Source organism: Arachis ipaensis, chromosome B5 (assembly GCF_059453495.1).
Source record: "Arachis ipaensis isolate K30076 ecotype BB chromosome B5, ASM5945349v1, whole genome shotgun sequence".
Lineage (NCBI taxonomy): Eukaryota > Viridiplantae > Streptophyta > Magnoliopsida > Fabales > Fabaceae > Arachis > Arachis ipaensis.
The window spans coordinates 32,169,241-32,241,329 of NC_142440.1; the positions used below are offsets into that span (position 1 = coordinate 32,169,241).

At 39.3% G+C, this 72,089-nt stretch overlaps 2 protein-coding genes across 2 annotated transcripts in view; one reads left to right on the forward strand and one right to left on the reverse strand.

Annotated features, from left to right (window-relative positions):
- Positions 1–9,234, forward strand: part of LOC107643447 (TMV resistance protein N-like) — an 18,965-nt gene extending 9,731 nt beyond the window's left edge. The window contains exons 2-6 of the mRNA XM_016347098.3: positions 4,667–5,783; positions 6,017–6,292; positions 6,751–7,650; positions 8,056–8,895; positions 9,013–9,234. Of these exons, the coding sequence (XP_016202584.1) occupies positions 4,667–5,783; positions 6,017–6,292; positions 6,751–7,650; positions 8,056–8,883 (3,121 nt within the window). The 3' untranslated portion in view covers positions 8,884–8,895; positions 9,013–9,234. The remainder of the gene's footprint in view (positions 1–4,666; positions 5,784–6,016; positions 6,293–6,750; positions 7,651–8,055; positions 8,896–9,012) is intronic.
- Positions 9,235–41,428: 32,194 nt separating this feature from the next.
- LOC107640460 (disease resistance protein Roq1) lies at positions 41,429–50,559 on the reverse strand. The gene is made up of 5 exons (XM_088488242.1): positions 49,907–50,559; positions 46,673–47,765; positions 45,670–45,957; positions 44,633–45,577; positions 41,429–42,324 (listed from the first exon to the last, which is right to left on the reverse strand). Exons 1-5 carry the CDS (start codon positions 50,386–50,388, stop codon positions 41,686–41,688), a joined length of 3,447 nt encoding a protein of 1,148 aa, XP_088344368.1. The 5' UTR covers positions 50,389–50,559; the 3' UTR covers positions 41,429–41,685.
- Positions 50,560–72,089: the final 21,530 nt, after the last annotated feature.

Genomic DNA, 72,089 nt, shown 5'->3' on the forward strand with positions numbered 1-72,089 from the left:
CACTACAAGAAAGTTGCTAGATACAGGCGGAATAAATCCGATGGTATAAATCTCGCCAGTAATTATTTACTGACGGATTTTTTTGTCTGCTGCTAATTACTAACAGATTTAGCAGCGGATATAAACTTTTATTTGGCATAATTTTTAGAGATTGTTATTGTCAAATTTTTTTCTCGATAAATCTGACGATAATATATTATTTATTAATAATTAAAATAATAGTTACTGACTGATTTAACTGACAATAAACTAAAAGTTTAATTTAAAAAATTTGTTTTAAAATTCAATATATAATTTTAAATATTTATATTAAACCACCGCTTCCACCTTTTACCTGATTTTCGGGATGAGAAACATCTACTGTTAGATGAGGTACTAGTTAATGTGTTTGTTGAGGTATTATAAACACTTGCAAAAGATTTAACAGAAGAGCATAATTCAGCTCAATATGCAGGAATAATTTAAACATTAAACCAGAATGGAAGAGCATGTACAAATTAAGAAAAAATCAAAATAGGAAAAAATGCAGGCCTCACCACTAGAACTTATTCGATTATTTTTCTGTAGACTGCTTTCATAGACACCTATTTCAACAAAAGAACTGCTACAATCATCATTACGTCCACCTCCATCATTTCCTTCCAGTTTATAGCATATCCATGAAGGAATGTGAAAAATGATGAACAGCTTGTTGTACTTAAAATATTAAAAATAAAAATAAATTTGTTCAATTTATATAATTAACAAAAGGCATAGGAAATAAAATTTTTAAAACACAAATAACTAAGTTTACAGTTACAACCTTTTAAATCAATACTTTGGATGCACAAAGGCACCTTCATGTGATGTTCCTCCATGTTAAACACTATCAAATTCCATCAAATTAAATGCATATTAACACAAATTCAAACATTGAAAAAAATGTTGCATATCATACAATTAGAAAAACAATCAGCGAAATACGAGATCTACTATTGACAGATTACTTTGGATAAACCACAAAGCTGATATAACAAATTTAAACAAGGTCAAATATATGGACCTTAATATAAAACTAAAAACAGCTATTATAAATACAAAAAATTTTCAGGTCCACATAGAATTCTATTATATGAAAAGAAACAATTAACAACATACACATATAAAAATAGATTCAACATATCAAATAACTTACCAAATAAAAAACAGCAAAAGTACTATTTGATCTTCAATTTCTTCAATTTATTGAATGAAAGGTCAATATACTCCAAATTCTGTCATTATCCACTTTCCGGAGGCCAGGTAGATATCTAGTTTGTTTTTTAAAAAAATAAGAAAACGGCAAATCAAAACAGAAAAGGAGCTATTAACAAAAGAAAATTATTTACACCAAACTTAACACTTAGAAACAATGAACTTTGACACTATCATTACCCAAAATTAACTACCACTCCAATCTAAAACCATGACCAAGTAAAAGAAAGTAAAGTATTCATTGATTCACTTTATTAAAGTATCCTGCCTCAAGCTGAATCGACCCACCACAATAGTAAAATTCCTTGATGAGCTGGTTTTCTATTCAAACTTAGAATTTGCATAACTAAAGTGGCTTAAAGTAAGTACATTTTTTCATCAGCAGAAAAATAAAAAAACTAACCTGATAGAGAAGTGACAAATAGAAAGCATAGTCAGTTGCTTAAGGGCAGCAATCTCGGCCAACAATGGAAAACACATAATCTGTGACTAAAATGGCGCGTATCATTTAATTATTTTACCGTCAGACTTTTTTGTCCCTAAATTCGGCGATAATGTTCGCGCCAACTTTTTTCTCTCCAATTATTACTGATGAATTTACCGTCGGAAAATTGAATTCGACGATAACTTTTTTACTCGATAAATTTATTGTCAAATCCACCGGTAAATCCATCAGTAAACCCGCTGCTAACTTCCAATGATAAATCCAACGGTATTCAACATTTTTTTTTGTAGTGTAGTATTTAGCAAGCTAATGATACTTAAGATTTTTTATTTTCTATGAATTTGTTATGTCATTACTAAATTTACTTTGTGGCAACACGAGTTAATTTTTAATTTGGTCTCTGAACTTATATATGAACCTTATTTAGTTCTTAAAATTTCAATTATCTCTATTTAGTCCCCAAATTTTACAAACATGACTCACATTAGTTCCTGAGATAATTTTCAATACACAGACATTAATGGAACATTGATATAAATAGTCAAATGCCATGTTGGAACATGTAAAACGATGCGGTTTTGATTTTAGTGTTCAAATAATTCAAAAATGATGATGTGTCACTTGCTTTGGGAGGAAAAGTTTAGATAAGTACCACTTGATGTGTTTTATGGTTATTTGAGTACTAAAACCAAAATGATGTCATTTTACAAAGTCCAATATGGCATTTGGTTGCTTACATCGATATTTCATTGATGTCTGTGCATTGAAAATTTTTCAAAGACTAATATAAATCATATTCGCAAAAGTTTGGGGATTAAATAAAAATAATTAAACTTCAACGACTAAATTGATGAGACGCGCGTACAAAGTAAAATAAAAATCACATTTAGTATATCATAGTAAATACATATGTATGTGTAACTAACTACCATCATTTTTATAATTTATTGTATTAAATTCTTCAATTATATAAAAGAAAATGATATAAATAACGAATGATTACAAGAAGATAAAAGAATGAAATTGAATAAAAAATAAATTGAAATTAGAAAAAGACAAATTAAAATTGAATATAATAGAATTTACTTTATTTTTTATTTAAATTTTTTAATGCAACAAGAAAATGACTCGTTTAACTTAATTTATATACACCATAATTTAAGATAAATAGTAATTAAATGAAATTAAGGACTTATTTATCTTCACTTGTCTACATTATATATAATTTTATACAAAATCAAAAAGTGGTTATATTAATCCTAAATCCTCTAATATTTTAATCTGCTAGTTAAATAAATAAAATCAAAATACATCAACTTAAGTTGAACATTCTAATACTTAAAAATATAAAATAATAATTATTAAAATAATATTTAAACTCTTCATACCACGAATATTTGAAGTACGTATAAAAAATTATATTATAAAAGATGTCAATTCATATCAAAGATCTAAATTCTAAATATTTCATGTCATATTTGTTGAGTTAATTAACTTTATTTTTTAAAATTATAAAAATTATATAAAAAAGAGATCAAAGTAGTACTAAAGTAAGTTATAACACTTAAATTTTTTAAGTTCTATATAAACTTATCATGTTAAGAATAACTTTTAACAACAGAAAAAATCATATTCATTTAGAAACTTTTAATAATGATAATAAAATTTGAAACCAATAATGTTCATAAGTGTGAAGACGAAGAACACTATGTAAGAGGTGAAAAATTTTGTGTATATTCATTTATTTTTTATTTGTCATCATTTGAGTGTTATATATAATTTTTTTTCTATACTAAAAATATCATAGTGAAAAAAGGTAAATACATGTATTTGTGAATCTTTTCTAAGTTAACGTTAGAAAGAAAATAAATATATCAAACACGTTATATGGTATAAAATATATAAGAATATTTGTATATAATAATATAATATTTAATTATTATATATTTTAAAATAGACTAAATAATTCTATCAAAAAATATTTTATTACATATTAAATTATTTTATTTTTTAACCCCAAAAAATATCTTTATTTATATTCTTGTATCTTTTAGTGCAGATTTAAATCTAGTAGATATTTTTGCTATACCATTACAAGTGTTTTCCACAAATAGAAAAAAGACAGTAACTTTTTAATTGAGTAATATTACATTAACAAAAATATTTTTATACTAAATTTTAAATTTAAATTCTACTTGTATAAAAATAAAATATTAGTTTAAAGTATTTAGCTAATATTTATAAAAAGTGTTAGTGCCTGACTTTTTTTTTTTCGTTGTAATTAACTATGGAACCACTCAGATAAAGATGTCTAGAACGTCTTTTTTTTAAAGATATTTTTTAATAATTAAAATTTAACACATATAATTAATTAAATTGTTATTTTTATCAAAATTAGGTCAGACAAATTAATTTGACCGAAAAACTAGTGAATCAAATCTTGAACTGATCTAAATTAATATTATTTTTTTTTATAAAAAATGACTATAATATCCTTATTATAGAAAATAATTAAAATACTCCTATTATATATATTAATTTTGAACATCTTAAATTCTAGTCATTTACTTCTTGCCATCATAGAGTTAACATTTAGAGTTTTCAAAAAAAAAAAAAAATATATATATATATATATATATATATATATATATATATATATATATAATAGGAGTATTTTAATTATTTTCTATAATAAGGATATTATAGTTATTTTTTATAAAAAAATAAATTTAGATCGGTTCAAAATTTGATTCACCATCTTTTCGATCAAATTAATTTGTCTGGCCTAATTTTGACAAAAATAATACGATTTAATCGATTATATATACTAAATTAATTATTAGAAAACATCTTAAAAAAAAGCGTTTTAAACGTCTTTATCTGAGTCACTCCCATTAGCTATAGTGCAAAATTATTTATATTAATATGAAAATATAAAGGAATGTTGAATCATGATAACATAATTATTTTTAATGTTTTGTTAATTAGATATGAAGCACAGCTCATCGATGAAATTGTTGAAGAAGCATGGACAAAAATAGAATCTAGATTGCCAACACAAGATGATAATAATGATGACGATGATGATGATCTAATTGCGATTAATGCAAAAGTAAATGAAGTATGTTCATGTTTAAGCCCAGAGTCAACAGATGTGCTCTTCATTGGAATATGGGGTATGGGTGGGTCAGGAAAAACTACTCTTACCTCTACTGTTTGCAAGAAAATCCGAAGCCAATTTGAAGAACACTGCATTCTTCGCGTTGGAGAGGTTTCGAGAGAAGGAGATCAAGATCTAGTTAACCTGCAAAATCAACTTCTTTCACATTTGAAACCAAAGTGCATGGTAATTAAAACTTTGAACCAAGGAAAGGATGCCATCAAAAACCTTTTGTACAAAAAGAAAGTTCTCATTGTCCTTGATGATGTGAGAACTACAAGACAGCTAGAGAATTTGGCAGGAAGCCGCGTTTGGTTTGGTCCGGGGAGTAGAATAATAGTTACTACTAGGGACCAACACTTGCTTAGTTCACATGGAGTAACACTGTTTAAATTGTATGAGATGAAAGCCTTGGATACTAATGAATCCCTTCAGCTATTCCATAAAGAAGCATTTAAAGGAGAGAAAAAACAAGAAGAGTATTTGGATTTGTCTAGAAAGTTCGTAGAATATGCTGGAGGCCTTCCTTTGGCACTTAAAGTGCTAGGTTCCAATCTTTGTACAAGAAACATTGATGAATGGGATGAGGCTTTCGATAAGATGAGAAAAGATCAAGATGGTGGTATTATGAACATACTTAGGATATGCTATGATATGTTGGAAGAAGGTCACAAGACTATATTTCTTGACATTGCATGTTTCTTTAAAGGGTGGTACAAAGATAAAGTGATAAGAATATTGAAAAATTGTGGCCTTCATCCGGCAATAGGAATAAGTGTACTTGTTGAGAAGTCATTGATAACTTGCAAAAAAGGAGTTTTAGGGATGCATGATTTACTTGAGGAAATGGGTAGAATGATGGACATGCAAGACTCTAAACAACATCTTGGACGCAGTAGGTTGTCCTCTCTAGATGACATTAATCAAGTATTGAAGGAAAATACGGTACGTATTTTACCCTTTTCCTTCTTCATACATTACTTTCTGTAAAATCCTTGTGTCTCTATTATTTGACCATTATTAATTTTATATGAATAATGATGCTTTAACTTAATTTTTTGGTGTTATATATAGACATCAACATTTCAACATTGATTTTGTATTTTGTAGTTTGCAACCTATCAATTTTAACATTAAAAAATGAGCTTATGTATCGTACGTTGGTCATTTTATATTAGGGAATTGAGAAGATTGAAGGTGTGGTTTTGAAGCAACATAATAAAGATATTTTGAAAGATCATGGAGCATTCTCCAAGATGTGCAACCTAAGACTTCTCATCATATTATGTGAATTGCACCTGTCTCGTGGTTTCAAATGTCTTCCTAGCTCATTGAAAGTTCTTATTTGGGTGGAATGTCCTTTGAAGACTCTACCACTTGGTTTGCAACTACGTGAACTTGTTCACTTGCAAATGAATAATAGCAGAGTAGAACAACTTTGGAATGGAAGTCAGGTAAGACCATATAACTTAAAGGCTGCATGCGCTTGAATAAAGAAATACAAAAAAACGAAGAAGTAATAAATGGATATAAAAATCATCTAGTTATATAGATAAAAACAAAAATACTAAATTTTTTACTTAAATTCTTATATTTAGTCTGTCATTTTATCACATTCGTAAAATTTATAATTATGTATTAGTATAAGGAAAATACTAATGCGCATGATAGAAATTAAGAAATTTAACTCTCTTTAAAAATTAATTTACTATTAAAAGTAAAATAAGAATGCTAAACAAAACATAAAATACCTTAAATTTTAATTCTAAATATTAAAATTTGAAATTTAGATTCTAATTATTGATATAAAATATATAAATAAAAAATTAAAATTTATTCAGTTAAAAAAAATGCAGAGTACAGGTCTAAAAAAGATATAATGGGGTTTAATTTATAATTAATTTTTCCACAGGTTTTTGAAAAACTAAGAGTTGTTGATTTGAGTTATTCCAGCAATCTGATTCGAATTCCAAATATTTCTAATGTTCCATTGCTTGAAGAGCTGATCCTTGATGGTTGTATATCGCTTGTTGAGGTTGACCAATCTGTTGGGCAGCACAAGAAGCTAGAAGTGTTAAGCCTTACAGGATGCATAAAGCTCGAAACCTTGCCCCGGAAATTCGAAATGAGTTCACTGAAGAGGCTCATTCTCTGTGGCTGCTCAAACGTGAAATCACTTCCTGAATTTGGGGAGAGTATGGAGTATTTGTCAGTGTTGAATTTAATGAAATGCTCAAGTCTTCTTTCCATTCCAGAAACTGTTACCAATTTGAAGTCACTGAAAATTCTCAATTTGTCCGGTTGCTCAAAAATCTGTAGACTGCCAGATAATATAAAGGAAAACTGGGCTTTGGAAGATCTTGATCTTAGTGAAACCTCTATAAGAGTGGTGGATTCATCTTTGTTTCAATTGGAAAATCTCGAAAAGCTTTCTTTTCGTGGTTGCAGTGGACCAGTATCCAACACCACCACCTCTGATTCGAGTGTTTCACGCTTAACATTGCCTCCTCATATCCCAGGACTTCCCTTGTTAACCATATTTGATCTAAGCTATTGCAATCTCCATCATGAATTGATTCCTGATCTGCGCCACTTATCATCATTGGAGACTTTGATTTTAAGTGGGAATACAGAGCTTATCTTAACTCACAGCGTTGCTAAACCTCCTATGCTGCATTTTCTTGAAGCAGAAGGTTGCCGACAATCGTTTGATCCATGTGTGTTAAATTTTCATGGGGAAGCTGGACTACTGTTAGATTTATGCAAGTTATGGAAGCTGTTCAAGACGGATTATAACAAGCTCTTATGTCAGGTTTGTTGGTTCTTTTAGACTTTTAGTTAGATAGGTACTTAGTTCTAAGCTATTTTTCTCTTCTCAATATAATACAAGTAAATCACTAATATTTAGTTGCGTTTATTATTCTAGTTCCTCACTGAACATCTATTATTTTTTATTTTGCTGATGTGTTATATTACGTGACATTTTAATATGGTTTCTTAATTTGTCAATAGTATGTCATGGCATATCAGAGAATATCACATAACATGTCTTTTCTTTTGACATAACATAGAAATCAATAAAACTTCAGAAGAGTTGGAAGAGTAATAATTAAGAGAGAACATGGAACAAAAAAAAAGACACTAAAGGTAAACAATTAATGTTTAGTCATGAAATTACCATACTTATTTAAAAAGAATTTATATGTGGTTGTTACAGGTTGTAGATCATAGTTATCCTATCACGTACCAGGAAATTCCTCCAAATTTTGGCAAGGAGATATTCTTTCCCATTGGTACACGTTTATCAGAGCTTGAATCAAGCGCATCAATCACAGTGGACATACCTAATGAATGTTGTGAGGGTAAGTGGTGGGGAATTGCTGTATTCCTTGCCTTCAAACCTCTAGAATCTTCAACTAATTTTCCGAGTCTAAAATTTGGTTGGAGCTTTGGAGCTTCAAATACTGATCCTGAAGTTGGCTCTTCTTTCTTATATCTCTCCTCCAATGCTGTAAAGGCGCATTATGATTGTTGTCTTGTAACGATGATAGTGAGTGAAAATTACATATACATTCAGCTACACCACAGAAGCTATGACAATGTAAGTGAATCAAAGCCTTTTAGCAAGCATCGAAAGCCTAATTTTAGTGAAAATAGTAGGCTGCGTTTTAGTGTGCAAGGAGAAGAGATAAATATGAAAGAATGTGGGTATCATGTCTTTGGTAATGAAGATTTTAGAAATAAATTCTCATTTAAATTGAACAAAGAGAGTACTGTCACACCAAATTCCAGGGATTCCAATAGTACAGAAGAAATGGACATCATATTAGAAGATGAAACGGAAACAACCAGCTTGGGTGATGATCGCATCGATGAAGAATCCAAGTTAGTTAGTGTTAATTCTGATCATATGGAGGCTGATATAAGAATAAAGGATTCGACCAGAGGTAGATGGAAAAAGGTAAGTAGCTTCATGACGAAGAAATGCATCTTTGGACTAAAGGGGTGTAAACCAAAGAAACGGTCCCACAAAGACAATGTATGAATCATGACTAAAGTAAGAAATCGATTCTCCTCCCTGGCTATCTCCCCTTGAACCCTTCTCGTATCCCCTTCTCACTCTTCTTAGCTTGGTTCTTCTCTCATATTAATTCTGTATATGCATTTTTTGCAGGAAAGGATACTGTCATCTTCTCAATGGAACAAGCAAACAGTACCTGGCTTCAACACATACATTCTTAGATGGAAACTCACATTTTAATAATTGTTATCACATATTTCATGTTATTGTTGCTTTAGTAAGATTATGTTAATAAGGATTGGATCAGAAGCTTATAGCAAGTGCACATCTGTTATATTCAATTTTTATGTGCTCAATTAGAACTTGTTGGGAAAACTCGAAGTCCAAGACAAAAAACAGTCGAAGCACTGAAAATAATTTTTTTTATAATTTATGCAATTAAATAAATAATACTAAAGATGCTTTTTTTTTTTTTTTTGTGACTGATACTAAAGATGCTTTAAACAATTAATATAATGACAGAAATTAAAATACTAAAAACTAAAAATTAATATAATGATAGAAATTAAAATATCAGACACCCAAATTTTTATTGTGAAATTTTTTTTTACAAGTCAAGACAATAACATTGTTATATTAATTAGAGTTTTAATTTGCCAAGACAAATCTTGTTTATTACATGCACAATATACTATCTGTTATGTTATGTGGGTAATCTGAAATAGTTGAGTTGGGTTTGGAAGAAAGGCCCAAGCGTCAATGGAATGGGATCTCTGACTTGGTGTGCGCCTGGGCGCCTCCGTCCGAGTTGTGTATGTGAAAGAATGGAGGGTGGTACCTGCAAAGACACTCCGATGCCTAAGTTAGCAAGGGAGTAAGTAGGTTTAAGGGTATTGGAATTTAGTGTTACTTGAGCATGTCAGTGTATTTATAGTGGTGATCCAATAACCACTATTGGAGTAGTTCCACTTCTGAAGGTGGATAACCATCCCTTTATCTTAGGTTGTTGGGATATTGCTTCTGGAAGTGGGTTGAGAGATTTTAGGGGCAGTTACTTATTTGAATAAGTGTTATCTGCCAGCTCATGTCGAGCCCGACCCCTTTGGAGAGGAGCCTATGTCTAGCCCGACCTCTTAAGATGAGGTCGGGTGGGTGGTGAAAGTCAATCTTTGGATTGGGCCTTTTTGGCTTATTTGGACTTGGACCATAGTGTTGGGCTAGAGTATGAATAGTGCCCCTACTCGAGTCCGATCTCTTTGCTTATGAGTTGGATTCGAGTATTTGATTTAACTCGGGTCTGTACAAGTCGGGAACAGACGTGATTTTTAGTTTAAAACCGACGTGATTCTAGATTTCTCAGCCGTCGTGTCTAATCAAGCGTTGTGTCCGTTTGGGATTTCGTATTTACACGTGGGGGCAGTTACATTGGTAACGTCGCGTTTCTTTAATGATCGCTTCATGATGAGCGGATAATTTATACGCTTTTCGGCATTGTTTTTAGTATGTTTTTAGTATATTTTAATTAGTTTTTAAATAAAAATTACTCTTCTGGACTTTACAATGAGTTTGTGTGTTTTTCTGTGATTTCAGGTATTTTCTGGCTGAAATTGAGGGACCTGAGCAAAAATCTGATTCAGAGGCTGAAAAAGGACTGCAGATGCTATTAGATTCTGACCTCCCTACACTCAAAGTAGATTTTCTGGAGCTACAAAAGCCCAATTGGTGGGCTCTCAATTGCGTTGGAAAATAGACATCCTGGGCTTTCCAGCAATATATAATAGTTCATACTTTGCCCGAGATTTGATGGCCCAAACAGGCGTTCTAAGTCAGCTCAAGAATTCTGGCGTTTAACTCCAAAACTGGCACAAAAGTTGGAGTTAAACGCCCAAACTGGCACAAAAGCCGGCGTTTAACTCCAAGAAAAGTCTCTACATGGAAATGCTTCAATGCTCAGCCCAAGCACACACCAAGTTGGTCCGGAAGAAGATTTCTGCATTAATTACCTATTTCTGTAAACCCTAGGCTACCAGTTTTTCTATAAATATGAGCTTTTGCTATTGTATTTTCATACAATCGATCTTTACTCATACTTTCATAGACCTTTTCACATTTGGGGGCTGGCCTCACGGCCATGCCTAGATCTTTTGTTCTTATGTATTTTCAACGGTGGAGTTTCTACACACCATAGATCAAGGTGTGGAGCTCTGCTGTTCTTCATGAATTAATGCAATTACTACTGTTTTTCTATTCAACTCAAGTCTATTTCTTCTCCAAGATATTCGTTCGCACCCAAGAACATGATGAATGTGATGATTATGTGACGTTCATCACCATTCTCACTTATGAACGCGTGATTGACAACCACTTTCGTTCTACATGAACAAGCTTGAATGCATATCTCTTGGGTTTCTAATCTAAGATTGGAACCTTCGTGGTATAGGCTAGAATTATTGGCGGCCATTCCTGAGATCCAGAAAGTCTAAACCTTGTCTGTGGTATTCCGAGTAGGATCTAGGAAGGGATGACTGTGACGAGCTTCAAACTCGTGATTGTGGGGCGTGTGACAGACGCAAAAGGATCAATGGATCCTATTCCGACATGATCGAGAACCGACAACTGATTAGCCGATGTTGTGACAGAGCATCAGGACCATTTTCACTGAGAGGACGGGATGTAGCCATTGACAACGGTGATACCCAACATAAAGCTTGCCATGGAAAGGAGTATGAATGATTGGAAGAAGGCAATAGGAAAGCAGAGGTTCAAGGGGAACAAAGCATCTTCATACGCTTATCTGAAATCCACCAATGAATTACATAAGTATCTCTATCTTTATTTTATGTTTATTTTCATCACCTTAAACTCCATAACCATTTGAATCCGCCTGACTGAGATTTACAAGATGACCATAGCTTGCTTCAAGCTGACAATCTCCGTGGGATCGACCCTTACTCACGTAAGGTTTATTACTTGGACGACCCAGTGCACTTGCTGGTTAGTTGTGTGGAATTGTGATAAAGTGTGATTCATGTTTGAGAGCACCAAGCCATTGGAGCCATTGTTGATGATCACAATTCAAACCACTTTCCCTCCCAAACCCACCCATAATGGCCGAACCATACCTCCCCTCTCACTCCTATATAAACCCATCTTCACTCCTTCATTTTCACACAACCTCAACACCACTTCTTCCCCTTGGCCGAGACACAAAGCCCACTCCATTTCCTCTATTTCTTCTTCTTCTACTCTCTTCTTTCTTCTTTTGCTCGAGGACGAGCAACCTTCTAAGTTTGGTGTGGTAAAAGCTAAAGCTTTTTGTTTTTCCATAACCATTTATGGCAACAAAGGCCGGAGAAACCTCTAGAAAGAGGAAAGGGAAGGCTAAAGCTTCCACCTCCGAGTCATGGGAGATGGAGAGATTCCTCTCAAGGGTGCATCAACACCACTTCTATGAAGTTGTGGCCAAGAAGAAGGTGATCCCCGAGGTCCCTTTTAAGCTCAAAAAGGGCGAATATCCGGAGAACCGACATGAGATCTGAAGAAGAGGTTGGGAAGTTCTCACCAATCCCATTCAACAAGTCGGAATCTTAATGGTTCAAGAGTTCTATACCAATGCATGGATCACCAAGAACCATGATCAAAGTGTGAACCCGGACCCTAAGAATTGGCTTACAATGGTTCGGGGGAATTACTTAGATTTTAGTCCGGAAAATGTAAGGTTGGCATTCAACTTGCCTATGATGCAAGGAGATGCACACCCATACACTAAAAGGGTCAACTTTGATCAAAGGTTGGACCAAGTCCTCATGGACATCTGTGAAGAGGGTGCCCAATGGAAGAAAGATTCAAGAGGGAAGTTAGTTCAACTAAGAAGGCATGACCTCAAGCCCGTGGCTAGGGGATGGTTGGAATTCATCCAACGCTCAATCATTCCCACTAGCAACCGGTCTGAAGCTACTATAGACCGGGCTATCATGATCCATAGCATCATGATTGGAGAGGAAGTGGAAGTTCATGAGGTTATATCCCAAGAACTCTACAAGGTGGCGGACAAGTCCTCTCCTTTGGCAAGGTTAGCCTTCCCTCATCTCATTTGTCACCTTTGCAATTCGGTTGGAATTGACATAGAGGGAGACATCCTCATTGATGAGGACAAGCCCATCACTAAGAAAAGGATGGAGCAAACAAGAGATCCCACTCATGGACAAGAGCATGAGGAAACTCCTCATCATGAAATCCCTGAGATGCCTCAAGGGATACATTTTCCTCCACAAAACTATTGGGAGCAAATCAACACCTCCCTAGGAGAATTAAGTTCCAACATGGAACAACTAAGGGTGGAGCACCAAGAGCATTCCATCCTCCTCCATGAAATTAGAGAAGATCAAAGAACCATGAGAGAGGAGCAACAAAGGCAAGGAAGAGACATTGAGGAGCTCAAGCACTCCATAAGATCTTCAAGAGGAAGAACAAGCCGCCATCACTAAGGTGGACCCGTTCTTTAATTTCCTTGTTCTTTATTTTCTGTTTTTCGAAAATTGTGCTTTATGTTTATCTATGTTTGTGTCTTTATTACATGATCATTAGTGTCTTAGTGTCTATGCCTTAAAGCTATGAAAATGAATCCATCACCTTTCTTAAATGAAAAATATTTTTAATTGAAAAAGAAAAAGAAGTGCATGAATTTCAAATTTTAAAACAGTTTGATTATTTTGATGTGGTGGCAATACTATTGTTTTTCTGAATGAATGCTTGAACAATGCATATTTTTGAATTTGATTGTTTATGAATGTTAAAATTGTTGGCTCTTGAAAGAATGAAAGGAAAAGGAGAAATGTTATTTGATGATATGAAAAATCATAAAATTGATTCTTGAAGCAAGAAAAAGTAGTGAAAAAGCTTGCAGAAAAAAAAGGATATATGCGGAAAAAAAAAGAGGCGAAAAAAAAAAGAAAAAGAAAAGCAGGCAGAAAAAGCCAATACCCCTTTAAACCAAAAGGCAAGAGTGATAAAAAGGATCCAAGGCTTTGAGCATCAGTGGATAGGAGGGCCCACAGGAATAAAATCCTGGCCTAAGCGGCTAAACCAAGCTGTCCCTAACCATGTGCTTGTGGCGTGAAGGCGTCAAGTGAAAACTTGAGACTGAGCGGTTAAAGTCATGGTCCAAAGCAAAATGAGTGTGCTTAAGAGCTCTGGACACCTCTAATTGGGGACTCTAGCAAAGCTGAGTCACAATCTAAAAAGGTTCACCCAGTTATGTGTCTGTGGCATTTATGTATCCGGTGGTAATACTGGAAAACAAAATGTTTAGGGTCACGGCCAAGACTCATAAAAGTAGCTGTATTCAAGAATCAACATACTTAACTAGGAGAATCAATAACACTATCTGGATTCTGAGTTCCTATAGAAGCCAATCATTCTGAACTTCAAAGGATAAAGTGAGATGCCAAAACTGTTCAGAGGCAATAAGCTAAAGGCCCCCGCTCATCTAATTAATACTGATCTTCATAGATGTTTTTGGAATTCATTGTATATTCTCTTCTTTTTATCCTATTTGATTTTCAACTGCTTGGGGACAAGCAATAATTTAAGTTTGGTGTTGTAATGAGCGGATAATTTATACGTTTTTTGGCATTGTTTTTAGTATGTTTTTAGTATATTTTAATTAGTTTTTATTATATTTTTATTAGTTTTTAAATAAAAATCACTCTTCTAGACTTTACTATGAGTTTGTGTGTTTTTCTGTGATTTCAGGTATTTTCTGGCTGAAATTGAGGGACCTGAGCAAAAATCTGATTCAGAGGCTGAAAAAGGACTGCAGATGCTGTTGGATTCTGACCTCCCTGCACTCAAAGTGGATTTTCTGGAGCTACAGAAGCCCAATTGGGGAGCTCTCAATTGCGTTAGAAAATAGACATCCTGGGCTTTTCAGCAATATATAATAGTTCATACTTTGCCCGAGATTTGATGGCCCAAACAGGCGTTCTAAGTCAGCTCAAGAATTCTGGTGTTTAACTCCAAAACTGGCACAAAAGTTGGAGTTAAACGCCCAAACTGGCACAAAAGCCGGCGTTTAACTCCAAGAAAAGTCTCTACACAAAAATGCTTTAATGCTCAGCCCAAGCACACACCAAGTGGGCCCGGAAGAAGATTTCTGCATTAATTACCTATTTCTGTAAACCCTAGGCTACCAGTTTTTCTATAAATAGGACCTTTTGCTATTGTATTTTCATACAATCGATCTTTACTCATACTTTCATAGACCTTTTCACGTTTGGGGGCGGCCTCACGGCCATGCCTAGATCTTTTGTTCTTATGTATTTTCAACGGTGGAGTTTCTACACACCATAGATCAAGGTGTGGAGCTCTGCTGTTCTTCATGAATTAATGCAATTACTACTGTTTTTCTATTCAACTCAAGTCTATTTCTTCTCCAAGATATTCATTCACACCCAAGAACATGATGAATGTGATGATTATGTGACGCTCATCACCATTCTCACTTATGAACGCGTGATTGACAACCACTTCCGTTCTACATGAACAAACTTTAATGCGTATCTCTTGGGTTTCTAATCTAAGATTGGAACCTTCGTGGTATAGGCTAGAATTATTGGCGGCCATTCCTGAGATCCGGAAAGTCTAAACCTTGTCTGTGGTATTCCGAGTAGGATCTGGGAAGGGATGACTGTGACGAGCTTCAAACTTGCGATTGTGGGGCGTGTGACAGACGCAAAAGGATCAATGGATCCTATTCCGACATGATCGAGAACCGACAGCTGATTAGCCGATGTTGTGACAGAGCATCAGGACCATTTTCACTGAGAGGACGGGATGTAGCCATTGAAAACGGTGATACCCAACATAAAGCTTGCCATGGAAAGGAGTATGAATGATTGGAAGAAGGCAATAGGAAAGCAGAGGTTCAAGGGGAACAAAGCATCTTCATACGCTTATCTGAAATCCACCAATGAATTACATAAGTATCTCTATCTTTATTTTATGTTTATTTTCATCACCTTAAACTCCATAACCATTTGAATCCGCCTGACTGAGATTTACAAGATGACCATAGCTTGCTTCCAGCCGACAATCTCCGTGGGATCGACCCTTACTCACGTAAGGTTTATTACTTGGACGACCCAGTGTACTTGATGGTTAGTTGTTTGGAATTATGACAAAGTGTGATTCATGTTTGAGAGCACCAAGCCATTAGAGCCATTGTTGATGATCACAATTTCGCATACCACTTCATTTTACCATTCTGCCCCTGGCATGTTATAAATACTTTTCCCTCTCTTTTCTTTGTTTTCTTTCGTCTTCAAAGTTTCTTGCTTGCACTTCTCACTCATTCAAAAGAAATTCCTTTAGCCTTCCCTCTTGGGGTGCTTTGTTGTTGCTGTGACTACTTCTCCTCAAGTCTACAGAGAAAGGTTAGCCTTTTCTTTATCTTCTTCTATCATTTGTGTAGTGTTTTATCCCTGTTTTTACTGTTCCCTCGTTCGTAATGTGAGGTGTTAGTATCTTCATAAGTTTATTTGTCGGTCTTGGTGATTCTTTTCCTTATTTTGATTTCTGGAGAAAAAACTATCTTGTCTTTGGGATCCCCGTTTTTTATGGTTTTTTATTTTTCTTTGTAGGTCTTATCGCTTTTATACCTACTTCCTACTTGTCAAAAAAATGTCTTCCCATATCCCTGAGTCCCTTTCGAGATGGGTAGATGATTCTGTACTAGATGAAAAGCCTTTAGTAGATACTGATTTTTTTACTGAACTTCGTACTCACCATAGGATCTGTAGTTTGGAGGATGATGAGCCTAAGTATGAGTTGGTAGCCCCGGGTCCTGAAGACCGGGTTTGTTGCGAGAGGGTTACTGACTCTGACCCTCATTTTTTTATGTATTATTGCCTTTTTATCCGCCTGGGGGTTTCCTTCCCGTTCTCTGATTTTAAAATGGAGGTCTTGGGCTACTGCCGAGTTGCTCTTACTCAACTCCACCCCAATTCTTGGGGTTTCATGAAAATCTACCAGTTTGTTAGCCAAGAGTTGAACTTTTCGACTTCTTTAAAGATATTTTTCTATCTCTTCCATCTGACCAAGCCATTTAGCGCTCTAAATAATAAGCAACAGTGGGTATCCTTCCGGGCTATTTAGGGACGGAAGGTTTTTTCAATCTTCGATGAATCCTTCCGTGACTTTAAAATTTTTTTTTCAAAGTCCAAGCTGTAGAGGGCCACCATCCCTTTTTCCTTGATGAGAACGGTTATCCTCGCATTCCTTTGTACTAGTTGGAGGCCTCCCCTGTCGAGAAGTATGGCCTAGAGGATTTGGATGAGGTTGAGGAGGCCATTGTGAGATATTTTCGAGAGGCTTGGGGGGAGGGCTACCAATCTGGATACGAAGAAATTTCTCCTCGGTTCTCCGAGTTTTATTCATTCCGAGCTAGGTAGTTTTGTTTTTCTTTTGTAGTTGTTACTGATAAATTCCAACTTGTGATGTTTTCCGATTTGTTAACTGATTGCTTTTTTTTGTTTTCTCTCTTCAGAAATGGTGAAGAGTGGATACAGTGCTTCCTACCAAAAAGTCCAGGATGCCAATAGAAGGGCTCGTGCTTGAGCTGATGTGGCTAAAGTCGGGGCTGCTGGCGTTCCTCCCCTCCTCCTCCTCATGACTCGGGAACCTCCTCCTCCTTATGACTCGGGAACCCTCTATCGTCCTATTTTGGTAACCTCTGTCTCTGCATCTCCTCTTTCTCCTCCTATCTCCCCAGTCCGACCTCCCTCCGAACCTGAAAAAAAAATGCAAGACCTCAGAGTCTGGCTCTTCTCCTTCTGGAGAGGCCAACTTTAATGGTCCCAAGTTTGTCCGGTAGCACATCTTTTCTCATAGCCAAATTGCTATGGATGATGCTTCCCTTCGAAATCATCTTCAAATTTTGGTTCGGGGGGGGGGGGTGTTTGGACTGCTGGAGTATGCACTGCTCTACTTGATATTTTGGACAAAACTCCTTTGAGTTCTTTGGGGTCTTACCAAAAAACTATGGAAGACCTTCAAGGGAGGATTGTCCTTTATCAAGAAGAGGAGAAGCGGCTTCAGGGGGAGGTTGCCTGGCTGAAGGATGAGCTAGCCCAGCTTTAGGAGAGGGAGAAGAAGCTAATGGGTCAGTGTGCCATGGCGGAGGGTCTGAAGGAGAAGGCGGAGCAAAATTACATCAGGGTCTTTTTCTAAAAATATTGATCTTCAAAGGCAATTAGAGTCTAATCGGCAAGCTTATTAAGAGCTGGAGGACTCGATTGTGGAGAGCTTGGAGGAGGCTTGGAGGGTTTTCAAGGAACAGGTTGGAATTATCACTCCTGACTTGGACCTTTCTCCTCTCCATCCCGACAAGATCGTTGTTGATGGAGCTATTGTCTCCCCTCTTCATCCCGAGATGGACTCTGAGCTGAAGACTCATGGGCAAAGGATTGTTGAGTCTCCTCCTCGTAAGGAGCAGCAGGAGGAATTCCTGCCAAGTTCTTCAGAAGCTCCGACTTCCGCTGCCGAAGAGACCGTTCCGACTCCTCCTGTTGCAGATCTGAGCTCCCTTCCTCTTGGTGATTCCAATCCTTCTTCCAATTGATTTTAGCTACTTGAGGCCCGGCTTGTGGGCCCCTTTGAACAATTTATCTTTTATATGTTTGTTGTGGTGGTCCTTGACTTTCCTGACCTTTTGGCCGTTAACAAAAAATGCTGCTTGTTTGGTTGCCTCCTTTTGAATAAGGGCTTCTTACGAAATATTTTGCTCATGTATGCTTGCATTAATTTTGATGCTTTTTGTGGAAAAACCCTTTGATTTTGTGCAAAAAATCTTTTTGTTAGGTGGGTTATCTTTGTTTGAGCTATTGCAAGAACTTTTTCAAAGACTTGAGACAGCTTCTACCTTTAGGGGTTTTTCTATCTCTTTTATATTCCTTACGCCTTTAATTTTTGCTTATTGAATTGTTTTCGTAACCTAGGTTATTCTTGCGATGCATTTTGAATTTCTTGGGTGCTCCGACTAGTTAGTCGTTTAAGTGGTTGAGATCCCGAGTTAACATGATCGTCTTTGTAACCTCTTTACACCAACTTATACCTCGTCGTTTTATCCTGCCGACTACTTAGGTCGGTCATGGGATTTTCACGCTTTTTCGAACTTAAATCGGTGTGTTTCGTAGAATAATGATAATAACAATGGAATAAAGAGATAGCCCAAAAATATTTATTGATTGATAGAGGTAACTTTTTATAAAAGTTTAATTCAGTTACTAATGGGTTTTAGGACTATCAACCCTTAGCCCTCACTTTGATGCCTTGTTAAAACCCCCTTCAGGAAAACCCCTTTTTTGGGAAAAAACTATGAAGTTGAGAAAAAGAGTACATCAGGGAGTGGAGTTCACTTCTAGCTATAATACCTCCTCATGTTACAAGTATGCCACAATCTTGGGAGCTCGGCACCACTCAAGTCAGTTACCTTATAATAGGGGTATTCACGGTGCGGTTTGGTTCAGTTTTTGATGGAAAAGTCATCCGATCCGATCGTCTAATTAAACTGCGGTTCGGTTTGGTTCGGTTTTTTTACCGAAGCCATCCGAACCAAACCAAACCAATTAAATTCGGTTTGGTTTGGTTCGGTTTGATCGGTTTTTTCAATCAATTCAAAAAAAAAATACTACCATACTATTTCACAAAGTCATAACATTGAAATTGACAAACACAAATACACAATAGCTAACAAAGTTAACCACTGATAAGTGATCACAACAGTTGCCAAAAACAACATCAAGTTCCATCGCAGTTGAAGATGAATTTGAATCTACATCTTTATCAAGGGGCAATTGTGATCACGTCACCTTTCATTCTCATTCAAAACATGATATTTCAAGTTTCTCACTCCAATATGATACTTGAAAATAGTTTAGTTACATGTTACCTCGTAATCAAGTAAGCGATTAATCTTGATCCCAGATCAAGATTACAAAATGGATCAATGGAATGAACAACAAAGAAGCTCCATCTGATGGAGTACAAGAAGGGAAAAATATCTTGGCACTAAGAATCACAAGAATCCTTAAGGAACAAATATAAATTTCACTGCCAAGTATGACACATATGTGAGGACCAATACATTTATGCCACTGCTAACTTTATGAATTGCAAATAAAACATAGCACATGTAGTAATGCTTACAAATGCACGTCTAAAATTTAACACAACCGTCATAATTTATGCAACTGCCAGGACAAAATTCCAAAATTCTTATGAAATGTCTCATTATATACCTGAATCATATCCTTCTAACTCATAAAAAGAGAAAAGCTCACACTAATCAACTTCATTCTTGCAAGCACAAATTATCAAATGGAATTCAAGGAAGGGATTATCAAGCAGAATTACTTAACTGTATAATATGCAACGGAACAAGATGTCAATTATATTCCAAAATGAAAAAGTCTCCATAATTCTAAATTGATAATTTTAAGGCTCCAACGTTGTCACCTGTTGCCATTCCCCAAATTAGGTGCCCAAGCAACATCTCGAACCCAATCTGTATGCATCTGAAGAGCCGGGAAGCAGTCCATCTTCCAAAATCCGTTGTTCAGCTTCCATACCTTCACAGTATTATCACAACCACCAGAACATAGCTTCTGTACAGGATCAAGCTGCCGCTGCACCAACAAGTGCACCTGGTGCCGTTGACGGTACCCATGACACAGAAGTTACACCAACTGGATGGGCTTGGTCAATCACTTATCCAGTGTCGCCCATATTTTCACTTGAACTGACATCAAACTGCATACACAAATACATTGAACAAAAAAATAAATTTACAACCAATTTACAAAATCAAGAGCAGAAACATAACAACAAATAAATTAAAAACAGAACAATACCAAGTCAGTAATAACCAGCAACAATACCAAGTCAGTAAACCAAACAATAACCAGCAACAATAAATCGAACAATGAATCAATAACCACTAAGCACAGGTGAAAGAGGCAAACAATCAAATTGTTCTAAGTTAATTGAGATCTGCAAAACAAACAAATATACAGTTTGAAATTGAATTAAAATTTTTGAGTCTTTTCTTAGCTTCTCAGATCTAACCAATGTCATCATACAAATAGCAAGTCAGCAACAATGAATCAACAACAACAATACCAACAATAAAGTAAACAATGCTAACAAAAATTAGTTAAATTACATACCTGACTGGGTGGTGGTCAGAAACGCTACTGGCTGGTGGCGTCACTGGCGTGGTGCTATGTTGGCCTGCTGGGTCAGTGGATGGTGGCATCGTGCTGTGCTACTGCTGCGTCGGTGGCCAGAAACGGTCCTCTATCCACTGGGTGCGAGCCTGTGACGGTGGTGTTGGCTGTGGCTGGGGCTTCGTGGACCGTGGTGCACTGGTGGGTGAAAAGGTCCTGGGAGCAGTGGGTGAAACGGCTTCGGCATTGGGAGGAAGGCTTCGAGGTGGTGGGAGCCTGGGAGGAACGGTCTCTTGCCGTCGACCTCGAGACTCAAGAACGTGGGTGACTGGGTCTGGGTGACTAGGTGCAGAGAGCGAGATTGTGGAAGAGATTCAAGAGAGCGTTAGGTTTCAATTGGGGGTGGGGGCTAGGTCCGCAGCGCTCATTTGGGGAATTGGGCGTGGGGGTGGGGGTGGGTTGGTTTTTTTAGGGTTTTTACTTCTCCGGTTCGGTTCGATTCGGTTGATGTTTTCATGGTCAGAACCGAAAACCAAACCAAACCGCAAAAAAGTAGCAAAACACATTTTCTTTGGTTTTTTCGGTTTTTGGTTTTGTTCGGTTTTCGATTTTTTCGGTTCGGTCCGTCGGTTTAGTTCGATCCGGATCGGTTTTGAACACCCCTACCTTGTAATACCCCTTTTCTGATGACTTCACTTATCTTATATGGCCCCTTACAATTAGCAGTGAGTTTTCCTTCACCTGACTTGTTGACTCCGATGTCGTTCCTGATTAGGACCAAGTCGTTTGAGGTGAAACTTCTTCGAATGACTTTTTTGTTGTATCTATTTATCATCCTTTGCTTCAGCGCTGCTTCCCTTATCTGGGCTTGTTCTCGGATTTCAGTGAGTAGTTCAGGTTCTTCTTTGTGTGCTTGAATGTTGCCAACCTCATCATGGAACCTCATCCTTGGACTTTTCTCGTTGAGTTCTATTGGTATCATGGCTTCTATGCCATAAGCATGTCGGAAGGGTGTTTCTCCTATGGCAGACTGAAGCGTAGTCCGATATGCCCATAGTACTTGAGGGAGTTCTTCAGCCCAGGCTACCTTTGCATCTTGCAACCTTTTCTTTAATCCAGCCAGTATAACTTTGTTGGCTGCCTCAGCTTGCCCATTCGCTTGTGGGTGCTCGACTGAGGTGAACTGATGCTTGATTTTCATGCTGGCTACGATGTTTCTGAAAGTAGAGTCAATGAATTGGGTTCCATTATCAGTGGTGATGGAATTGGGAATTCCATACCTTGTAATGATATTCTTGTAGAGGAACTTCTGACTTCTCTGAGCTGTGATAGTGGCCAATGGTTCTGCTTCAATCCACTTCGTAACGTAGTCCACTCCTACTATTAGATATTCACTTGTCCAGGTGCTTGGGTGAAGGGCCCTAGTAGGTCCAACCCCCATTTTGTGAAAGGCTATGGATAAGTTATGCTGCTAAGTTCCTCAGGAGGAGTGACGTGGAAGTTAGCATGCATTTGGCATGGCTGACACTTCTTTACGAACTCGGTGGCATCCTTCTGCAAGGTCGGCCAGTAGAACCCGGCTCGGATGACTTTCCTAGCCAAAGACCTTGCTCCGAGATGGTTCCCGCAGATTCCATTGTGTACATCCTCTAAGACTTCAGCCATCTTTGAGGTTGGGATGCACTTTAACAATGGCATGGATATTCCTCTTTTATAGAGGACATTCTTCACCAAGGTGTAGTTCTGTGCTTCCCTCCAGATTTTCTTGGCCTTTTTTTTCTTCTTTGGTTAGGATGTCGAATTTTATATATTCAATAAAAGGGGTCATCCACCCGAGTTCCAATCCGGATACTTCCAGGATGTCTTGTAGCCTCTGTTTTTGTGACAGAGGGTTCTTGGAGAGTTTTCTGGATCAGGCTTCTATTATTTCCCTCTGGCTTGGTACGTGCTAAATTGGATAGGGCGTCTGCTCTGCCGTTGAGATCCCGAGTTATGTGTTTGACCTCGGTCTCTGAGAACCACCTAAAGTACTCTAAAGTTTTGTCCAAATACCTTTTCATATTTGGGTCTTTAGCCTGATACTCCCCATTGATTTGAGAAGTCACTACTTGGGAGTCGCTGAAGACCACTACCATGGCTGCTCTGACCTCTTCCGCTAGTTTCAACCCGACAATCAAGGCTTCATATTCTGCCTGGTTGTTGGAGACCGGGAATTCAAATTTCAGGGAGACTTCTATTTGAGTTCCCTCTTGGGTTAACAAGTATTATGGCTGCGCCGCTTCCGATTTTGTTGGAAGAGCCATCCACATACAATTCCCAAGTTGTGGAGGCCTCCTCTTGATCTCCTGCATATTCTACAATGAAATCGGTCATACACTGGGCTTTAATCACCGTCTGAGTCTCATACTTTAAGTCAAACTCGGATAGCTCTATGGCCCGCTGAACTATTCTGCTCGCAATGTCTGTTTTTTGAAAAATTTGCTTCATGGGCTGGTTCGTTTGAACCTTTATTATATGAGCTTGAAAATAAGGTCGTAGCCTTCGAGATGCCACTATTAAGGCATATGCAAACTTCTCGAGTTTTTGGTACCTTAACTCGAGGCCTTGTAGACCTTTACTGGTGAAATACACTGGATGCTGCCTGACCTCATCTTCCCATATTGGTGCTGACGCCACAGCTTTGTCGGCTACAGACAGATACAGGATGAGCTCTTCCCTGACTTTAGGTCGGGTTAGAATTGGAGGTTGGCTTAAAAACCTTTTGAACTCCTAGAAGGCTTCTTCGCATTCAAGAGTCCATTCGAACTGACATCCTTTTCTTAGTAGAGAAAAAAGTGGTAAGGATCTCCGTGCTGATTCTGCCAAGAACCTAGAGAGAGCTGCAAGTCGGCCGTTTAGCTGTTGGACTTCCCCCAAACAAGTCGGGCTTTTCATTTCCAAGACTGCTCTGTACTTATCGGGGTTGGCTTTAATTCCCCTTTGTGTTATCATAAATCCTAAAAATTTTTCAGCCTCCATCACGAAGGTGCACTTTGCGGGATTCAACCTCATCCTGTTCATCCTTATGGTGTTGAAGACTTGCGAGAGGTCGGTCAAGAGGTCTGTCTTATCCTTGGTTTTTATCAGCATGTCGTCCATGTAAACTTCCATTAAACTCCCAATGTGAGGTGCAAACACCTTATTCATCAGCCTTTGATATATGGCTCATGCATTCTTTAATCCAAAAAGAATAACCACATAGTAATAATTTTCTCTAAGCGTGATGAAAGATGTTTTTTCTTGATCCGGTTTGTACATCGAAATTTGGTTATATCCCGAGTACGCATCCATGAACGACAAGTATTGATATCACGAGCTGGAGTCTACTAGGGTATCAATATTTGGAAGTGGATATGGGTCTTTTGGACACGCCTTGTTCAGGTCAATGTAGTCAACGCACATCCTCTACTTGCCATTCTGTTTCTTGATTAGCACTACATTTGCCAACCAAGCCAGATATTTGACCTCTCTAATGAAGCCGGCTTCTAGGAGGGCTTGTATTTGTTCTTTGACCACCTGAGCTCGTTCAGGATCGAGCTTCTGCCTTCTCTACTGAACAGGTCGTGATCCAGGGTATACAGACAGCTTGTGCGCCATGAGCTCGGGATTTGTCCCTGGCATGTCGGAAGCTTTCCAGGCAATGAGGTCGAAATTCTCTTGTAGGAGCCTTATCAGCTTCTGCTTCAAGTCTTCTTTCAAGTTGGCTCCTATGCTGGTATTCTTTCTGTCCTCTTGTCCAATTTGTACCTTTTCAGTCTTTCCCCTGGCCTGTGGTTGCAATTCTTCTTTAGCTTGGATTCCTCTGAGCTCAATGGTATGCACCTCCTTGCCTTTACCTCTCAGGTTTAGGCTTTCATTGTAGCACTTTCTCGCCAGCTTCTGGTCTCCCCTGATGGTTGCAGTTCCCTCTGGTGTTAGAAATTTCATGCACAGATGGGGAGTGGATACCACTGCTCCAAGCCGATTAAGGGTCGTTCTACCTATTAAGGCATTATAGGCCGAACCCACATCAACGACTATAAAGTCAATGCTTAGAGTTTTGGATTTTATCCCCTTTCCGAAAGTTGTATGTAGAGGTATAAATCCTAGTGGTTTTATGGGTGTGTCCCCCAGCCCATATAGGGTATCAAGGTATGCCCTTAATTCCTTTTCGTCCAATCCCAACTTGTCAAATGCTGGTTTGAACAGGATGTCGGCCGAGCTCCCCTGATCCACCAGGGTTCTGTGTAGATAGGGCAATACCCTGCCCGTCTTCTTTGGTGAAACAGATTGTTGGAAGGTTGGGTAGCTCGCTCCCGACCTAGTAGACTTTTATCAGATGTCTCTTATGAGATGACTTTGTAAGACCTCCTCCAGCGAACCCTCCTGAGATCATATGTATTTGTCATTCCGGGGTCCGTGGTGGGTCTCTCCGATCTTCGTCATCTCTCTTTCTTTTCCCATGATTGTCCGATCTTTGCATGAGGTATCTATCAAGCCGCCCTTCTCTGTCCAGCTTTTCTATCACATTTTTCATGTCGTAACAGTCATTTGTTGAATGCCCACAAATCTTATGGTATTCACAGTATTCGTTACGACTTCCTCCCCTTCTTGTTCTTGATGGGCCTAGGGGGAGGTAGCTTTTTAGTATGGCAAATTTTTCTGTAGATGTTGACTAGGGAAACTCGCAGAGGAGTATAAGAGTGAAAGAATGAGGGGGGGGGGGGTGGTACCTGCAAAGACACTTCGATGCCTAAGTTAGCATGGGGGTAAGCAGGTTTAAGGGTATTGGAATTTAGTGTTACCTGAGCATGTCAGTGTATTTATAGTGGTGATCCAATAACCACCGTTGGAGTAGTTCCACTTCTGAAGGTGGATAACCGTCCCTTTATCTTAGAGTTGTTAGGATATTGCTTCTGGAAGTGGGTTGAGAGATTTTAGGGGCAGTTACTTGATGAGTCCATATTTTATGATATATTTTGGCTTGATTTGAGTGGATTTCATCATATAAATCCACATTTATTCATCTAAATAGCATGCTTTTGTGATTTCTTCCTAAATTGTGCTTGAAAGTGAAAACATGCTCTTTTGTGCTTAATTTAGTCAAATTTTATTCACTTTAATCCCATTTGGTGTCTTGATGTATTTGTTAAGTGATTTCAGGTTTCCAAGGCAAGCATGGGTGGAAGAAGTGAGAAAAAGAGCATGCAAAAGGGAAGAAACCATAAAGAGATAGAGTTTGGACATTCCAGTATCCGTGCATGCGCACAAGAGACGCGTGCGAGCGCACAAGAGCGAGCACAGCGACGCATACGCGTGGAAGGAATTTCGCCAAATGACGCGTACGCATCACCCACGCGTACGCGTGACTCGAGTCACATGAGCTCATTAATGCAAATCACTAGGGGCGAATTCTGGGCCTCCAGAACCCAATTCAATCCATTTCTGAAGCTATTTGAGGCCAAAGTGAAGAGGAATGAGGGAGGGGGGAATTAGGTTTAGCTTTTACATGCTTTTCTCTTAGTTTTCTAGAAAGAGAAGCTCCCCCCTCTCTCTAGAATTAGGATTTTCTTAGTTAGTTTCCTTTTAATTTCAGCTTTTAATTCTTGTTTTAATGTAGTTTCATTTATGTTTCCATGCTTTATTGTCTTGTTCTTCTTCATCTCTCTTGTTATTTCCTTTATTTTGTCATTTTTATGTTTTTGGATACTTTTGTTAATTTTAATTTCAATGAATGAAATTTATGTTTTCAAGTTGATTATTGCTTTTTTTAGTTGTTATTGTCATTTTCTTGCTTTTCGTAGTTAGATTTTATTTTTGTTGCAATTTAATATTATTTTATTTTCATGCACACCAAGTGTTTGATAAAATGTTTGGCTTAGTTTCTACTTAGTTTTTCTCCACTCTTGGCTTGGAATTGATGACTTTGGTGACCCTTGAGTCATTGATGTCTATTCTTGTTTGATATATTAGAGTAGTTAGTTGATTTGGTTTCCCTTGACTCTAAGTGACCCAATAGTGTTGACTTAGGACTTAGGGATTAGAATCAACTATGCCTATTTGACTTATCCTCGATGTAGGGTTGACTAAGTAGATTAACTCTTCATAATCATCATGTGTTTGTGGTCAATGGCTAGGATAGGTAACCTTAACTCTCAATTACTTGCCAAGAGGTTTCTTGCATTTCAATTTCCCTTTCCTTGTATTTTATTGCTTTTGACTTTTCTTGCTTTGACTTTTATTTCTTGCATGTTTAGTTTTCACACTCTTGATTGAGAAATTGGGTGTTTGGGTGAAATTGAGTTGTGGATGTCCATTCCGCATTGTGTGAGGATTGTTAATTGGTTTGGTTTCCCTTGACTCTAAGTGACCCACTAGTGTTGACTAGGACTTAGGGATTGGAATCAATTATGCCCTTCTGACTTATCCTCGATGTTAGGATAGACTAATTAGGATTAATTCATACACAATTACCATGTTTGTGGTCCACAACTAGGATAGAAAACCTAAATTCTCCAATTCTCCCCCAGAGTCCTTTTTAGCACTTAATTTCCATTTTCCTTGTTTTAATTGCTTTCTTTTGATTCCTTGCATGCTTGTTTTACTTTCTTGCTATTTACATTTCTTGCCTCTCTTGCAATCCTCCAATCCCCATTTTGTTGATTTGGCTAATAATTAAACACTTAATTGCAATTCCTAGGGAGAACGACCCAAGGTTTAATTACTCTCGGTTATTTTGATTTGAATTTAACATTTGATTGTGAGATTTCATTGTTGATTTAGACTATGCTACTAACGAGTTGATTATTGCTTTTGATCGATTCTAAATCGACATAAATTCTCACTTATTAGTTATCATTACTTTTTTGAATAAGTGTTATCTGCCAGCTCATGTCGAGCCCAACCTCTTTGGAGAGGAGCCTATGTCTAGCCCGACCTCTTAAGATGAGGTCGGGTGGGTGGTGAAGGCCAATCTTTGGATTGGGCCTTTTTGGCTTATTTGGACCTGGACCATAGTGTTAGGCCAGGGTATGAACACTACTCATGAACAATCTTCTGTCTTACAAATAGCTCTAACCCTAACCTTATCATTCTTTGTAAATAAAATATTTTTACCCTACTAAATTGTATAGTCCCTGGTAACTTGCATAAATTCAGCTTTTAACTTGAATATCATACTAACCTCAAATTTCAGGTTTTTAAACTTGGTCTTTTCATTAAATTGAGAATAAACAATTGGCGATTCTTTATCAGAGTCTAACTCTTTACTAGAATCCTCTGAGTGTCACGAGTCAGCATCTGAGGCACCATCAAGATCATCATCATCCCCTTCTACACCTGCCAAGAAAAAATCAAAACATGAATGACATTAAACATTTGCCAAATCAACCAATAAATCAATACCACTAAGGAAACCCTAAACATACCAGAGTCAGAGCTTCCTTCATCCTCAAAACCCTCATAGCTAGAGTCATCAATGTCTATTTCTTTATCCCCTAATCTGGACTTAGGAGGCCTATGCTTCTCCCTGGCTTCAAACTTTGTGTTCTTTCTTGGTGCACTTTTTTCGCTGTCACTATCACTGTCACTGCTATACAAATTGTCCCATAGAATTTTGGGAGGCCTGTATAGTTCATCTTCAACACTCTCATATGAGTCATGAGAGTCAGAATCCTCTTCCTGAATGGGAGCTTCTTTTAGACACTTTCTAGATCTTGTGAGTCTGCATCCACTGGTATTTTCTTTGTTCTTATTACCTTCAAAGTTCTTGGCTGGTTAAGATGATGTTTTAGAATGAGGTAGAACTGTCTTATCTTGAAGGGTGTGGTGGGCTGAGAGTGGGGTTTTGTGGACTGCAAGGGAGCCTTCATGAGTTGAGAGGTAGTTTTGATGGGTTTATATGATAGTTTAGTGAGCTGAGAATTAAGCTTATTGGGCTTACTGGACTGTGAGGCTGGTTTAGTGGGCTGAGAATTGTGCTTACTGGGCTGTGAGGCTACTTTAGTGGGTTGAGAGGTTGGTTTGTTGGGTTGAGGGTATATTGTAGTGGGCATCTTGGCAGGTTGAGAATGGTGCTTCTTAGCCTGGGAAGAATTCTTCTTCTTGCTACTTTCTGCTTCTACAAAGAGCACATCTTTCTCCATGTTGTCCACTATATATGATTGTGAGATGCAATGCTCAAAGTATAGATTGATTAAATGTTGGTTCCTCTTACAATCTTTGCACATTGCAAGCAAATCTGCATTTGTCACCAACTCTTTTAATCCGGATGAAATGAAAACTCCAGGAACTTTTCACCAATAGTTTCTAACTTCAATGTATCCCAACTCCTTATAGTAACCCTTTACAAAGAACACATAAAGTGTGTTTCCTTCAACACCCATCAATACTTATGTATTATCAGGTTCATATACCATCTCTCTATCTTCACACTTTTTAAACAACCCACCATGGTGAATCACAAATGTCATTAATAAACAGACCAGTAATAGCTATTCTTTATGTGTCACCAACGACTAAACCCAGTTTGTACCAATCAACCATTAACCCAAAATAAACATGCAACGAAATCATCACTAAAATCAAACACCCCTAACTAAAAACCATCACAGAGCCAGTTAAAACAGCACATTCTCACACACTAAAATGATAAAAGAACATTCATACAAATCCTTGGTCACTCCAAACCCTAGCCTAAATCAGACGAACACTAAGACCACAACATTAGGAAGACATCACACCACATAATAACTCAAAAAACATGAAAAAAGTTTCATCCTTGCCTCTCACGATCGCAATGGCTTCTTCCACTATCAATGCTGCTCTAGGATAAGATCAACTCTGCATTCAGTAGCGACAACTCTTCTATTGTAATCGTCAACCAACACTAACAAATGTTGATGGGATGGTTCAGAACTTGGATGAAAGGCTTAGGACATACCTTGAGGGAGACGATACGTTTTGGAGCAAAACAGAGAGAGATGGTTGATAATGAGAGGGAGTTAGGCTTTGCAACGTTTGAATCTCTCTTCTTGACACTAAACGACGATGTTTTAAGTCTAGGAGAACATTGTATCAAAACTGCGTCGTTTTGATTGTGTGCCACGCTGGCACTTAACGACACACGTCAGCGAACGTTTGTCAACTCAGCGAAGGAGATGACAGAAGGACGAACGTGACCATGTTGGATATCTTTTGGGGACAAATTCGCGATTAATTTTATTTTTTGGAGACGAAAATGAAGATCAAGATATCTTTTAGGGACGATTTTGACTGTTAACTCCTTAAACTATTTTGGATTTGTATACACATTGAAATTGCAACTAAGTGATTTATTTTAAGATGAATTAGGACGCAACATATTTAAAGTTTAGACCATGACAAATTGACAATCGATATATTGCCTTATTGGTGTTGAAGAAAGTGTTCATGAACAACAATCTAATTACAATGAGTAAATGTAAAATTTCGTTATCTTTCACTGATTCATTTTCTCTTCTTTTATTTGAAAAATATCAAATGAAATTCAATTTTTATGAACAAAAATTCTATATTTAATATTTATGTACAAATTTTTATAGGGTTATTTCTAAATATATATCCAAAATTGTTAGGGATATATCTTTTACTTTTAATATATCTGCAAAATTTATATATAAAAAATAACTTGTATCCTAAAGAATTTAGGAGATACATCCTTAACCAGAGATTTCTTTAAGATTGATAATATTTAAAAACCAGTTTTGTTAGAATATGAACTTTTTTTTAACAATAATCAGCTAAAAAACTAGATAATGCTCAATGATTAAATATTTAGATTATTAATTAGATAGATAAAGTGAAACGAAAAGAAAGAATATTAACTGATTATTAGTTGAAAAAAATTACTTTCAAAGAAAGAATATGAACTTTTTGGCATGAAATAATTAATATTATTTTAAAAGCAAATGATAATCGACATTAGTTACTACCTGTGTCATTTATATCTTCTCATTATTTCAAAGATTTTATCCACATGTTACGGCCCAGGATTCCCACGGGTCAATCCGATCCGAGCTCCACCCGGCTCGACTACGCGCCTCTCAACCGATCCGGACACGCGTCCCGTACGGCTCTCCCGCAGCTACGGGACAGCGTCCTTGAGAATATGGGCCTGCCCTCCAGAGGGGCCCACTACTGACATGTATATAAGGGGAAGACTGGCTCTTCCCCCAAGGTACGTCACATCCCTACACCACCCTCATTCCGCCTGCACATATCCTGACAAGAGCGTCGGAGTGTCTTTGCAGGTGGCACCCCCCTTTTTCTCACACGAAGTGCTCGGGACCTCGCACCTCCTGGACTGGAAGACCGTGACCAGACGAGCCCCTTCCTTCACCCCAGATCCTGACCCGAACCGTTCGGTAACCGACCTACCGAACATTGGCGCCGTCTGTGGGGAAAGTCCATGGACTTCGTGCTAGTCCAAACTGGGACAGGCTGCGAGGCCGCGCCCCCTGTGCCTGGAGGAGGCGCCGTTCCGACGGAAACTCGACAACAACAGAGGTCGCCTCCAAGGGACACGACGCAAACTCACGAAAGACGCACCTTCGGAGGGACTGGCGACAACCACGCCAAGATAATGCAAGAGCTACGTCATAGGATGCAAGACTTGGAACGCAGGCTAGCGGAAAGAGAACACGACCAGCGCACTCCGGAGCAGAGCCCCACCCGCTCCCGTTCGAGGCGCACACCCAGCCCCCAATACGAGTCGGAGAGCACGGGAGGGCGGAGGCAGGCCAGAAGAAAAAGTTGGGACCCCATCATCTACACCCGACACGAGAGGCGTCGTGCGTCGAACAGGGGCGAAGAGGACGCCTGTCGGGAGAGCGACGAACCGAGAAGAACTACCCGGGTACCCGTCATAATAGGAGCGACCCCCTTCCACCGTTCCGTACTCGAGGTCCGGCTGTCGAAACACTTTGACAAGCCAACGGACATGAAGTACGACGGAACACAAGATCCCCTGGAACACTTAACGGCTTTCGAGGCCAGGATGAACCTAGAAGGGGTGGGAGACGAGGTCAGATGTCGGGCCTTCCCGGTCACCTTGGCGGGCCCAGCGATACGGTGGTTCAACAACCTCCCGCAGGGCTCGGTGACCCAATTCTCCGACATCAGCCACGCCTTCTTGGCTCAATTCACGACCAGGATTGTCAAAGCCAAACATCCAATCAATTTGCTATGAGTGACACAAAGACCCGGGGAGCCGACCAGGAAGTACCTGGACCGTTTCAATGACGAGTGCTTGGAAATCGACGGTCTGACGGACTCGGTGGCAAGTCTGTGCTTGACGAACGGGCTCTCGAATGAGGACTTCAGGAAGCACCTCACAACAAAGCCCGTTTGGACAATGCAAGAGATCCAGTGCGTGGCCAAAGATTACATCAATGACGAAGAAGTCAGCCGGGTCGTGGCTGCCAATAAACGGCAGCCCGCTTACAACCAAGGCCGGCACTATGAAGGCAGAGAAAGACCAAAGGAACACGCCAGGGACGGCGGTCCGAGTAAAGCACCCAAACCGTTCCCCCGAGTTGGGAAGTTCACCAATTATACCCCCCTCACGGCATCAATCACCGAAGTTTACCAACAGATAGCGGAAAAGGGGATACTGTCAAAGCCCCGACCTCTGAAGGACAGGACGGGAGGAAACAAGAACCTCTACTGCGAGTATCACAAGGGTTACGGGCACAAGACCCAAGACTACTTCGACCTAAAAGACGCCCTGGAACAAGCTATTAGGGATGGGAAACTTGCCGACTTCTCCCACCTTATAAGGGAGCCAAGGAGACGCAACCGGGACCACGATAGCGAAGACAGATCCCGGTCAACAAGACGACGACAGGAACCAGAGGATGACGACCACGGCCTCACGGTGGTAAACGTGGTAACGGCCAGGAACACCGCCCCAAGGTCAAGGTCGGCATGGAAAAAAGACACCAAGGTCCTAGCGGTCTCCACCTCGTCCGTTAGGGGTTTCTGAGGCCTCCCACCCATCTCCTTCGGACCAGAGGACCAATGGTTTGACGAGGCGCCAGAAAGTCCGCCCATGGTCATCACGGCCAGGGTCGGAACGGGCCTCGTCAAGCGAATTCTGGTAGATACGGGGGCAGACTCAAACATCATGTTTCGAAATGTTTTCGATGCCCTGGGGCTAAGAGACGCCGACCTGACGACCCAGCAGCACGGTGTGGTAGGGTTGGGGGACCATTTCATCAAGCCGGATGGAATCATCTCACTCCCGACCTCCGTGGGACAGGGGCAGGAGCGACGAACAGTCATGGCGGACTTTGTAATATTACGAGATTCCACGGCTTATAACATCATCCTGGGAAGAAAAACCATCAACGACCTGGGGGCGGCTATTAGTACAAAGCTACTGGTGATGAAGTTTATCACCGATGACGGATCCGTAGGATCCATCAAAGGCGACTTGGAAACGGCGGTCGCTTGCGACCACGCCAGCCTTTCTCTCAGGAAAAAGTCCAAAGAAGCATCTGGGGTCTTCCTTGCCGACCTGGACGCCAGGATAGACGACAAACCCAGACCAGAGCCAGAAGGAGACTTGGAGAAGTTCAGGGTCGGCGAGGAGGATGATAAATTCACATTCATAAATAGAAACCTCCCCCATGAGATGAAGGAACCTTTGATGGAAATGATCAGGGCTAATGCCGACCTCTTTGCCTGGACGCCTGCCGATATGCCCGGGATAGATCCCCAGCTCGTATCGCATCATCTGGCCGTCAAGGCGGGAACCAAGCCAGTGGCCCAGAGGAGGAGAAAGATGTCACAAGAAAGGGCAGAAAAGGTAGCCAGGCAGACGGCCAGCCTCCTCGAAGCAGGGTTCATCCGGGAACTGGACTACTCGACTTGGTTGTCGAACGTGGTCCTGGTTAAAAAACACAATGGGAGATGGAGAATGTGCGTAGACTACTCTGACCTCAACAAGGCGTGCCCCAAGGACTGCTACCCCCTGCCTAACATTGACGCACTCGTCGACGCAGCGGCGGGGTACCGGTATCTGAGCTTCATGGATGCCTATTCAGGATACAATCAGATACCGATGCACCGACCCGACGAGGAGAAAACGGCGTTTATAACGCCAGGGGGAATCTATTGTTACAGGGTAATGCCTTTTGGTTTGAAAAACGCTGGGGCCACGTACCAAAGGCTGAAGAATAAGATATTCAGTGAACTCATAGGCAAAACAGTAGAAGTCTACGTGGATGACATACTCGCGAATACCGCGCGACCCGACGACCTCCTGAGCGACCTTGATGGTGTTTTTTCGTCACTAAGGCAGCACGGCATGAGGCTTAATCCGCTTAAGTGCGCGTTTACCATGGAGGCCGAAAAGTTCCTGGGATTCATGATCACTCAAAGAGGAGTAGAAGCCAACCCCGAGAAGTGCCAAGCAGTTATCCAGATGAAGAGCCCGGGTTGTATCAAGGACGTCCAACGACTTGCCGGGAGGCTAACGGCTTTATCCCGATTCCTCGGAGCGTCGGCAGCAAGAGTCCTACCTTTCTTCAATCTAATGAGAAAGGGAATGACGTTCGAATGGACCCCAGCGTGCGAAGAGGCATTCAACCACTTCAAGAAAATCTTAGCGGCACCACCAGTTCTCGGGAAACCCCGGGCCGGAGAACCACTCTATCTCTACCTATCAGTAACCGAGGAAGCGCTTGCCGCAGTGCTCGTTAGAGAAGAGGGGAAGACCCAACAACCCGTTTACTTCGTGAGCAGGGTCCTTCAAGGACCAGAGCTGAGGTACAGCAAGCTGGAAAAACTGGCGCTAGGGCTCCTAATCTCCTCCCGAAGGTTAAGACAATACTTCCAGAGCCATCGTATAGTCGTGAGGACGGATCAGGCGATTCGCCAAGTACTGCAAAAACCTGACTTGGCTGGTAGGATGATGACTTGGGCCATCGAGCTCTCCCAATATGACCTACAGTATGAACCCCGACACGCAATCAAAGCCCTGGCAATGGCAGACTTTCTGGTTGAGGTGACGGGAGACCCCCTAGAGGAAACGGGCACACGATGGAGGCTCCACGTCGACGGGGCCTCCAACCAAACGTCTGGGGGAGCAGGGGTAATCTTAGAAAGCCCAGCAGGGGTCATCTATGAGCAATCGACTAAGTTCGAGTTCCCAGTGTCGAACAACCAAGCAGAATATGAGGCCCTCTTGGGTGGACTAATACTAGCTCGGGAAGTTGGGGCGACAAAGGTCGAAGTATGCAGCGACTCACAAGTTGTCACCTCGCAGGTAAACGGAAGCTACCAGGCTCGGGACCCCCGCCTACAAAAATACTTGGAAAAGGTTAAAGAAATAACAAGTCAGTTCCAGGAAGTCATCGTCCAACACGTCCCAAGAGAGAAGAACACACGTGCAGACCTCCTGTCCAAGCTAGCGAGCACAAAATCAGGATCGGGTAACCGGTCCCTCATCCAAGGATTGGTGAAGGAACCAACGGTCGCCCTCCATTTGACGAAGTCAAGCCCCTCATGGCTAGACCCCATCACCAACTTCCTGAAACTCGGCAAGTTGCCTGAAGATGAGAAAGCGGCCAAAGTTTTAAGAAGGGAGGCGGCCAGATACGCAATCATTCAGGGACAACTATTCAAAAAGGGACTCAGCCAGCCCCTATTGAAGTGCTTGCACCCCGACCAAACGGACTACGTGCTTAGAGAAGTCCATGAAGGGTGTTGCGGGCACCACATCGGGGGCAAAGCCCTAGCAAGGAAGCTCATCCGAGCCGGGTACTATTGGCCAACAATGATGAAAGACTCAAGGGAATTTGTCAAAAGGTGCATAAAGTGTCAACAAAACGCCAACTTCCACAAGGCACCAGCCTCCGAGCTAAGCTCTCTGACGACTACTCGACCTTTCGCACAATGGGGAGTTGACCTCCTGGGGCCTTTCCCGATCGGCCCAGGACAAGTCAAATACCTCATTGTCACCATTGACTACTACACTAAATGGGTGGAGGCTGAACCGCTGGCTATGATATCGTCCTCCAACTACCGGAAGTTCATGTGGAGGCAGGTGATAACCCGTTTCGGTATCCCGGAGGTCGTTATCTCAGATAATGGGACCCAATTCACAGACAAGAAGTTCATGGAGTTCCTCTCAGGCCTAGGCATAAAACAGAGGTTCTCCTCGGTAGAACATCCCCAAACAAACAGGCAGGTAGAAGCTGCAAACAAAGTCATCCTTCTTGGTCTAAAGAAGCGCCTAGACAATAAGAAAGGAACATGGGCTGACGAACTCGTCTCCGTCCTATGGTCCTATCGGACAACCGAGCAAAGCGCCACGGGGGAAACTCCTTTTTGCCTAACATACGGGGTCGATGCAGTGATACCCGTCGAAATCGGCGAACCAAACCCCCGACTACTACTCGCGGGCATGAGCGAAGCGGTCGAAAAGGACCTGGTCGAGGAAACAAGGGAGATGGCTCACTTATCAGAAACGGCATTGAAACAAAGAATAGCCCTGCGTTACAACGCTAAAGTCCTCAAACGAGATTTCGAGGAAAGGGACCTCGTCCTGCGACGCAACGACGTCGGCGTACCGACCCCAGGGGAAGGCAAGCTGGCGGTGAACTGGGAAGGTCCCTACAGGGTAAGGGAGGTTCTCGGCAAAGGTGCTTACAAGCTCGAAAGACTCGATGGCAAGGAAGTACCCAGAACATGGAATGCGGGTAGCCTAAGAAGGTTCTACTCATGACAAGACGACTCGCCGACCTGAGAACCCAAACAGATAGTAAATACTTGCTTTGTTCGCATGACAATCTACCTTTTTACTTTATCAAATACTCGCCATATTGATTAAATTGCTTAGCTAACGATTAACTCATACTTGTCAAAAATTTTCTTACTTGTCCACCACTTTCCTACGTGCGCCGCGCACGAGCGCACCTTAAAACGGCAGACCGGGACTGATCACCCCGGGGGCCATCTTCCTTATGGCCAAAACCAACTACGACGACAACACGACCACGGTGACCCAAGCCATAACAAACATAAAATGGGAAAACGGGCGCGAGCCCACCCCCGAGAGAAATAACGACAACAAATATAGTAAACGGCAACCCGGCCAAACGACTGAATAAGTATAACTTATAAAGAGTCAAAACAAAAAATGAGCAACAAGTTGTTCAGCAAATGCGTTACAAAATATCCCAAGTTACAAGATCTCACTTCCTCGGCATGTCAACAATCTTTCCGTCCTGGATAGTCTTGAAAACGCCAATTGACGACGTGTCGAAATCAGGAGCTGCGATCTTTAGCTGAGCCTTCAGGGCATATTCGGTCATCGAGATGGCGTTCTTCCCTTGCTCCTTGGTCACTTTGAGCTTCTTCTTAAGATCTGCGGCTTCGGCTTTAGCGGTTTTTGCCTCTGAGACGGCCTGCTCCCGCTCTTTCTCCAAGACGGCAACCCGACCCTGAGCGGCATTCAGCTGATCCTCCAAGGTCATCTCACGCTTGATCAGCCGGGCCACGGTCTCATCGGACGCCTTCAACCTCTCCGCAACGGATGACGCTTTCTCCTCAGAAGCACTAAGCTTTCCCCCCATCTTGGACAGCTGACCCTGGAGCAGCTCAACTTGGGCCTTGAAGTCATTGTTCGCTTTAACAGAGGATTCAAGCTTCCTCCGGAGCGCCTCCATCCCCGATAACTCGAATTCAGCCTTCCGAGCTATCACGGCTCCACGAAGCAAGGTGCGGTACATCCATCTCGCCTGCCCGGACAGATCGGTCCCATGAAAATGCTCCTCCGTCCCGGGTATCAGCTGTGAGTCAATAAATTCGGTAGCATCAAAGTTCCTTTCCATTATAGTAAGGGCCCCTTCCGGGCTGGAAGACACCCTCTGCCTCTTGGGAGTACGGATGGGCTCCACGTCACTATCCGGCTGGGGGATGAAAGACGCGTGCCCTTCAGCGGGCCCCTCCTCACGAATAGGGGAAGCCTGGACCCCTGCAATCTATTTTCCCGACACGCCGGTATCCTGGGGAGAAGGCACAGCCTGATTCTCCTTCTCCCCAGAAGGACCCTCCGACTTACCGGCATCCTTTTCTTCGGCATTCTCGTCGTCACTCGCTTCAAAAAAGGTCTTCATCAGATTCTCAAGACCAGTCACGGTGGCAGACATTTCCACTACAGCAAACAACAGGCGCATTAGTCGTTAGATCGGGAAAAGAAAACAACAATAAACAAACATAAGCAAACAAAGAAGACAACTCACGAATATAGCTCCTGGCGGCCTCCCGTTCACCCATAAGAAGATGAGGGTTCACGAGGTTCTTTTCAAAAATGGCAAAAAGTACGTCAGCTATTTGCTTATCTACAGGCGACAACCTTTTGTACGTCACCTTGATGAAAGGATTCGACCCCGCACCAAAACTCCAATAAGTCTGGATAAGGCGCTCCCCCTCTAACGACAACCAAAAGGGGTGACGACCTTTGACGGGACGAACTTTGAAATACTTATCTTTAAAACCATGGTAGGAGTCCTCAAAAAGGCCAAATATTCTCCTACCCTGGGCAGAACGGAAAGAGAGAAACCCTTTCCTCGCCTTCCCCTGTTTGGAAGGGTTGGTAAGGCTGAAGTAGAAGAGGAAGACGTCCACTGACACCGGCAGCTCCAGGTGCTCGCAAACCATCTCGAAGCAGCGAATCGAGGCCCAGCTGTTCGGATGAAGCTGAGAGGGGGAGACGGATATCCGGTTCAGCAGCGCCATTTGAAAATCAGAGAACGGTATCCGAACGCCAACTTGCGTGAACATGGACTTGTAAAACCAAATCCAATCAGGGACACGAGAAGAGTGGAAGTTGAGCTCATAAATACGCTCGTGGGGGGCAGGAACAACGGCCTCATAGTTGGCCTCCTCGTCCGTCCCCCCACACAAGTAGCCGGCTCGCCGGAACTCGGTCAACTCCTCCAAATCCATTTGGTTGGGCGAGCTCCTTATATCGTCAGTCACCCAGGCGTACGGGTCGTAGGCCGCGCCAGATCCAGAAGACCGGAAAACGATGCGAGGCATACCTACAGCGGGGTACCACTCCGTTAGACTATGAGGTCGGGAGTCCATAGAAACCCAGAAACTACACCTTTTCAAACTCAAATCATGGCCAAATACGGTTAAAAGCTACGCCTATCACGCAAATCACCTAAAACCTACCCAGGAATGGTACCCCTCCCTTAATTCGTCTACCCCACCATTGGAAAGTCATTCGGCAAAAGTAAACCAAGCGTGCAACAATCGCAAACAACAACTACGCAGCAGTAAAACATAGCGTAAACACAAGGGAATAGGAAGCAAAAATTACCTGAATTGGTTGCAGGAACTTGAGAGAAAAAAGGAGGCACGAGAGGGCTCGAACAAGAAATTTTGGATGTCAGGGAGAGAGGAAGGTGAAAATAGCAAGGATAGGAGGAAAAGAGAAAGAAACTGTTTAAAAACCACCACAAGGAGCGCGAAAAGAGACGGGGGCAAAATGGTCTTTACGCACGGGGTTTTAGCTCATTATGAGCATTTAATGCTCAGCGCGAAGAACGAAGCGACGAACATTGAACGCCTCAACATACCAAGAGACACGCGCACAAGAGACGCGCCTCTCCCACGGTCAGCCGACTCGGCGACAACGCACGAACAAGGACATCACGCGCCACCGATCGCCTCACGACCATCACTGGCGCGTCGGGGGCACTGTTACAGCCCAGGATTCCCGCGGGTCAACCCGACCCGAGCTCCACCCGGCCCGACTACGCGCCTCTCAACCGACCCGGACACGCATCCCGTACGGCTCTCCCGCAGCTACGGGACAGCGTCCTTGAGAATATGGGCCTGCCCTCCAGAGGGGCCCACTACTGACATGTATATAAGGGGAAGACTGGCTCTTCCCCCAAGGTACGTCACATCCTTACACCACCCTCATTCCGCCTGCACATATCCTGACAAGAGCGTCGGAGTGTCTTCGCAGGTGGCACCCCCCTTTTCTCACACGAAGTGCTCGGGACCTCGCACCTCCTGGACTGGAAGACCGTGACCAGACGAGCCCCTTCCTTCACCCCAGATCCTGACCCGAACCGTTCGGTAACCGACCTACCGAACACCACATATATCAAATTTTCAATGAACTTAAAACATAGAGCAGAGCACTAAAACAGTGTCTGAATTATGTAAATTTAGTGAGGCATAATTAATGATGTAGGAAACTGATCTTTTATAAATGTTTCATTACTTTGAGAAGAGCAGCACTCAGTTATAGGAGTGGCAAAACGGGTCGAGTCCATCGGGTCGATCCGCTAAACCTGTTAAAAAATGCGGATCGGGCTAGGATTTGGAGCCCGCCAAATTAAAAAACCCACTAAATCCGCACCGCCAAATTGGCGGGTTTTGGCGGGGCGGGCCGGTCCACCGGACCAAAGATTTTTATTTTATTTTATTTTTATTAAATAAAAGAGTGATTACTATTATAAAATTAATAATTATAGAATTTTTAAACATTTTTTTTCATTTTTTATTTTTATTCTTCTTTTAGTTATTAACTTTGTTTATTTTATTTTACAATTTCGTATATATACTCAAATTATGTGACTTATTTTTTAAAATAAAAATAATTCTATTGACAAATATTATTTTGAACAATTTTATTGAAGTTAAAAATTAAAAAAAATAGTAAAAAAATATATTATAATTTGGCTATTTTTTATTTGTATTTAATTTTTTAATTATTATATTTTAGTTAATTTTAATGAATTTTATTTTTCAAAAAAAAAGAAAAAAGAGTCAAGCGGGTTAGCCCGCCAACCCGCCAATCTGCCATAAAAATGGACGGACTAGCATTTTGAACCCATTTTAGTTGGTGGGGCGGGTTGGGCGGGCCAGCCCGCTTTGCCACCCCTACTCATTTACAACCTTCTCCCCATCGAAGATTTCAAGCAATCAAGGTTTGGAATCTATGATGCACAAACACCGACATGGACACACGACACGACACGGAACATTCTGACACGTAAATTTTAAAATTTTACATGACACGGAGACACGTATACATATAAAATATAAAATATTTTTTAAATAAATTATAATGATATTTTGATATTTTATTGATATTAAAATATAAATTAAAATTTTTAATTATTTTTAATATCTTATTTTTAATTATATCAAGTATTTAAAATATTTTTTTATCTTAATAAATAATAATATATACTATATCTATATTTATTTTAAGAATACATGTTAAGAATAAGACTGAACACGCTGACACATGATGGTATTTAGATGTGTCCAGACATGTCTGGAAAATATATTTTTACTTTTTATTAAGACACGGTTGAACACATACGCGTGTCGGACGAGTGTCGGTGAATATCGTGTCCAAAATGTATCCAACATGCAGACACAACAACTCAACGAAGTGTAAGTCCTTCATAGTTTGGAATAAAGGGAACTTTAATTCCCCTAAATTTTCTTGATTTGTTTACTTTCAAATCAAACACATGACAAACCCTTAGAAATCTCCTAGAAACATTCACGGAGATTTGTTTCCATCCGTTGCATCTTCGCTGCTGATATCTGATTCTTCGAGACCACTGGATTCCCCAGAATTAGGGCCGTTGTCATCACTCTCATTTTCCAAATCAGGCAAGACCTTAGATTTAAAATCTTCGTTACATAACACATCATACCCGCATTCCTTCATCTTTAGCTGCCCCCCTTGCACATCAAAACGCAACCTACTATTTTCGCTAAAAGCTGGCTTCCGATGTTTGCTAAAGGGCTTTGATTCGCTTATGTTGTCATACTGCCTATGATGTAGCTGAATGTAAATGTATTTGTCCGTCATTATCATTGTTACAAGGCAGCAACTATAATGTGTCCTTGCAGCATCAGAAGAGAGATATAAGGAGGGACCAGCTTCGGGATGGGATGATTCAAAGCTCCAACTGAATTTCAAAGTTGGAAATGATGTTGAAGATTCCAGAGGCTCAAAAGCAATGAATACAATTATTCCCCACCATTCATTCCCACCAAGTTCATTAGGGATATCCGCTATGATTGATGCACTTGATTCAAGTTTTGACAACCTTGGACCCATTGGAAAGAGTATCTCATTGCCAAACTTTGGAGGAATTTCAAAGTATGTGATGGGGTAACTATGATCCCTGACCTGTTACAACCAAATATTTTTTTAAGAGTACGGTAATTGTATGAAGAATATGCATCCATAAATATTTTTATGCTACAAAATACATATATTTATGTATTTATGCAGCATGTGTGTTGACATAGTACATTCAAAAAAAGCTAGCATGTTACATCAGTTTCCCAAAATGAGATATATTGGGAGGCCTACAACTTGGGAAGGCTTAAAACCAGTGGACAAAACCTACCTTAAAAGACAATAAGTCTTTCTTATATATTTCTTGCTAAATTGATGTGGAACTTTTTCCTAATCCAAACAATACGTCGAGAAAATATTAACCAATAAATTGAATGAGAAAAAAATCACAACAGCAAGTCGGAAGCCACACCTTAACCCAAAACATTAACATAATGAAGTTATAGGTCATCCATACTATATGCTCCTCATTTAATCCATCTTTTGATTGAAGGATTTTTACCCTTTACACTTGAAATCTTAATGTGATGAAAAATTTATGAATTAAATAGTAATGTTGAAAAATTGTGATTCTGAATCCCAAATTTTCACAATCTATAATTTCTGAAAAATATTGCAACATATACTACCTATTTTTGAGGACTTTTTTAAATAAATATTTTAAATGTTTTATTTATGGATATATGCATTTTGGGAGGTATTTATGAATTTCATCATATTATTACCTCGTCTACAATATAAACGAGTTAAGTAAATACATATCTCATTTACATTAATGTACACGAGATAAGACACAATTTTTATGAACCAATAACAGGTGCAAACAAGATACATTGAGAAATTTTCTTTGTGTGTAAGATACAATATAAACGAGAAAAGTCATTTCGTTTACATGTATAAAACAACAAAAAATTTTCATCTATATAAAGAGGTGCATTTAGTAGCTTCCCTCGCACAAATTTCACTCATTCTTCCCAACTCTTTTAAAAAGCTTCTTAAGAATGGCGGCTAGTGAATATGTTTTTGTTTGTGTGTATCCTAATTCTCACATTAGGGACAATGTGGAAGGGGTTGATGTTCTCCGCACGTGTATCTAAACGTGCCATAGTGTTAAAAACTCAACTCTGGCAAGAAGAACGCTTGAAAAGGCTCTAGAAGTGGACAAAATAACCAAAATGAACGAAATTGGGTGCTGCCAACGACTAGTATATATAGGCACCCTACAAAACTTATCATATTTATACTGTAAAAGAGATAAGTATGGCTATATCTCGTATACACTGTAACAAGATAGTTTACGTGTATTATCACGAGTGCACAAGAACTAGACGTGAGCCGAGCTGACCAAGCTCAAGTTGTGCTCATGAAAATTGAGCTCAGTTCACTAATAATCGAGTCTATTTGTAAAGCTCAAGCTCGACTCACCAAAAGCTCACAAATTGAGTCGAGCTCACAAGCCAGCTCAAATAACATTAATATAATCTATAAATGTATATAAATAAATTAATAATTTAAATATAAGAAAATTTATCAATTGTATATGTTGTCTATCTATCAATTATAATTTATATCCTCTATCATAATTATATGTATAAATTAATGTGTATGTAAAATTTTGTTATTAATATAAATTAAAAGTACAAATTCATAATATATTATTAATATAAATAATTATAATAAGTCATATATCGAGTTAGCTCACGAGTCAATGAGTTGAAATTACCAGAGCTCAAGCTCGGCTCATTTAATATATGAGGTTAAATTCTGGCTCACACTTGGCTCACAAACTCATAAGCTCAACTTATTGAGTTGTTAGCTAGTCGAGTTTGAGCTGGCTCACGAGTCAGCTTGGACTCATTTCCACCCACCCTAGAGACACGTAAACTCATTGTATCTTATCTCATTTATAGTGTAAACGAGATGTATTTACTCAATTATGCTACATATATACCAAAATCAGCAACTAGTATAAAATACATGTTAAATTACAAAATATACATTTAAAATAAGTTAAACAACACATGTATTTATACATAAATACACCGTGAGTAATTTTATACAAATAGCATTTTTGATACTTAACTCGGTTACCATGTAAATACTCCCAAAATGCATATATTTGTACATAAAGCATTTAGAAAAAAATTCCTATTTTTATCGAGTATAGGACTATATAGTGATATCTCGGCACTCGGCTGACTCGGCATAAAAAAAATCCCATAGGTATATTGTCTAATAACTTTTTGCACTTGTTATCTTTCTGATTTATTTTCTCTGATGAAAATTAAATAGCATAAAAGTAACTACCAAGAAGAAGAGATACCATATAAATGTATAATTGACAAAGAGAACAAACCTGACATAAGAGCTCGTCATTATTTGACTTGAATTGCTCCCAAAACTTCCAGAGATCTAAGAATAAACCAGCTTCCACAACAGAGTCTGACAGACGTGGAAGCACAGATCGATAAACAAAGTCATTGCAACCTTCTGCTTCAAGAATACGTAGGTTAGGAAGCATAGCAACACTTTTAGGTACCACGAGATGTGTATTGCCACTTAAAATTAAAGTCTCCAACGATGATAGTTCACCAAGATTTTCGGGAATTAATCCATGATCGAGATTGCAATTGCCTAAATCAAAAATATTTAGCGAGGAGAGCCCAGCAAAAGAAGGAGGTAAGTTTAAGCGTAAGAGATCTGGTTCTTTGCTAAATCCAAACTCGAAAGACAATGCTAACTCGCAGGTGTTGGATACTGGTCCACTGCATCCATGGAAAGAAAGCCTCTTGAGGTTTTCCAATTCAAACAGGCATGGATTCATCACTCTTATGGAAGTTTCGCTTAGATCAAGATCCTCTAAAGCCTTGTTTTGATTTATATTATGCGGCACCTTGCAAACCTTTGAGCATCCAGACAAGTTGAGCTGTTTGAGTGATTTCAAATTACTAATGCTATCTGGGATGCAAAGAAGATTTGAGCACTTCATCAAATTCAACACGGACAAACTTCCCATACTCTCTCCAAAATCAGGAAGTGTCTTCATATTTGTGCAGCCACAGAGAAAGAGCCTCTTCAATGAACACATTTCCAATTTATTTGGTAATGTTTCAAGCTTTGTACAACCTATCAGGCTCAACATTGCAAGTTTCTGATGCTGACCAACAGATTGGTGAAGTTCAACCAGCGATACACAACCATCAAGGAAGAGCTCTTCAAGTAATGGAACTTCAGAAATATCTGGAGTCTGAATCAAATCCTTGGAATAACTCAAGTCAATAACTTTCAGTCTCTCGAACACCTAAACACATTAAATAATATCATTGAATTAATTTGAAAAATTATTATGCTAATATATAAATGTTGTGGAAGCTCGTCGTTCAGGATCCTTACCTGATTTCCATTCCATGGTTTTTCTAGCTTGCTATTGTTCATCTGCAAGTGAACAAGTCGGTGTAGTTCTATGTCAAGCGGTAGAGCTTTCAAAGGACATTCTGTCCAAATAAGAACCTTTAGAGACCTAGGAAGACATTTGAAACCATGCGAGAGGTGCAAATCACATAATACGATGAGAAGTCTAAGGTTGCGCATCTTAGAGAACGCTTCCGGGTGCCAATTTGCAGCTTTATTGTATGACTCGAATTGCTGCTTCAAAACCATGCCTTCAATGTTCTCAGTTCCCTGATATAAAAATGGTCAGCATCAAATAAGCACGGCAAGACACAAGGAATCCAGAAAAATCTTTGATTCGTGTTTTTATTTTCAATTTTTTTGGCTTACCGGAAGAGCTTCGTCTTGAATGGTTGAGGGGAAAAATGGATTTTGAGTTTTCGAAATTTGTGGCAATGTTTTTAGATTTAAACTAATGTTCCACCTATCATGATTTTATGGTTGAGATGGATCTAATTAGTGAGGTTGTGTTAGACCAATTTTACTTATAAGTGATTTATATAATTATATTATCTAATTTAATTGATAAATAAAATTATACTTAATATTTATTGAGGGATAAAAATGTCTTAGAGAAATAATGTAATTCATCAACAAGTTATTCCAAACAATAAAATTCAATTTTATCTCATTAAATGAGTTGCTTGTTCCAAACTATGGAATTGAATTCCATTTCTTTAGGAATTCATTTCTTGAATTGAATTCTAATTCCATCATTTAAAGGTTTCCAAACAGGCTGTTAAAGAAAAAGTTAAAAGCCAGTAAATGAAATAAAAGAAAAAATTAAAAGCCCAGTAAATGAAATCAGAAAAACGTGATTTTATTGTTTTCTTCATTTTCACTTTTTTCTTCATAAATCCTAAGAAAAAACAGAAAATGTAAAACAAAAAAGCCAAGTGTGTGTGTGTGTGTGGAGAGAGAGAGAGAGAGAGAGAATGACACTTACCGTATTTTCTTCCAATATTTGATCAATATCATCTAGAGAGCTCAACCGACTGCGTTTTCCAGGATCCTTTTCAGATTCTTGAAAAACTATTTGTTTACCCATATCTTCAAGCAAATCATGCATCCCTAGAACTCCTTTGTTGCAGGTAATCAATGATTTTCCTATCAGCTCACTTATTCCTTTTGTCGGATTTAGGCCACAATTTTTCAATATTTTTGTCACTTTATCTCTGTACCACCCCCTAAAAAAGCATGCAATATCAAGAAATATGGTCTTGTACCCTTCTTTCAGCATATCATAACTTATCCTGAGTAAGTTCATTATTCCACCATCTGGATCTTTTCTTATCTCATCTAAAGCATCTTCCCATTCATCAATGCTTCTTCTACGAAGATTAGATCCTAGCACTTTAAGTGCCAAGGGAAGGCCTCCAGTATAGCTCACAAACCTTTTCGACAACTCCAAGTACTCTTCTTTTGGTAGCTCTCCTTTGAAAGCTTCTTGATGAAAGAGCTGAAGGGATTCATCAGTGTTCAAGACTTCCATCTCATAGATTTTAAACGCACCATGTGAACTAAGCAGGTTCTTGTCCCGAGTTGTAACAACTATTCTGCTTCCCAGACCAAACCATTCCTTGTTTCCTACCAAATTCTCTAGCTGTTCTATAGTTCTCACATCATCTAGGACAATAAGAATCCTTTTTTTGTACAGAAGGTTTCTGATGTTGTCCCTTCCTTGGACTAAAGTTTCAATTACTCTGCTCCTTAGTTTCAGATGTGAAAGAAGTTGATTTTGTAAGTTAACTAGATCTCCTTCCTTTGAAACATCTCCAACTCGGAGAATGCAATAATCTTCAAATTCTCTTCTGATTCTTTTACAGACAACAGAGGCAAGAGTTGTTTTCCCTAACCCGCCCATGCCCCAAATTCCAAGAAAGAGAACATCTCCTTTCGACTCTAGGCTTAAACATGAACGCACATCGTTTACTTTTGATTCAATTGCAACCAGATCATCATCATCCTTTGTTGGCAACTGAGGTTCTACTTTAGTCCATACTTCTTCAGCAATTTCATCAATGAGTTGCGATTCATATCTACATTTAATAAGTTGAAAAAATATCATATCAAACTCCACAATAATTAATTAAATTAATTCTCTTAATGTAATAACAATTTTAAAATACACAAAATAAGACTATAATTTATTGTTCATAATGCATTTTTTATTTTGTTAAAAAACTCAATATATGTAATTATCCATAAAGGAATATATTAGTTAAAAATAAAAGGGTAAAATATATTTTTTGTCCTTTAAAGTCTTTCGAAAGTTTTAAGAGTAAAACCCCTTTTCGGGAGGGGTGTTCAAATCCAAACCGATCTAAATTAAACCACTTATCCAATCCAATCCAAACTGAAAACCGATTAAAACGGCACTAATTTGAATTTGATTGGATTCTATTTTTTGCAAACCGCTGGGTCATATCGGATTTCGGATCTACTTTTCATAACTGATCTAATACAATCCAAAGCGCACAATATGCTATAATATTATTATTTTATTATTATATTTACAATTATACTTATACCATATTCAATTTGTTGTATATTTTTAAATTATTCATGTATTATTATTATTTAATAAATCTTTTATGTTCAAAATGTGATTTATTTATTTATTTTAACTAACCTATAATTTTATTTCTATTGTTATGTTATCATTGGTTTTTAAGATATTGTTGACACTTGTTATGTTATTGTTGGTTATTTAAAATTTGATATTGAGATTTGTTATATATATTTAATTTTTTGAATTTACAAAACAGCAAATCCAATCCAATCCAAACCACTTGAAATTGGATCGGATCGGATCGGATTTAAAAAATAAAATAAAATCATCCAATCCAAACCGCACCACAAATAAAATTAGTGTTCGGATCGGATGAGTTTTTGACTCAAAACCGATCCAAACCGCACCACAAACACCTCTACTTTTCGGCCCCTGTCCATTTTCATTTTAGACAACACGTACCCTATCAATTGGAAAATGACAAATTGACCCCTATTCTTCGTTTCAGTTAGACACGAGCCCCTTTGTCAAATTCTCCGGCAAGTCTTGACAAAACTTGATGACATGTCACGTTGGGCTCTATGATGTGGCATCGCTTAGCTTACGTGAACTATAACCATTCAACTAATGGACACGAAGTATAGGGGTCAGCTTGTCATTTTCCAATTGATAGGGTACGGGTTGTCTAAAATAAAAAATAGACAGGGACCGGAAAAGAATTTTACTCAAGTTTTAAAATTATTCCTAACATTTGGAATAAGTTTCAATCCTACCTCTCTTGTAAATTTTATAAGAGTCAACTGTTAGAGCAAAATTATTTTATCAATTTTACCTCCTATCTCTATAACAATTAACAACCATCACCACCATCATCCCTATAACCATGGCGTACTGATCTTCGCTTGATCTTAAAAGAGGCAAATACAGTGTCGGATATCATGACAAAGATAGCTTTAAGGCCTTATTCTCAACACGTGGAACTTCTGGTATCTTGAAAGAAGTGAGAGTAGTATTCGGCAAAACTACCCTGTCTTAACCGTCTCTTAGGACTTTGTTTTTCTTTTCCTTTCGGTTGTGTTCTCTTTTAAGTCAAAAAAAAAAAAAAAAAAAACAACCATCATCACCATCTATCATCTCCTTCTTCTTCTTCTTCTAATCACGGTTACCATCACCTTCCTCATCCCTAAAACCATATCTGTTAGTTCAAAATTATTTTACCAATTTTATCCCCCTATTAATATAACAACCAGAACCATCGTCATCATCTTCTTCTAATCACCATTACTATCATCCGACACGCACCCTTGCTCACGCACACACGAGACAATACAGAACAGAAACGGTAGGCCTAAAATTGAAACTTATTCCAAATGTCAAGGTCAAAATTGAATCAAATTAAATCGTAAGGGAATTTTTGAAAAACTTCGCAAACAACAAAAACTATACCTTATCCAAAATAACATAATAATCATGATGAGATTAAGAGAGGTGAGCGTAATTAGAAATAAAAGGACGAGAATATAACAAAGATATGCATTAACAAGTCAAACTATGGTTGCCTAACAATATTAAATTGATAATATTCCCTAAACAAATAAATTCAATTAACAGATAATGAGTTCCCCTTAAAATGCGAGAAATCTGAAAAAGAAGAAAGAAATAAGTTACCGATCTTGAGAGGTGCAGCCACTTAAGTTGGCAACGAATGTCAAAGCATCTCTCCACTGCTGAACCTTGTCTTTTTGTTCTCTATACCTTTCTTCGTGTTTCTCAAAAGCTTCTGCAAACTTTCCCTTTTGGTATCGTACATCGGAGGGATCCACATCATAGAAGACCGGAACAATCATCCCAAAACTTCCTTTTGTTTCAACGATCTTTTTGAGCTCATCTAAACACCATCCTGAGTTGGCATAATTTGGGGATAACACAACAACTGCGCAGAGAGAATCCTCAATTGCATGAAGGAGCTGTTGAGAGATAAATTCACCTGTTCGAAGCTCTTCATTGTCTCTGAAAGTATCAATGCTTCTCTTCTGCAAGGCTGTGTATAAGTGGTCAGTGAAACCTAGGCGGGTGTCTTCTCCTCTAAAACTCAAGAAAATATGATACTTCCATTTCGATCTTCCTGAGGAACCACCATTCAGTGCCATTGAAAGGCTCAGCAACTTATTGCGGGTGGGAAGGAGAGTGATAAGGATCCTAGTGGAATAGGGTAGATGGTTTTTTCATATAGTGTTATTATTTGTAAAACTCAAAAGAGTGCTTCCTTTTTACTTTCCCGATTCCAGTACACGAGCCCTGTTTTCTGAACTATGACGGACAACAATGTTAGTAAAGTTTTACGACTTTAATCCGATTCTTGCTTGGCATGGAAAATTTTGTGGAAAAGGTATATTTTATTTTAGAGAAAGTATTGGAAATTAATATTAATTGTGTACAATGTGAACAGTAGATTAAAAAATATATAAAATTACAATTAAAAATGGGATGATTAATTAATTATTTAATTTTAAATTTTAAAATTTAAAAAATTAAGATTAGTATTTAACTTTATTCACACTACGTACGGTTATTTTTAATCTTACCGTAACCTCCAATACACGTTCAAAACTCACCGTCATCTTCTCCGGTCCTCACCTCGCGTCACTGAATTCCTCACCGGCCATACCGACGCTGCCGCATCCTCCCACGACACCGTCCTCACCTCCTCTGGTTAGCCCGACGCGCCTCGCCCTCCGACGCTCAGCCTAACGTTGCTGTCGCTTTTTCGCACACCTCTCTTCCGAACTGACTTCGCTTTCTCCCATTCCTTTAAACTTCTTCTCACTGATGATACTATCATGCTCTTCTTCTTCTTCGGATCCAAGCATGATTAGTGTTTCGAGGGTTACCTAAAACTGAAGGTTGATCTCGGACGAGATCTTCTATGCTGGTCGGTGCTGCTGTGCCCGACCTGGTAGAGTTGGAGATGCTGCTGATCCTTCTTCACCGGAGGGTGGTGGTACCTGCAAGAGACTCCGATGCTTAAGTTAGCACGTGCTTTAGGCATGTTTTTATGTAGAATCAGAGTATGAGTTATACCTGGGTGCTCCAGTGTATTTATAGTAGTGTGGAGTGAAATTTCTGGAGATAAGTTAGTTATCTTATCTTATATTTGAGCAAAGTCACTTTGTCTTTCAGGCTAGCTGCCTCTAGAGTAGGCTGCGCCCTTTTGTTTGGGCCTACTTGGGCCTCTATGGTGATTTGGCCGACCTCTTTAAGAAGAGGTCGGTCGGTCTGACGTCGTCCAACTAGGGTAATACAGCTCGGTCCATGGTATGAACAGTGCCCCTGCTTGAGTTCGGACCTTTCCATGAGATCGTGCTTTTCAGAGCTTCGATTTCTTTGGGAAAGTCGTGCTCAAGCATCTTGGTTCAGTCCGTTCTTCCGTTTGCGAGTTTTTTAAATGCGAAGCGTTTTGTTTTTCAGCTCCTTTATTGTTGCGTTTGTTCCTCGAGGGGGGGTTACTTCCTTGGAAACATGCACGCGCTTTTAATGCTACTTGATGGGGCTTTTACTTCGCCGTTTCTTTTTCCATCTTCTTAATTTGAATTTTAACCCTTTTCTTCTTCCTTTGCTTACTTCATTTCTGAAAAAAAATTTACTTTTGCCCCAAGCTTTTTCTTCTTTCTCTGGAGTTTTCTCCTCTTGGACCATTCGTGTACTTTGCTTGCTCGGTGGAGAAAAGCTTCCTTTCTCCTTGCCCCGTGACCCAAGATTGCCTCTTTTGGAGTTTCTCCTTTTGGTAGCAGCTTTGTCTTGCGGCTTCGTGCATTTCATCTTTCTGCCTTCTTCTTTTCCAGGTTCGTTCTTTCATCCTGAACTTATTACTTTCCAATTCTGTTTTACTTCCGATGATGATTGTTGCATGTGTTGTTTTTCTTTGCCCTAAGGTTTTGATTTTTGTTGAGTTTCTCAAAAGATAAAAAAAGACGAAGCTTTCTTTGGTGATCATTGTATGTGTTTGAAAGTCGCAATCTTTTTACTTCTCCATTGTTGGCACTTGGATTTGTACTTTTCTTCTATTTTGAGAGAGTTAGGTTTTACTCCTTTTCCTGTGCTCTGTAATATTGTTGCTCTGTAATGTTGTTGCTCTGTAATGTTGCCTCCAAAGGATGTCCCTGGATTTCTGGCGTTATATCTCTTTTGTGTGAATCCTGGGGTATCCTTTTGCTTGCTAAAGTTTGTTGCTTGTTTGGTTGTTTCCTGCTTGCTGTTTCTGTCCGAGTTGTTTGTTAGTGACTTTTTATTTTCTTTACTTGTAGGGATAGTTGGTCTATGTCTTCGCGTAAAAATATTGTTGAGATGTCCTCCAAAGTTCCTGCTGGTATGGCCAATTGGCTAGATTCAATAGTTCTGATGTGTGTGACTGTGGCTGATCCCGAGTACTGTGAGAGGCTTAGAAGGTTTCATAGGATATGTAGTAATAGGGAGGACGAGAAGAATTATGAGCTGGTGTCACCCGATCCTGAGGAGAGGGTTAGTTTCCCTCCCTTAACTCGGGCTGAGCGTCCCTTTTTCTATGCTTACGAATACTTCTTTAGCCAGCTAGGTATTACTCTCCCTTTTACTGCTTTTGAGACCGATCTCTTGTGGTCCTGTAATGTAGCTCCTTCTCAACTTCATCCGAATTCTTGGGGTTTTATAAATATTTTTCAGCTGTTGTGTCAAGAACTGGGTGTCCGACCTACCGTATCCCTTTTTCTATACCTTTTTGTGTTGACAAAACCCGGGGTGGCTGGTGCACGAAATTGTGATTACACTTTTCACAACTCCGCATAACTAACCAGCAAGTGCACTGGGTCGTCCAAGTAATACCTTACGTGAGTAAGGGTCGATCCCACGGAGATTGTCGGCTTGAAGCAAGCTATGGTTATTTTGTAAATCTTAGTCAGGAGATTAATGATAAGAGTGATTGTATTTATGAAAAGAGTAAAACCCCTCCCCGGTCCCTAACCATTTACGAAATTGACCTGGCGCCCCCTCACCATTAGAAATTAACAACGCAGTCCTTAACCATTCTCTCCGTGTGACCAAAAAGACCCTCTTACTGGTACTTCCGGTTAAGAGGGTCCTTTCGGTCACACGGAGAGAATGGATAAAGACCGTGTTGTTATTTTTTAATGATGAGGGGATCGGGGAGGGATTTTACTTAAAATTGAAAAAAAAAGCATTGTTTTAAGTTTTGCATCTAATGCATTCTTCCATATTTTACATGTGGACGGAGAGAAAACAACGTTAAACTTAATAGATAGCACGAAATCATTAACAACGAGACTTAACACAAAAGTGATCATTATTTGGGTTGATTAAGCATTATTATGTCTTGGATTTAGGATTTTAAGAACGACATGTATGTTCTATATTGTTGAACCTAGAAAAAAAAGTTTGTTCAAGATTATTATGCCATACAACTTTTTCTAGAAAAATTAAACTGCTTTTCTTATTAGTGGAATTAAATTCATCAACAATAATTTTAATAGTAGGGTTACACGTAGAGACTAAATATTCTTTTTAAATTTTTAGAAGTGATATTTGTTTCATCCAAATGTTCGTGATATGATGAATTAATTTTAATTTAATTTTACGTATTTTAATTTTGTTTATTTAGTTACTAATTTGAATTTTATGTCAAAGGATTTAGAGTTTTCTTTATTTAACCTAAAGTTGAGTGAGTTTCTTCGATTTAATTTCCAAACCAGTGAACAAATTAGATTGAGGTATTTCTTTCTTGTTGCATCAAGAAATTGAATACAAAGAGAATCAGTTGATTTTTTATTCAATTTCTTGATGCAACAAGAAAGAAATACCTTAATCTAATTTATTCACTGGTTTGGAAATTAAATCGAAGAAACTCACTCAACTTTAGGTTAAATAAAGAAAACTCTAAATCCTCTGACATAAAATTCAAATTAGTAACTAAATAAACAAAATTAAAATACGTAAAATTAAATTAAAATTAATTTGTCATATCACGAACATTTGAATGAAACAAATATCACTTCTAAAAATCTAAAAAGAATATTTAGTCTCTACGTGTAACCCTACTATTAAAATATTTAGTTCCTAACCATCTAGAAAAGGACCTGGCGCCCCCTGACCATTAGAAAATAACAATACAGTCCTTATCCATTCTCTCGTGTGACCGAAAGAACCCTCTTGTCGGTTTTCAGGTTAAAAGTAACCGGAAGTACCGGTAAGAAGGTCCTTTTGGTCACACGGAGAGAATGGTTAAGGACCGCGTTGTTAATTTCTAATGGTGAGGGGGCGCCAGGTCAATTTCGTAAATGGTTAGGGACCGGGGAGGGGTTTTACTCTTATGAAAAATAAATAACATGAAATAAATAGTACTTGTGATTCAGTAATGAGAAACAGGCTGAGGTTTCGAAGATGCTCTGTCATCTGAATCTCTGCTTCCTACTGTCTTCTTCTCCAAACACGCATGGCTTCCTTCAATGGTAAGCTGTATGATCCTCTTGGATGAAAAATACCAGGTACGATCTCTACACGGCTAATCAACTGTCGGATTGCTCGTCTCGGATGAAAAATACCATGCACAGCTACCGCACGGCTAATCATCTGTCGGTTCCCACTAGCGTCGGAATAGGACCCTTGTCCTTTTGCACACTATCACTACGCCCAACATTCACAGATTTGAGGCTCATCATAGTCATCCCTTCCCAGATCCTACTCGGAATACCACAGACAAGGTTTAGACTTTTCGGACCCCAAGAATGCTGCCAATTGGTTCTAGCCTATACCACGAAGGTTCTAACCTCTAGACTCGGTCCGTGGATCAGAAACCCAAGAGATACGCACTCAACTTGTCGCCCAATGACTACGTTGAGCTCAAATAGAACGGAGTGGTTGTCAGGTACGCGTTCATAGGGTTGAGTGTCACGGATCATCATATTCTCCATATTGAAGTACGAGTGAGTATCTTAGAATAGAATCAAGCGTGATTGAATAGAAAACAGTAGTAATTACATTAATCCATTGAAACACGGCAGAGCTCCTCACCCCAACTATGGGGTTTAGAGACTCATGCCGTCAAAATACAATATGAAGTGTAAAAATGTCATAAGGTGCAAAATGAATCTCTAAAAGTAGTTTTTATACTAAACTAGTAACTTAGGTTTACAGAAAATGAGTAACTAAGTGCAGATAGTGTAGAAATCCACTTCCGGGACCCACTTGGTGCGTGCCTGGGCTGAGCTTTCAAGCTTTCACGTTCATATGCCCAAAGTTGGGGTTAAACGCCACCCTGGGTGCCAGAATGGGCGTTTAACACCGAAAAAGGTGCAAGTTCTGGCGTTTTACGCCAGAAAGTTTTAGGCTGACTTTGGATGCCAGTTTGGGCCATCAAATCTTGAGCAAAGCATGGACTATTATATATTGCTGGAAAGTCCAAGATGTCGACTTTGCAACACAATTGAGAGCGCGCCAATTGAGCTTCTGTAGCTCGAGAAAATCCATTTTGAGTGCAGGAGGGTCAGAACCCAACAGCATCTGCAGTCCTTTTTCAGCCTCTGAATCAGATTTTTACTTAGGTCCCTCAATTTCAGCCAGAAAATACCTAAAATTACAGAAAAACACACAAACTCATAGTAAAATCTAGAAAATGTGATTTTTGAATAAAAACTAATAAAAAATATAATAAAAAGTGACCAAAACATACTAAAAACTGTGTAAAAATAATGCCAAAAAGAGTATAAATTATCTGCTCATCACAACACCAAACTTAAATTGTTGCTTGTCCCCAAGCAACTAAAAACAAAGTAGGATAAAAAGAAGAGAAAATACAATAAATTTCAAATATCAATGAAGCTCATTTCCAATTAGATGAGCAGGGCTAGTTGCTTCTTGCTTCTGAACAGTTTTGGTATCTCACTTTATCCTTTGAAGTTCAGAATGGTTGGCATCCATAGGAACTCAGAATTCAGATAGTGTTATTGATTCTCCTAGTTCAGTATGTTGATTCTTGAACACAGCTACTTTATGAGTCTTGGCCGTGACCCTAAGCATTTTGTTTTCCAGTATTACCACCGGATACATAAATCCCACAGACACATAACTGGGTGAACCTTTTCAGATTGTGACTCAGCTTTCCTAAAGTCCCCAGTTAGAGGTGCCCAGAGCTCTTAAACACACCCTTTTTGCTTTGGACCACGACTTTAACCGCTCAGTCTGAAGCTTTTCACTTGACACCTTCACGCCACAAGCACACGGTTAGGGACAGCTTGGTTTAGCCGCTTAGGCCAGGATTTTATTCCTTTGGGCCCTCCTATCCATTAATGCTCAAAGCCTTTGATCCTTTTTACCCTTGCCTTTTGGTTTAAAGGGTTATTGGCTTTTTCTGCTTGCTTTTTCTCTTTTTTCTTTTTCTATTTTTTCTTCTTTTTTTTTCGCAAGCTTTTGTTCTTCACTGCTTTTTCTTGCTTCAAGAATCAATTTTATGATTTTTCAGATTATCAATAACATTTCTCCTTTTTCATTATTCTTTCAAGAGCCAATAATTTTAACATTCATAAACAACAATATAAAAAATATGCATTGTTCAAGCATTCATTCAGAAAACAAAAAGTGTTGCCACCACATCAAAATAATTAGATTATTTTCAAGATATAATTCAAAATTCATGTACTTCTTTTTCTTTTTCAGAAAACATTTTTCATTTAAGAAAGGTGTAGGATTCATAGGACATTCATAGCTTTAAGACAGAAACTCTAAACTTTATTGATCATAAAAATAAGACATAAAATAAACATAAAAGTAGACAAATAATAATAAAAGAAAGGAAATTAAAGACATAAAAATAAATGACTCTAATACTAATGCTTATGTGACTCTTAAAATAGGTTTCTAATAATAAAAGTTATCACAGAGTTAGGACTCAACAACCTTGATTTTGAGGGGTAGGTGCTCCTTCAATCTGTGGGATGCCTGGCCCTTCAAGGATCAGCTTCTGGCGCTTTAGTTCCTGTAATGCACGCCCTTGCTTCTCTTGTTCTCTGAGCAGTTTACAGAGCATGCTGTTCTGATTTTGCTGCTCTTCTTTGAGTTGATCCATAGATTCTTGCAGCTTGTTGACAGATGATTCTAAGCGGGCCTGGTGCACGAAATCACAATCACACTTTTGCAACTCCGCACAACTAACCAGCAAGTGCACTGGGTCGTCCAAGTAATACCTTACGTGAGTAAGGGTCGATCCCACGGAGATTGTCGGCTTGATGCAAGCTATGGTTATCTTGTAACTCTTAGTCAAGATATCAATAATAATTCTCAGTTTTAATTGGAATGAGTAAAAGAGCATGGGTTAAATAATACTTGTTATGCAGTAATGGAGAACAGGTTGAGGTTTTGGAGATGCTCTGTCTTCTGAATCTCTGCTTTCCTACTGTCTTCTTCTTCATGCACGCAAGGCTCCTTCCATGGCAAGCTATATGTTGGTGGATCACCGTTGTCAATGGCTACCATCTGTCCTCTCAGTGAAAATGGTCCAACTGCACTATCACCACACGACTAATCATCTGTCGGTTCTCACTCATGTTGGAATAAGATCCATTGATCCTTTTGCGTCTGTCACTACGCCCAATACTCGCGAGTTTGAAGCTCGTCACAGTCATCCCATCCCGGATCCCACTCAGAATACCACAGACAAGGTTTAAACTTTCCGAATCTCAAGAATGCTGCCAATGGATTCCAGCTTATACCACGAAGACTCTGTTCTCACGGATTTGAATGCTCTGTTGTTAGGAGATACAATCAAACACGTGAACCAGGAACCAAAGAGATACACACTCAATCTAAGGTAGAACGGAAGTGGTTGTCAGGCACACGTTCATAGGTTGAGAATGGTGATGAGTTTCACGGATCATCACATTCATCATGTTGAAGTACGAGTGAATATCTTAGAATAGAAACAAGCGTGATTGAATGAAAAATAGTAGTAATTGCATTAATTCATCGAGACACAGTAGAGCTCCTCACCCCCAACCATGGGGTTTAGAGACTCAAGCTATAGGAAATACAAAGTTCTGATGTAAAATTGTTATGAGGTCCAAAATAAATCTCTAAAAGTAGTTTTTATACTAAACTAGTAGCTAGGGTTACAGGAAATAAGTAACTAAGTGCAGATAGTGCAGAAATCCACTTCCGGAGCCCACTTGGTGTGTGCTTGGACTGAGCATTGAAACTTTCACGTGTAGAGACTCTTCTTAGAGTTAAATGCCAGCTTTGGTGCCAGTTTGGGCGTTTAACTCCAGCTTGTAACTCAGTTCTGGCATTTAACGCCAGAATAGGGCAGGAAGTTGGCGTTTAAACGCCAGTTTACATCGTCAAAACTCGGTCAAAATATAGACTATTATATATTTCTGGAAAGCCCAGAATGTCTACTTTCCAAAGTAATTGAGAGCGTGCCAATTGGGCTTCTGTAGCTCCAGAAAATCCATTCCGAGTGCAGGGAGGTCAGAATCCAACAACATCTGCAGTCCTTTTTCAGCCTCTGAATAAGATTTTTGCTCAGGTCCCTCAAATTCAGCCAGAAAGTACTTGAAATCACAGAAAAACACACAAACTCATAGTAAAGTCCAGAAATATGATTTTTGCATAAAAACTAATAAAAATATACTAAAAAGTAGCTAGATCCTACTAAAAACTATATGAAAATACCCCCAAAAAGCGTATAAAATATTCGCTCATCACAACACCAAACTTAAACTGTTGCTTGTCCTCAAGCAACTAGATAAATAAAACAGGATAGAAAGGAAATCAAGAGGCGATAACATCTCAGAGTTTTATATGAAGCTCAAATTCTCATTAGATGAGCGGGACTAGTAGCTTTTTGCTTCTGAACAGTTTTGGCATCTCAATTTATCCTTTGAAGTTCAGAATGATTGGCATCTATAGGAACTCAAAATTCAGATAGTGTTATTGATTCTCCTAGTTTAGTATGTTGATTCTTGAACACAGCTACTTTATGAGTCTTGGCCGTGGCCCTAAGCACTTTGTTTTCCAGTATTACCACCGGATACATAAATGCCACAGACACATAACTGGGTGAACCTTTTCAAGTTGTGACTTAGCTTTGCTAAAGTCCCCAATTAGAGGTGTCCAGAGTTCTTAAGCACACTCTTTTTGCTTTGGACCACGACTTTAACCGCTCAGTCTCAAGTTTTTCACTTAACACCTTCGCGCCACAAGCACATGGTTAGGGACAGCTTGGTTTAGCCACTTAGGCCAGGATTTTATTCCTTTAGGCCTTCCTATCCATTAATGCTCAAAGCCTTGGATCCTTATTACCCTTGCCTTTTGGTTTAAAGGGCTATTGGCTTTTTCTGCTTGGTTTTTTTTTTCGCAAGCTTTGTATTCACTGCTTTTTCTTGCTTCAAGAATCAATTTTATGATTTTTCAGATTATCATCAACATTTCTCCTTTTTCATCATTCTTTCAAGAGCCAACAAATTTAACATTCATAAACTTCACTATAAAAAATTATGCATTATTCAAGCATTCATTCAGAAGACAAAAAGTATTGCCACCACATATAAATAATTTGAATTTTTCTTACTAAGAACTCGAAAATAAAACTGCCTCCTTATTCAAAAAAATCTGCTATTTTATTCATGTTTAATGATGATGAAAAAAAAATAAATTATAGCTTACTTGGAGATAATTAAAAATAAAAAAATAAAAATAAAGATACTAATTACTATTTTTTATGTAACTCCTAAGGTAGATCTCTAATAGCAAAAGTTATCACAAAGTTAAGATTAGGACTCAACAACCTTTATTTTGGGAGATGGATGCTCCTTCAATCTGTGGGGTGTCTGGCCCTTCAAGAGACAGCTTCTGGCGCTTCAGCTCCTGTAGCTCACGCCCTTGCTTCTCTTGTTCCTTCAGCAGTTTGCAGAGCATGCTATTTTGAACTTGTTGTTCTTCTTTCAGTTGATCCATAGCTTCTTGTAGCTTGGTGATAGATGCTTCTAGGTGGGTCCAGTAGTCAATCTGAGGGATTTCTAGGAGGAACTCCTGTGCCCTCCTTTTGATGGAGTTATCCTGCACTTGTTGTCCTTCCATTGAATTTTTGGTGATTGGGTGCTCGACTGAGATATACTCATCTGCTCCCATCGTTACCCCAGCATCTTTGCATAGCAGAGAGATTAAGCTTGGGTAAGCCAATTTGGCGTCAGTGGAGTTCTTGTTTGCAATTGTGTAAAGCTCACAAGAGATCAGATAATGAATCTCCACTTCGTTTCCCAGCATAATGCAGTGGATCATCACTGCTCTTTTGACAGTGACTTCAGAGCGGTTGCTGGTGGGCAGTATAGAACGCCCAATGAAGTCCAGCCAGCCCCTAGCAACTGATTTGAGATCTCCTCTCTTGAGTTGATTCGGGACACCCTTTGTGTTAGTTATCCACTTGGTTCCAGGGATGCATATGTCCTCTAGAACTTGGTCCAAGCACTTATCAAATCTCACCATTCTCCTATTAAAGGATTCTGGATCATCTTGTAGTTGAGGCAGCTTGAAGACCTCTCTTATTTTGTCCAGGTGAAAGTAAATAATCTTCCCTTTGACCATGGTTCGAAAGGTATAGAAGGCGGTTCCAGTTATTCTCTGCTTATTTGTTTGCCATAGATTTGAGTAGAATTCCTAAACCATGTTTCTACCCACCTTTGTCTCAGGATTAGCTAGAATTTCCCAGCCCCTGTTTCGAATCTGCTCTTGAATCTCTGGATATTCGTCTTCTTTCAGATCGAATTTAACTTCCAGGATCACTGAACTTAGACCCATTATTTTGTAGAAATGGTCTGCCTGTTCTTTGGTTAAGAACCTCTCTTGATTCCAAAGTGGTTTTGGAGTATTCTCTTTCTTGCCTCTTGAAGTGGTTTGTTTTCCCTTAGGAGCCATGATCTTAGTGAATCTTAGATCAGTGATCACGAAAAATACACCAAACTTAGAGGTTTGCTTGTCCTCAAGCAAAAGAAAGGAAAGGAGAGGAATAGAAGGAGAGTCAGATTCGAGTTATGGAGGAGAGGGGGAGGCCGAGTGTGTATTTATAAGGGAGGGGGTGGGTTCGAAAATTTTTAAAAAAGATATGATAGAAGATATGATTTGTAAAAGATAAATATGATATGAAAAAGATGAAATTTTAAAATTGAAAAGATATGCGAGATTTGAAAAAGATAAATTTGAATTTGAAAAAATAGTATGATGAGTTGAAAAAGATTTGAGAAGAAATTAAAAAGATAGATGAGTTTTGAAAAAGATTTGAAAAGAAATTGAAGAAGATGTAAGAAAGATTTTTAGGATTAAAGAAAAATTTATTTTTGAAATTGAAATTGAAAGATGATAATTTGTAACATGTTTATGCAAGAAATTTTGGATGGAACCATGAAAATTTGAAAAAAAAATTTGAGTTGGAAACAAAACTTTCTCCCCTCCCCATTCATGGAATTTAACGCCCTATTGTTGCTTCTTTTGGGCGTTTAATGCCCAGCCAGGTACCCTGGCTGGCGTTAAACGCCAGAAAGCCTTTATCACTGGGCGTTTTTCTAAACGTCCATGATACTGCAATTCTGGCGTTAAACGCCCAGAATGGTACCCATTCTGGCATTTAACGCCCAGAAAGGTATCTTTACTGGCATTAAATGCCCAGAATGGTGCCCATTCTGGTGTTTAATGCCCACAATACCCCTTATTGGCGTTTTTGTGCCAGTGAGCTCCTTTTCTCTGCTTTATGCTCTGAATTCTTCTGTAACTCTGTGAACTCCTGCAATTGTTAATTAACTTTGAAGAAAATTTATATCAAACTCATATAATTATTATTTGAATAACAAATAAACCTTGCTAATGGCTGGGTTGCCTCCTAGCAAGCGCTTCTTTATTATCTTTAGCTGGACCTTACTGAGCTTTTAATCTAGTCTCAGCTTTGAGCATTCTTGCTCAACATTGCCTTCAAGATAATGCTTGACTCTTTGTCCATTAACAATGAACTTCTTATTAGAATCAATGTCTTGAAGCTCCACATAGCCATATGGTGACACACTTGTAATCACATATGGTCCCCTCCACCGGGATTTTAATTTTCCGAGGAACAATCTGAGCCTAGAGTTGAACAGTAGAACCTTCTGTCCTGACTCAAAGACTCTGGATGACAATTTCTTGTCATGCCACCTTTTTGCTTTTTCCTTGTAAATTTTTGTATTTTCAAAAGCATTGAGTCTGAATTCCTCTAGCTCATTCAACTGGAGCAATCTTTTCTCTCCAGCTAACTTAGCATCCAAGTTTAGGAATCTGGTTGCCCAGTAGGCCTTATACTCTAGTTCCACGGGCAGATGACAGGCCTTGCCATACATAAGCTGGTATGGAGAGGTTCCTATAGGAGTCTTGAATGTTGTTCTGTATGCCCACAGAGCATCATCCAAGCTTTTTGCCCAATCCCTTCTACGGGCAATTACAGTCCATTCCAGGATTCTTTTTAATTCTCTATTAGAGACTTCAGCCTACCCATTTGTCTGTGGATGATATAGAGTTGCTACTTTGTGGCTAATTCCATATCGGACCATAGCAGAGTAAAGTTGTTTATTGCAGAAATGAGTGTCCCATCACTGATTAGTACTCTAGGGACACCAAACCTGCTGAAGATATGTTTCTGGAGGAATTTCAGCACTGTCTTAGTATCATTAGTGGGTGTTGCAACTGCCTCTACCCATTTAGATACATAGTCTATTGCCACTAAAATATACGTGTTTGAGTATGATGGTGGGAAAGGCCCCATGAAGTCAATACCCCATACATCAAACAACTCAATCTCCAGAATCCCAGGTTGAGGCATGGCGTAACCATGAGGCAGATTACCAGCTCTCTGGCAGCTGTCACAGTTACGTACAAAGTCTCGGGAGTCTCTATAGAGAGTAGGCCAGTAGAAGCCACATTGGAGAACCTTGGTGGCTGTTCGCTCACCTCCGAAATAGCCTCCATATTGTGATCCATGGCAATGCCATAAGATCTTCTGTGCCTCTTCCGTGGGCACACATCTACGGATTATTCCGTCTACACATCTGTTAAAGAGATATGGTTCATCCCATAAGTAGTACTTTGCATCAGAGATCAATTTCTTTATTTGCTGCCTGCTGTACTCTATGGGTATGAATCTTACAGCTTTATAGTTTGCAATGTCTGCAAACCATGGTGTTTCCTGAATGGCAAATAATTGCTCATCTAGAAAGGTTTCAGAGATCTCAATAGAGGGGGAAGACGCCCCTTCTACTGGTTCTATCCGAGACAGATGATCAGCCACTTGGTTCTCTGTCCCTTTTTTGTCTCTTATTTCTATATCAAACTCTTGCAGAAGCAACACCCATCTTATGAGCCTGGGTTTTGAATCCTGCTTCATAAGTAGATATTTAAGAGCAGCATGGTCAGTGTACACAATCACTTTTGATCCTACTAAGTATGATTTAAACTTGTCAATGGCATAAACCACTGCAAGCAGCTCTTTTTCTGTGGTTGTGTAATTTTTCTGTGCATCATTTAAAACACGGCTAGCATAATAAATGACATGCAAAAGCTTGTTATTCCTCTGTCCCAGTACTGCACCAATGGCATGGTCACTAGCATCACACATTAGTTCGAATGGTAATGTCCAGTCTGGTGTAGAAATAACTGGTGCTGTGACCAGCTTAGCTTTCAGAGTTTCAAACGCCTGCAGACACTCTGTGTCAAACACAAATGGCGTGTCAGCAGCTAGCAGATTACTCAGAGGTTTTATAATTTTTGAAAAATCCTTTATAAACTTCCTATAGAATCCTGCATGCCCCAGAAAGCTTCTGATTGCCTTAACATTGGCAGGTGGTGGTAATTTTTCAATTACCTCTACTTTAGCTTGATCTACCTCTATCCCCTTGATTGAAATTTTATGCCCAAGGACAATTCCTTCAGTCACCATAAAGTGACATTTTTTTCAGTCTAAAACTAGGTTGGTCTCTTGGTATCTTTTAAGAACAAGTGCTAAATGGTCAAGGCAGGAGCTGAATGAGTCTCTAAATACTGAAAAGTCATCCATAAAAACTTCCAGAAATTTCTCTACCATATCAGAAAAGATAGAGAGCATGCACCTTTGAAAGGTTGCAGGTGCATTACACAGACCAAAAGGCATCCTTCTGTAGGCAAACACTCCAGAAGGACATGTGAATGCTGTTTTCTCTTGGTCCTGAGGATCTACTGCAATTTGGTTGTAACCTAAATAGCCATCCAAAAAATAGTAATATTCATGACCTGCTAGTCTTTCTAGCATCTGGTTTATGAATGGTAAAGGAAAATGATCCTTTCTGGTAGCTGTATTGAGCCTTCTGTAGTCAATACACATACGCTACCCTGTAACTATTCTTGTAGGAACCACTTCATTCTTTTCATTATGAACCACTGTCATGCCTCCCTTTTTGGGTACGACTTAGACAGGGCTCACCCAGGGGCTATCAAAAATAGGATAAATAATCCCAGCCTCCAGTAACTTAGTGACCTCTTTCTGCACCACCTCCTTCATGGCTGGATTTAGCCGCCTCTGTGGTTGAACCACTGGCTTAGCATCGTCCTCCAATAGGATCTTGTGCATGCATCTTGCTGGGCTAATGCCCTTAAGATCACTTATGGACCACCCAAGAGCTGTCTTGTGTGTCCTTAGCACTTGAAGTAGTTCTTTCTCTTCCTGTGGATTTAAAGCAGAGCTTATGATAAAGTGTCACTTTCTCCCAGAAATGCATATTTCAGGGATGGTGGTAGTGGTTTGAGCTTGGGTTTAGGAGGTTTCTCCTCTTCCTGAGGAATTCTTAGAGGTTCTTTTATTTCCTCTGGTTCCTCCAGATCAGGCTGAACATCTTTAAAGATGTCTTCTAGCTCTAATTCGAGAATCTCAGCCATGTTGATCTCCTCTACCAGGGAGTCAATAATGTCAACACTCATGCAGTCTTTTGATGTGTCTGGATGCTTCATTGCCTCAACGGCATTCAGCCTAAACTCATCCTCATTGACTCTCAAGGTCAATTCCCCTTTTTGGACATCAATGAGGGTTCGTCCAGTTGCTAGGAAAGGTCTTCCTAGAATGAGAGTTGCACTCTTGTGCTCCTCCATTTCCAGCACTACAAAGTCAGTGGGAAAGGCAAATGGCCCAACCTTGACAATCATGTCCTCAATTATGCCTGATTGGTATTTAATGGTGCCATCAGCAAGTTAAAGACAGATCCGGGTTGGTTTGACCTCTTCAGTCAAGCCAAGCTTTCTGATAGTGGATGCAGGGATTAGGTTGATACTTGCCCCAAGATCACATAGAGCTGTCTTGGTACAAGTACCCTCTAATGTGCATGGTATCATAAAGCTCCCAGGATCCTTAAGCTTTTCTGGTAAGCTCTTTAAAATGACTGCACTGCACTCTTCATTGAGGAAGACTTTTTCAGTTTTCCTCCAATCCTTCTTATGACTTAAGATCTCTTTCATGAACTTAGCATAAGAGGGTATTTGCTCAAGTGCCTCTGCAAATGGAATCTTGATTTCAAGAGTCCTGAGATAGTCTGCAAAGCGGATAAATTATTTATCCTGTTTCGCTTAGCAGAGTTTCTGAGGATAAGGCATCTTGGCTTTGTATTCTTTAACCTTAGTTGCTGTAGGTTTATTCCCTACAGAGGTGGTTGGAGAAGCCTTCTTAGAGGGGTTACCATCAGCACTTGCAGGTGTTTGATCCCTCATTGGAGTTTGAACGCCAGGCTTGGGGGCTGGATGGGCGTTTAACGCCAGATTCCCTCCCCTTTCTGGCGTTTGAACGCCAGAACTGGACATGGACTGGGTGTTTGACGCCAGTTTTGCACCCTTTTCTGGCGTTTGAATGCCAGAGTTATTCCTCTCTGGGCTCTTACTGTCCTCAGAGGGATTTTGGGTAGCAGGTTGCTCATCCTCTGTCAGTTGTTCTTTTCTTGGCTTTTTGCTGCTTTGAGTTGAGGTATTTAATGTTTTTCCACTTCTTAATTGAACTGCTTGGCACTATTCTGTTATCTGTTTTGATAACTGCTGTTTTGTCTGATTCAATTATGACTCTATATCCTTATTAGCATTTTTGGTTTCTTGTAGCATCTCCTTAAATTCTGCTAACTGCCTTGTTATAGAAGATAGTTGTTGATTGAGTTCAGCAACTTGTTCCTGAGGACTAAAGTCAGTTGATACTGCCTTAGCTTCTTCTTTTATGGAGGACTCACTACTTATATACAGATGCTGATTTCTAGCAACTGTATTAATAAGCTCTTGAGCCTCTTCAATAGTCTTTCTCACGTGTATAGATCCACTAGCTGAGTGGTCTAGAGATATCTGAGCTTTTTCTGTAAGCCCGTAGTAGAAGATGTCTAACTGCACCCATTCTGAAAACATTTCAGAGGGGAATTTCCTTAGCATCCCTTTGTACCTCGCCCAGGCATTATAAAGGGATTCATCATCCTCTTGTATAAAGCCTTGGATGTCCAGCCTTAATTGTGTCATCCTTTTTGGAGGGAAATATTGATTCAGGAATTTGTCTGATAACTGTTTCCATGTTCTTATGCTTACTGTGGGTTGGTTATTTAACCACCTCTTAGCTTGATCTTTTACAGCAAATGGAAATAGTAATAACCTGTAGACATCCTGATCTACTTCCTTGTCACGTACTGTGTCAGTAATTTGCAAGAATTGTGCCAGAAACTCAGTAGGTTCTTCCTGTGGAAGACCAGAATACTGGCAATTTTGTTGCACCATGACAATGAGCTGGGGATTTAGCTCAAAACTGCTCGCTTTGATGGGAGGTATGCAGATGCTACTCCCATATGCAGCAGTAATGTGGTTAGCATATGACCCCAGAGTCCTTCTGGATTGTTCATTTCCACTTTGGTCCATGATGGAGAAAAGGGAATTGATATGAATTGTAAATAAAATATATTTTTATTTTTATTTTATTTAATTAAAAACAAACCACATAAATAAAAAAATAAGATGAAATAAAATAACTAGAAATTAAAATATAAATTTCGAAAACTAACAGAAAAAAGAAAAAAAAATTCAAAATCTAGAATAGTTACTTAGTTAAGAAGATTTTTGAATAAGATTTTGAATTTTGAAATTCCAAAACTAAGATAAGACAGAATAAGAAGTTTTAAATTAAAAATCTGAATTTTTAAAGGCAGAATTCGAAAACCAATTAAAATAAAGGGAAAAGATATTTTTGAATTTAATGAAGAAAGAGAAAAACAGGAAAAAATGACACCAAACTTAAAATTTTTAGATCAAAACAAAGAAAACAAACAAGGAAGCTTTGAATATCAAAATGAACACTAAGAGCAACTTTTGAAAAAATATTTTTTTTTAGAAAATAGAAACAAAAAGGACACCAAACTTAGAATATGAAACTAAACTCAAACAGAAGAGTAAATTATGAAGTTATTGGTTTTGAAAATTTTTGAAAATAATTAAGAAAAATAAAATAAGAATTTTAAAATTTTAACCAAAAACAGTAATAGAAGACTTTAAACTAAAAAGAAAACTTTTTCCTAATATAAGCAACAAAATAAACCGTCAGCTGTCCAAACTCGAACAATCCCCGGCAACGACGCAAAAAACTTAGTGCACGAAATCACAATCACACTTTTGCAACTTCGCACAACTAACCAGCAAGTGCACTGGGTCGTCCAAGTAATACCTTACGTGAGTAAGGGTCGATCCCACGGAGATTGTCGGCTTGAAGCAAGTTATGGTTATCTTGTAACTCTTAGTTAGGATATCAATAATAATTCTCAGTTTTAATTGGAATGAGTAAAAGAGCATGGATTAAATAATACTTGTTATGCAGTAATGGAGAATAGGTTGAGGTTTTGGAGATGCTCTGTCTTCTGAATCTCTGCTTTCCTACTGTCTTCTTCTTCACACACGCAAGACTCCTTCCATGGCAAGCTATATGTTGGTGGATTACCGTTGTCAATGGCTACCATCCATCCTCTCAGTGAAAATGGTCCAAATGCGCTGTCACCGCACGGCTAATCATCTTTCGGTTCTCACTCATGTTGGAATAAGATCCATTGATCCTTTTGCGTCTGTCACTACGCCCAACACTCGCGAGTTTGAAGCTCGTCACAGTCATCCCATCCCGGATCCTACTCGGAATACCACAGACAAGGTTTAAACTTTCTGAATCTCAAGAATGCTGCCAATAGATTCCAGCTTATACCACGAAGACTCTGTTCTCACGGATTTGAATGCTCTGTTGTCAGGAGATGCAATCAAACACGTGAACCAGGAACCAAAGAGATACACACTTAATCTAAGGTAGAACGGAAGTGGTTGTCAGGCACGCGTTCATAGGTTGAGAATAGTGATGAGTGTCACGGATCATCACATTCATCATGTTGAAGTACGAGTGAATATCTTAGAATAGAAACAAGCGTGATTGAATGGAAAATAATAGTAATTGCATTAATCAATCGAGACACAGCAGAGCTCCTCACCCCCAACCATGGGGTTTAGAGACTCATGCCATAGGAAATACAAAGTTCTGATGTAAAATTGTAATGAGGTCCAAAATAAATCTCTAAAAGTAGTTTTTATACTAAACTAGTAGCTAGGGTTACAGGAAATAACTAACTGATGAGCGGATAATTTATACGCTTTTTGGCATTGTTTTTAGTATGTTTTTAGTAGAATCTAGTTACTTTTAGGGATGTTTTCATTAGTTTTTATGCTAAATTCACATTTCTGGACTTTACTATGAGTTTGTGTGTTTTTCTGTGATTTCAGGTATTTTCTGGCTGAAATTGAGGGACTTGAGCAAAAATCAGATTCAGAGGTAGAAGAAGGACTGCTGATGCTATTGGATTCTGACCTCCCTGCACTCAAAGTAGATTTTCTGGAGCTACAGAACTCAAAATGGCGCACTTCTAATTGCGTTGGAAAGTAGACATCCAGGGCTTTCCAGCAATATATAATAGTCCATACTTTGGCCGAGTTTAGACGATGAAAATCGGCGTTGAACACCAGTTCTACACTGCTGTCTGGAGTTAAACGCCAGAAACACGTCACAAACCAGAGTTGAACGCCAGAAATACGTTACAACCTGGCGTTCAACTCCAGAAAGAGCCTCTGCACGTGTAACATTCAAGCTCAGCCCAAGCACACACCAAGTGGGCCCCGGAAGTGGATTTATGCATCAATTACTTACTTTTGTAAACCCTAGTAACTAGTTTAGTATAAATAGGACTTCTTACTATTGTATTTGACATCTTTGGAACATCTTTGATCAGTTTTATGCTATCTTAGACTTTCATGGGGGCTGGCCATTCGGCCATGCCTGAACCATTATCACTTATGTATCTTCATACGGTAGAGTTTCTGCACTCCATAGATTAAGGTGTGGAGCTCTGCTGTTCCTCAAAGATTAATGCAAAGTACTACTGTTTTTCTATTCAATTCAACTTATTCCGCTTCTAAGATATTCATTCGCACTTCAACCTGAATGTGATGAACGTGACAATCATCATCATTTTCTATGAACGCGTGCCTGACAACCACTTCCGTTCTACCTTAGATTGAATGAGTATCTCTTGGATCTCTTAATCAGAATCTTCGTGGTATAAGCTAGATTGATGGCGGCATTCATGAGAATCCGGAAAGTCTAAACCTTGTCTGTGGTATTCCGAGTAGGATTCTGGGATTGAATGACTGTGACGAACTTCAAACTCGCGAGTGCTGGGCGTAGTGACAGACGCAAAAGGAGGGTGAATCCTATTCCAGTATGATCGAGAACTTCAGATGATTAGTCGTGCTGTGACAGAGCATTTGGACCATTTTCACAAGAGGATAGGATGCAGCCATTGACAACGGTGATGCCTCCAGACGATTAGCCATGCAGTGACAACGCATCGGACCATTTTCCAGAGAGGATCAAAAGTAGCCATTACCAATGGTGATGTCCTTACATAAAGCCAGCCATAGAAAGGAGTAAGACTGATTGGATGAAGACAGCAGGAAAGCAGAGATTCAGAGGAACGAAAGCATCTCTATACGCTTATCTGAAATTCTCACCAATGAATTACATAAGTGTTTCTATCCTTATTTTCTATCTATTTATTATTTATGTTCGAAAACTCCATAACTATTTTATATCCGCCTGACTGAGATTTACAAGGTGACCATAGCTTGCTTCATACCAACAATCTCCGTGGGATCGACCCTTACTCACGTAAGGTTTATTACTTGGACGACCTAGTGCACTTGCTGGTTAGTTGTATCGAAGTTGTGAATGAAAAACGATTTATTAAGACGTGCGTATAGAGTTTCTGGCGCCGTTTCCGGAGATCACAATTTTGTGCACCACTAACTAAGTGCAGAAATCCACTTCCGGGGCCCACTTGGTGTGTGCTTGGACTGAGCATTGAAGCTTTCACGTGTAGAGACTCTTCTTGGAGTTAAACACCAGCTTTGGTGCCAGTTTGGGCGTTTAACTCCAGCTTGTAACTCAGTTCTGGCGTTTAACGCCAGAATAGGGCAGGAAGTTAGTGTTTAAATTCCAATTTGCGTCGTCAAAAATCAAGCAAAGTATGGACTATTATATATTGTTGGAAAGCCTAGGATGTCTACTTTCCAACGCAATTGAGAGCGCGCCAATTGAGCTTCTTTAGCTCTAGAAAATCCATTTCGAGTGCAGAGAGGTCAGAATCCAACAGCATCTGCAGTCCTTTTTCAGCCTCTAAATCAGATTTTTGCTCAGGTCCCTCAAATTCAGTCAGAAAGTACCTGAAATCACAGAAAACACACAAACTCATAGTAAAGTCCAGAAATGTGATTTTTGCATAAAAAATAAGAAAAATATACTAAAAAGTAGCTAGATCCTACTAAAAACTATATGAAAATACCCCCAAAAAGCGTATAAAATATCCGCTCATCAGGGCCCAATAGTCAAATTGAGGAATTTCTGGAAGGAGCTCATGCACCCTCCTCTTGATGAGGTTGTCCTGAACTTGAGGTCCATCCATTACCCTTTTGGTGATTGGGTGTTCAACTGGGATATACTCATCCACACCTATATGTACTCCCGCGTCCTTACATAACAGACTGATCAAGCTTGGGTAAGCCAATTTGGCCTCAGTGGATTTCTTGTTTGCAAATAAGTAAATTTCACAAGGAATTAATTGATGAACCTCCACTTCTTTTTCAGCATAATACAGTGGATCATCACTGCTCTTTTGATAGTGACATCAGAACGGTTGCTGGTGGGAAGTATAGATCGCCCAATGAAATCCAGCCAGTCCCTAGCAACTAGCTTGAGGTCTCCTCTCTTCAGTTGGTTTGGGACACCTTTTGAATTGGTTATCCACTTGGTTCCAGGGAGGCATATGTCCTCTAGAACTTGATCCAACTTTTTATCTTTAGCCATTTTCCTATTAAAAAATTCTGGATCATCCTGTAGTTGAGGAAGTTTGAGGACTTCTCTCACTTTGTCAAGATGGAAGTAGATAATCTTCCCTCTGACCATGGTTTGAAAAGTATGGAAGGCAGTTCCCTCCATTCTTTGCTTATCTGTTAGCCACAGATTTGCATAGAATTCCTGGATCATGTTTCTTCCCATATTCATCTCAGGATTAGCTAGGATTTCCCAGCCTCTATTTCAAATCTGCTCTTGGATCTCCGGATATTCGTCTTCTTTCAGATCGAACTTGACTTCCGGGATCACTGATCTTCTGCACACAATTTTGAAGTAATGATCTGCATGTTCTTTGGTGCAGAACTTCTCATGCATCCATTGTGG

What these genes read in the sequence shown, in the direction of transcription:
- LOC107640460 (XM_088488242.1), bottom strand. Translation starts at nt 50,388, where the DNA reads ATGGCACTGAATGGTGGTTCCTCAGGAAGATCGAAATGGAAGTATCAT. An exon ending in GGCTGCACCTCTCAAGATCG is followed by an intron (nt 47,766 to 49,906) that starts GTAACTTATTTC and finishes TATTAAATGTAG; the next exon opens with ATATGAATCGCAACTCATTG. An exon ending in AAATATTGGAAGAAAATACG is followed by an intron (nt 45,958 to 46,672) that starts GTAAGTGTCATT and finishes TTTTTATATCAG; the next exon opens with GGAACTGAGAACATTGAAGG.